This window comes from Cynocephalus volans, chromosome 1 (genome assembly GCF_027409185.1).
Source record: "Cynocephalus volans isolate mCynVol1 chromosome 1, mCynVol1.pri, whole genome shotgun sequence".
Taxonomy (NCBI): domain Eukaryota; kingdom Metazoa; phylum Chordata; class Mammalia; order Dermoptera; family Cynocephalidae; genus Cynocephalus; species Cynocephalus volans.
Window position 1 is genome coordinate 187,855,810 of NC_084460.1, and position 71,299 is coordinate 187,927,108.

At 47.2% G+C, this 71,299-nt stretch overlaps 2 protein-coding genes across 2 annotated transcripts in view; both read left to right on the forward strand.

The window, feature by feature from the left end:
- Positions 1-1,413: 1,413 nt before the first annotated feature.
- FAM3B (FAM3 metabolism regulating signaling molecule B) lies at positions 1,414-36,460 on the forward strand. The gene is made up of 11 exons (XM_063083241.1): positions 1,414-1,610; positions 1,854-2,101; positions 2,215-2,342; positions 5,192-5,279; positions 5,371-5,514; positions 20,020-20,143; positions 25,420-25,478; positions 26,438-26,488; positions 27,725-27,812; positions 28,993-29,125; positions 36,371-36,460. The coding sequence occupies exons 1-11, from the start codon at positions 1,414-1,416 to the stop codon at positions 36,458-36,460; spliced, it is 1,350 nt and encodes a 449-aa protein (XP_062939311.1).
- A 19,396-nt stretch (positions 36,461-55,856) lies between these two features.
- Positions 55,857-71,299, forward strand: part of MX2 (MX dynamin like GTPase 2) — a 25,124-nt gene continuing 9,681 nt past the window's right edge. Inside the window, exons 1-6 of the mRNA XM_063083360.1 lie at positions 55,857-56,105; positions 56,705-56,897; positions 58,615-58,752; positions 64,439-64,593; positions 66,207-66,345; positions 70,053-70,251. Coding sequence (XP_062939430.1) covers positions 55,857-56,105; positions 56,705-56,897; positions 58,615-58,752; positions 64,439-64,593; positions 66,207-66,345; positions 70,053-70,251 — 1,073 coding nt within the window. The remainder of the gene's footprint in view (positions 56,106-56,704; positions 56,898-58,614; positions 58,753-64,438; positions 64,594-66,206; positions 66,346-70,052; positions 70,252-71,299) is intronic.

A 71,299-nucleotide genomic window follows, 5' to 3' on the forward strand; every position in this document is an offset into this window, starting at 1 on the left:
TGCCAAAAGTGCAGGCAACAAAAGTAAAAATAGATAATTGGGACTATGTCAAACTTTAAAACTTTTGTACATCAAAGGACACAATCAATAGAATGAAAAGGCAACATACAAAATGGGAGAAAATATTTGCAAATCATATATCTGATGAGTTAATATCCAGAATAGACATATATATAAGTATGTATATATTTATATATTTATTTATTTATTTATTTTTGCAGCTGGCCAGAACAGGGATCTGAACCTGTGACCTTGGTGTTATAAGGCTGCACTCTAACCAACTGATCTAAACCATCACCTCTTATATTGGGAATATATACAGAATTCCCACAACTGAACAACAACAAAAATAAATAACCCAATTAAAGAATGGGCAAAGGACTCGAATAGTCATTTCTTCAAAGATGATATACAAATAGCCAACAAGAATTTGAAAAGATGCTCAATATCATTAATTATTAGGGAAATGCAAATCAAAACCACAATGAGATATCACCTCACACCCATAAGGATGTGTACTATTAAGAAAAAAAAAAAAGGAAAATAACATGTTGGGGAGGATGTGGAGAATTAGAAGCCTTGTGTACTCTTGGTGGGATTGTAAAATGAGGCAGCTGCCATGGAAAATAGTATGGTGGTTCATTAAAAAGTTAAAAATAGAATTACCACATGATCCAGCAATCCCACTTCTGAGCATGTATCCAAAAGAACTGAAAGCAGGGTCTTGAAGAGACACTTGCACACCTGTGCTCACAGCAGCAGTGCTCACTACAGCCAGGCAGTGGAAGCAACCCACGTGTCCGTGGAGGGGTGAATGGACAAACGAGATGTGGTAGCCGTACAACAGAATTTTATTCAGCCTTGAAAAGGAAAGAAATTCTGACACGTGCTACAGCATAGATGAACAGTGAGGATATTATGCTAAGTGAAATAAGCCAGTCACAGAAAGACAGGTACTGAGTGACTCCACTCTTATCAAGTACCTAGAGTGGTCAAATTCATAGAGACAGAAAGTAGAATGGTGGTTGCCAGGGGCTGGAGGAGGGGAGGATGGGGATGAGTTGTTTAATGTATACAGAGTTTTAGTTTTGCGAGATGAAAAAGTTCTGGAGATCAATGATGTTAATATACTTAATTCTACTGAACTGTACACTTAGTGGCGTTGCTGAAGCCTCTGGGCTTCTTGAGGGAGGAGAAACCAAAGCAGAGTAGAACTGCCCGAGCAAGCCGGATTCGGGGTGGGGACTGGTTCTTCGCAAACCCTGCTTCCCTGGAACTCTCTTTTTCTGTAAACGTCACCGACTGCCCTTGGAGTCTTGACTTGCCCGTGGTTGCCTGAGCCCCCTGTGACTATACTGGACCAAAAGCTTTGGAAGAGCCTGAAGGGTGTTTGGAGTGAAAGTGCAGCGGTGCATGGGGAGGGAGGAGCTGTTCCTGCCTGGGGGTCGGGTGGTCTTCTGCGAAGCCTTTCTCACACACCTGCCTGACCCCAGCCCCGGGGCCCACTGGTCTCCGGGTACTCAAGAGGACCTGCAGACCTGTGACAGCGACCGAGGGCCCGGGGCATTGTCCCTGCCTCGTTTCCCCGGAGTCAGTCAATCCTCCCAGCAGTGAGGGAAAAAGCAGGAGGCGCGTGCTGGGCTGTGCAAACCGGCCTTGACTCAGGGCCTGTGGAAGCTGCTGGCTCTGCTTTAACGTGCAAAGAAAGGGCTGGCATGCTTAACTTTGCCCTTTCCTTGCGTGAGACGTTAAGTCGGCGCCTGGGAGCCGGAAGCGGTAAGGGACACAGTAGCCTCCCTTCAGAGCAAACCCTGCTTGGCTTCTGGGTCCCATCGGCTCTGGCCCCTCGGCAGCCCTGGAAGGGTCAGCCCGCGCGTCCACCGGCCACCTGGGAGCTCCGGGACCCGCCCCGGCCACCTGCTGCCCGCCCCCCCCCCCCCGCCGCCGCTCGCAGCTGGCCCCCGCCCCTGCCCGGCCCCGCCCGCCCCTGCCCCACCGCCCCGCCGCGGCTGGTGGCTGGGTGCGAGGCCCCCGCCAGTCGCCCGGGAGCTGTCGCCAACCGGCGGGGAGCTCGCCTGGAAGATGCGCCGTGTGGCTGCCGGTGAGTGCGCCCCCCCCCCCCCCGCAGCAGCCGGGAAAGGGGACAGTAGTCCCTCGCCCTTCCTGGGGGTGGGGGCTGACTCGGGCCGGTCTTCTCCGAGACCCCGGGATCAGGACTGGGGGAGGCGAACGCAGAAGGGGCGAATGTTCTGGCTGGCTCGGCCGGGCGGGGCACCCCTGCCCGTTTCCTCCCTCTCCGCCTGCCCGGTCCGCCACCCCAGCTGGGGTGCCTGGGGATGTCAGTGAGTGTCGCATGTTACCTAGGAGGGGGCACCTGAGAGCCAGGCAGAGCGCTCCCCGCGGGCCCCTTCTCTGGGGAGGGCGTGGGCCAGCCCTGGTGCTGGACCTCACGGCGGGGGAAGGGGCTGACCCACTGCTGTCTGGGGCCACTTTGGGACTCCACGTGGGGCTCCTCCAGCTGGAGTCAGGAGTCCCCGGTCACGTTTCAAGCTGACCGACCCAGGAAATGGTAAAAGGTAAAAGGGACAGTGAGACTTTTCTAGTCACTAGGGGACGTGGATAGGGGACGGGGGGACCAGTGAACATGCCGTGCCTGAGTGTAGCTGACTGTGACAGTTCCCTAGCATCTTTTTATAAGGCTACTTTTATTTTTCCCATTTTTCAAATTATTTCACACTGCGTGATTTGGAAAAATAGGAAAGAGGAAAAGGAAAAAAACACTATTTTCACCGGTCATTTCATCTCTCAAAACCTGTCTTCTTAGCTGTGTCTCTGTCCTCAGCCACTTGCCTATGACCGGGCGCTCTGGGGACCTGGCCTCTGTCACACACACCCTTTCGGTTGGTTTTGCTGTTCTCTACCTTTAATCTGAGGAATCTGGATTCCTCCTGGAGCAAGGCAGCATGTCTTACAAGAGGTGGAAAGTTCAGAAACAAAAGCTCTCAGCGCCTTTCGTAAGGCACCTCCCAACCGCTCTTCAGGGAGGGTGTTAGACTGAACAGTCACTGTCTCCTCCCAGCACCAATATTCTGGTGGTGTGCTCACACTCCAGAAAGTTCTAAATGCTGCTTTTTCTGCTCCATTTCCAAATGTAGGAAAGCTTAATTTTAAGATTTTTGACTTATTGTGTAATACATTTATATTTTCTTTAAAAACTATTTGTTTATGAACAACAGTTGTTCTTGATAACTTGTATGGATTAGAAGATAAACAGATATATATAACACCTCACTTAGGTCACTGACTTTCACTTAGCTATTTTGGAAGAATTTATTATTTCTATATTGTACAACTATAATATCATTTTGTCACTTATGGAAAATGCTGAATATTATTAAATCACTTTTCTTCACTTACAGCTTTTTCACTCACAGATCTCATGACTCATTCATGAGCTATGTGGTTCTTTCATATAAAGCTTCAGGTTTTACCACGTTTATATTTATCTGGGCATAAGTGATTGTGAGAGAAGTTGCCCACAGCAACTCAGAGCCAATCACTTTTAATTTTGAGATAAAGACTTGGTGACATTCCAGGAATGGACGTTGCCTTCAGCACAACAGTTCAGTGCTGGGTCTGTTCCAAGTGGACAATTCCAGAAGGACATTCACATGGATAGATGGAAGAAGTTAAGCTGTCCACCATGACTTCCCTGCAGGACCTGGTCGTGGGCATCCTGATTCCTCAAAATGGGTATTGGCACGTGGACCTTCAGGCAGGTTTCTGTGCACTCCCGCTGTGCTGTCCAAGAGTGGCACTTCCCAGGCCTTCTGCCAAGAAGCCTCAGTGGACAGGACAGTGATGACAGTGGACATTGAGGCCAGTGGAGCTTGGAATCCACAAGCAGCCCAGTCCCAAAGTATGAACATCTACCCTCAGCCCTCCTGGCCTCTCACCTAGGGGAGGCGTGAGTGTGGCTGCCTCCATTGTCAGGTGACTTGAATCCATGTTGGTGAGGCTCTGCTGACAAACAGCTTCTCTAAAGGAAATCCCATCAGTAGAAGCGTGTCTTCATGGGTCCAGAATTGCCCTCTAGTAGGTGGCCCCTGGACTGCATCTGACTCTGAGATGTCTTTTCTGTCCTAGTAACTGCAGTGGTCACACTGTCTTGGGCATTTCCCAGCAGGAAGCTGTCCCTGCATAATATACTTACTGTCTTGGGGAATGTAGGTACAGTTTGGAAAATAGAAAAAATATGCACTTGAAAACAAAACAAAACCCCTAGGTGAACCAGAAGCATCTAGTTCCATCAGCACGCCTCCCTGCGCTGACGTGACCCCTCTGAGCACAAGCACGTGCTGACTCAGTAGAGCCCCCGGGGATGGGGCTGTGGGTGGCTGCGCCCATGAGAAACAATGGGACGTCTCCAGGTGCTGGAAATGGCGAAGGGGCTGAACACAGGGTGGGTTGAGGGACAGGTGCCACAGCCAGGCTGATAGAGGTTTGGGTTTTATCGCCCACCAGAGATGGGGACAGGAATGAGAATGAAGCTGTGGTCCATGACTCCTTCAGATTTGATAATTCCCTCCCTTTCTTTTCTCTTTTTTCCTTTCCCTTGTTCTCCTCCTTTCTCCCTCCCTTTTCCCCTTCTCCCATTTCCTAAGACTGTACCTATTAGCACATACAGACCTTCTCCAACTTATGATGGTTCGACTTTTTGACTTACAGTGGGTTTATTGGGACATGGCCCCATTGTAAGTTGAGGAGCACCTGTATTTAAATGCTGAGGGACAAATTCCCACCATCCTTTTTTGCAAGGCCTGTGGCCATCTCTGCTTTATGGTAGTTTGGGTAAGCAAACTGCAGAACGCGTCCTGATCTGTGTGATATTTTGTGGGTAAAATCAAAAAGGCCTGGCGGTGGATTGCCTGTGAAGTGTCAGGGACCTGTCTCCCAGAACTCTGGTAAACTAGAAGGAGGCAAATGCACATTTAAATCAGACTGCATCTCACAAAGGACTGAGCAACATTTGTGTTTTCACCTCTGTGTCGGGTGTGTTGGTTCACAAGACACTTGATCAATCATTGACTTTAGCATTATGATGAAGCTCTAAGACCCAGACCAACAGCAGCAATAACAACTTGCCCTGGAGCAGGCAGTTCCCTCACGGCAGGCAAATCTGTGCCCTCAGTGCCCACCGCCTCCCCCACCCCGGAACTGCCTCTCCAGGAGTAAAGTCCCTTTACAGCAGTACCTCTTACACTGGCGCCTGAGGGCGGGTGAGGATGAAAGGCTGCAGGGCGGCAGGGGAGTCGTGGGCTGGGATTGACATAAGCATGTCCACAGCTGCGACTTGCCATCTGTCTCTAGGTGCTCTCAAGGCCGTGTTCCTAGTCTTCACCTCCATGTGTGCCTGGTATTTGGGGTACCTGTTAGCAGAGCTCATTCCAGACACGTCCCTGTCAAACACTGTCTATAACATCCGGAGCATTGGTGAGAGACCCATCCTCAAAGGTGAGTGCAGGGGGTGGAGCAGTCCAACGACTTTGAGGCTTTGCCACTCCTCTGCAGTGGTAGGAGTGGTGGTTCCGGTCTCAGCTGTGCCCCATCTGACTGCCTTTTACTGGTGCTGAGGAGAGGAGGAGGAGAAGGAGGAAGGTGCCTTGCAGACATTCACCCATTCAGTTCCCGCACCTTCCGAGGTCGATGCCACTTCTCATCCCCACGTTAGACGTGAACTGTCTGGCCTCAGGTTGCCCTGCCATGACCCCAAACCTGCGGTCTGACCTTGAACTATCCTCTTTAGGCTCCATGTCTCAGCTTCCTGCTATGTGAAACACAGGAGGGGCCCAGGTTCTAAGTTCGAATCATTTGAAAGTTTCTAAATGACGGAACAGCTCTTTGGAAGCCGTCTTTAAAATCTTGGGAAGCAAAATCAAGTAATTGAGGAGATGGGAAAGAAACATCAGGTGCTGAGAAGATACTTTGTGTCTGTAGACAGAACTGCCCCTGACCATCAGCTTAGAAAGGCTGGGCTTTGTGGCGGGCTACCTTGGCTCCTTTCTGCTGTTCAACCTGCATTTTTCAGGGCCTGCTACACAACAGGCCCAGTCCAGGAGCTGAGGAGACTGAGGTACCTGCCCTTTCTGCAGTGATACTCTAGAGAGGGGAGACAACAATTTAGAAAATGAACAAATGCCATCTAGAGGGGATGGTCAGGGAAAGTCTCTGAGAAGGTGACAATTGAGAAGAGGTCTTGGTAAAGCAAGAGAGTGAGTGCGCATATTTCCCAGGGCTGTTTGCAAGGTTGGCTTAGAACCAGCCTCTTAGTCCATTCGGGCTGCTGTACCAGAATACCATAGACTGGGCAACAGACATTTATCTCTCACAGTTCTGGAGGCTGTAACTCCAAGATCTGGAAGTCAAAGATCAAGGCACCTGCACATACTGTGTCTGGTAAGGGCCCGATTGCTGCTTCACAGACAGCACCTGTTCGCTGGTCCTCACAAGGCACAAGGGGTGAACGAGCTCTCTGGGGCCTCTTTTGTAAGAGTGCTAACCCCCTGCATGTGGGCTTCACCCTCATGACCTAATCACCTCCCAGCCACCCCACCTCCAAATCCATCACACTGGGGGTTAGGTTTCAATACATGAATTTGGGAGAGGACATAAACATTTAGTATACAGCACATGGGCTGCAAATTGGGGCCCAGAAGACAGATCTGGAGTACAGACAAGATTTGTTTAAAAGCAAAACAAGTAAAATGTGGACTGATACTTAAAAACCAGGGGATTTTAAACAAAACCCTGGATTTTATAGCATCTCTTGAAACATCAGAAGCACTGGAACCCCAGGCCCCCCTTCCTGCGAGGCGGCGGTCAGCCACAGCTGGGCAGGCTACCAGTACGACAGAGCCAGCGACCAGCCAGCACCAAAGGAATTTGTGCAGGCAGCCCAGGTTTAAATTCACAGGCATACGGAAGGAACAAGGAAAATCTAGGCCCTTGTACTTTAGACATAGAAAGATTATGTACAGGTGACACTAAACACTGTTATTTGCTTCCTGGTTCCAATTTTATTTTAGAGTACATATTCCTGGAAAGGTTGAGCTGTTCAGAAGGAAATGCCTATAGTTAAAGTCTATTTGTTCATTAATTCAGCAGGTATTTTTTAACAACTGCCCTGTCTGTGTCATAGTCTGAGTGTGTGTGCTTTTAAGGTTTACCCTTTACCTCTGAGAACTCACAGTCTACTAGAGAATAACTTAAAAGCCAGATCATAAGTTAGGAAACTGAACAGAGAAACTTTATGTGCAGAATGTGTTCAATAAAAATAAGCATTTGGAATAAAACTCAAATTGGAAACAAAGTGAAATTATAAAAGATCTATTGAAATTATATCAAAAAACTGTGACCTTTTTCATAATTTCATTGGAAATAGATATGCTGGGATGTTTTTCATACAGAAATAAAGTATAGAAAATAATTTGCACAAATATGAAAAACTGGGTAATGATAAAAGAAAATTTCTGTAGAAGCCATTCCTTTTCAAATTGATTGCCTTTTATGGCCCCCACCAAAAAAGAACTTTACAGGAATTGACTATGAGTGAGGTGTTTTTATTTTTAATAAGATTTTAGCGCTGAATTTGCCTGTAATCGCACCTGTTCACTGCATATATACTGTGGATGAGGCCCAGTGCCTGTGGGGGACATAGGAGATGACCTCAAAGGGCGTGCTGTCTCTTTCATTTGATTGGTTTTTACACAGCATAAAGTCTGTCCTGGAGATGGTGTCTCTGAAGCCAGTCACTTAACGGGGTCATTAGTGGGGCGGGCCAGGGATGCCCGTCACCCTCTTCCTACCCAAAAATGATGGGAGAGGGGTGGCAAGGGGTGGCTCTGGTTGTGACAACCGCGTCCTGGCTCCTTCTGGCTTGGAACCTGCACTTTGGAGGGACACGTGACTGCTTAGGGACTTTCTGGGCTCAGAGTTTGGGGACTGAGCATAATGATTTGTAGTTCAGTACTAAAGTGGATGACAGATTAGAACAGGGAATGTGTGATCCACAGGTCCATACTGGTTTGTGGCAAAGTTTATTTGGTGCTGTGTCACTGGTGAGGCTGGCGGGGAGGCTTTTAAGGAATGGCCTCACCCAGAACGCAGCTGCCCTCTCGTCCACATGCTGCATGCACAGCCTCTTGGAGCCACTGCTCCTGAGACCTTCTAGGAGCCCTGCATCCCCCTCAGACCACTCATCACAAGGCTTATATTGCTGAACAGGCAGGAAAGATCGCAACTTCCCTGACTCTGGAGAAGATTCAAGGATTGAGACGCAGTTGCTGGAATCAGCACAGGCTCTGGAAATTCTGTTACTCTTTGCTCATGTAGGGTGACTCTGACACACTTCTGGAGAGTGTTTGTTTTAAATGTCCACAAGTCCCCCAGTGCCTTTACAGGTAGTGAGTGACATACTTGACCAGAACGTGAATCACAGGAATGAACATGTTGGCAGGTAAGATGAGTACTGAGAGAAATAAGCCACTGAATAGGAAAACTAGAAAACTAACAGTTCAACACGGTTGCTGGAAATAGACTGAAACTGGGAAACCAGGATCGCACAGATAACCTACCAGTCCTCGGAAGGACTCATGGAATTCCTTCTCTTCAGACGAGGGCCCTGTGTTCCTTACATTTCCGGTTTGGCGGGGGATGTCAGTGTCTGTGGAAAACGAGGCCAGCCACGCTGTGCTGGACTGGCTACTGAGGCTGCGGGTGCTGAGGCCAGGCCTGGAAGGACGGATCCGATAGGACGGATGACAAATTGAGAGGAGAAGTCACACAGGAGACGCAGTCCTGAGAGGAGGACGTGATGGGATCCAAGTGACAGAAATGTGGGGTAATCAGCGCTTTAGGGACTTTTTGAAAGAACCCCATGGGGCAGAGAAGAGTGACCCATTAATTTCTCTAAATGCCAGGTGTTTGTACTTAATGCAGCCTTATGGATAGATTGGAACGGGTCTTGGTCTACGAACTAGAAAAGAGTCAGGGGAACCTGGCTCTGCTGCACCTCCACTGTTCTGGTCAGGAGCTGCCTCCAGCCTGCAGGGACTGCATGTGTCTTATTCTAAATTTGTTTCATCCTATCTTCCTTTAGAAGTTTGTTATTTGTTCATCATGGTTGTTTTGCATTCATTTTGATTTTTTTTAATATTACATTGAAGTGTTTGTTTTGATTCCTGAGCTTCTGGGTACCCCTTAAACTGTGCCCAAGGCCAGCATCTCAGTGGCCTCACCCCAATCCCAGCCTGGCCAGCTCCCACCCCTCTGTCAGACACACTGTAACTACACGCACATGTGGAAGAAGAGCTAGAAACATCCCAGTGCAAACACACCTGGTGAAAAAAGGGGCTGTGCCAATCAAGGGAAAGAAGTGCACATGGATGGCGAGGGGCACTGGGAGGCGCCAGGCATGCCCTGTGGGCTTTGGCACCACTGAGCCCATTTCTAAATGTGATGACCGCCATTTATATGGTGTGGGCAGATACAAACGGACAAAGACAGTCAGGCCTGTCCCAGGATTACTGTGTAAATGGTGCGGGGTGGGAGGGCAGGGACGCCTAGGAGGGACACTCCTCGGGTGACAGAAAGGTAGATGCTGAGCTTTGAAGTCCTTAAATCCATCTTGAGTGCAACTTAATACATTAATCCAAGTGACGCTGTTAGAGGATTACCCAGTGGGACCGTGGCAGAAACAAGATGTGGTCAGCAGAGTAAGAGAAAACTAAAGGGTGACACACCACTTTCTTAATACTGGAATGGCTGTCACTGCAGAAGTGAATGAGGCACGTCTTTCCTCTCGCTCTAAGAAAAGCAGACTGAGCCAGGTTCAGCAGCAAGCTAGAGGACACAGCCAGGGGATGAGTCAGTGCCAGTAATTTCTAGTAATTAGGTTTTTGAAGAGCAGAACAGGCTGCCAAGGATCCCGAGGAAAGCATTCCTACTGTGTGAAGAGGGACCACTGAGGTCCTTTCCAATACCAGACTCAGTTCTTTCTCCCCCAAATCAATCCTTTAATTACGTCTAGCACAATGTGCTAGTCCCCGACATTGCTGTCCTGGAGTCCCCAAACGTGTGCTGCATGAAGCAGGCCATACAAATTTGTAGGCAAATCAGTTTTCGAGTCCTATCAGAAAATAACCAAGGAAGTTTTCTGTGTTAAGAAATTCTATGCTATAACATTTTGTATGTTTTATAGAATAATATAATACATATACTTTTATAGTGCTTTATGAATTTAAAAGCAAGAAAGCATAGACTCTTTATCCCAAAGTAGCTTTTTTTAAATCTCTTTATTAGGTGTAGAGTCTTGGTAGGAGTGTCCAGACTCCAGACCCTATAAGAGCTGCAGCGGGGGTATTAGCCAACTGTGAAGCATTCAAGGGGCTGATAGTTCACAGAAAGAGAGAATTTACCTACATGCCATTTTCTGTCCTGCCCCGCATTCTTCAGCCCCTGTCACTCTCCTCCATCTGCACCATTGTCTCGGTCTGCATGACCGCCACACTGGGGGGCCTATGGGATGCCAGGCAGCCCTGCCTGCCTCGCCATTTCCCCCAGAGCATCCCCAGGTGGCATCTCTGTGCCTCCTCCTCCTGGATGGCTTGGGCTGGCTGCACCCCAAGCCCGCATCCTGTGTTTTTGACATCTAGGCCCCAGAAGACCCAGCAGCCGACTCCTCCCTGCCTTCAGTCCCCAGACCTGAGGCCGGAGAGATTTTAAACAGGTCTATCCCCAAGTGCCTCCCAAAATTTAAAATCACCAGTCAGCAATGTTGTTGGAATGTATGAAGGGGGTTTGCAATGTAGCGGCCTATTTTCGGGAAGGGGAGGAGTAAGATGAAGCCGGTGTGCATGCTCCTGGTGAGTCAGCACTGGTCCCTGCTGCCCCCTCTTCCTTCATTTCGGAGTCCCCCGCCTGTCTGTTCTAGAAGGTGGCAGGGTCCGTGTTGAGCTTGTGGCCCTCTAGTTTCTAGAATCCAGCTCTGTGGGAAACGAGACATTTTGTGCCTTGCCTCTGACATCCGCGGCCTCCATCACTCCCTGGAGGTGATTGAGATCTGATAGAGACTCCTTGGGCCCACTTGGGGGCTCTATGGATGCTGGGGGGCCCCGGCCTGAAACGTGGACTTTCGTAGAGACTGACTTTTCAATAGCAAACCCTTAGGAGAGAGCTCATGTTGCTCTGGGTGGTATGCTGAGTGCTTTACCTGTATCAATGCCCTGAACAGTCACAGTAACCCTGGAAGTCGGTGCTTGTCTGCTGGGGAAACTGAGGCACAGAGCACTTCAGCAGCTAGGCTGAGCCTGAGTGCAGGGCTCACTGCCACACCCAGCTGTTGCGTCTCACCCTCCTGGGCCTTTGCAGTGGTTGGAGGTGCCTTTGAGCACCTGCCTGGCCTCTCTGCATTTCCCTGTCCCCGTATCTACTGCAAGGATTAAGTCTCGAGCTCTGTTCATCTACCGTGGGAAAGACTCTGCTCACCCGGGAAGGGCATATGCTCTGTCCCTCACCTGCCCCGGAGAAACGAAGACTGGCTGCTGCCCACCGTCCAGGGCTGGACTGCTTGGGCCACCTCTCCTCAAAGCTCTCCCTGGCTCCCTCCCTCCCCACTCTCTGTCTCTGCCTGTCTGTCTCCCTCACCACCCTTCCCTCCCCCATTCTCTGAACCTCTGGTACCAACGACTGAGCTAGCACAGTATATCATCGCTGTGCGGGGTGGGGCCTCCCTTCCTGTATTCATTTATTCCCTTTCATTCCCATTTCTCCCCACTGCCCTGAGATGTTTAGTGACACCCTTCTGTTTGAATATCTCACTGCAAAATGGGCTGTCCTGTTTGCAGGAATGTCCTTTGGTGTTACATTGTAGACCCTGTCCATTTCTTATTCATGTCTCAGCTCCAGGCCTTTATGGGGTTTCCATCCTACTGCTGCTCACTGGCACCCCGCCTGTGCCACACCTCCTTGTTTCCCTGTCTGCACCCACAGGGACAGGCACTCAGTTGCCTCAGGTTGTCACATCACGGATGTTCCATCACAGGGAACGCCCCCACTCAAGTCTACTGATGGGCCTGGGTGAAATTTCCATTGGGATTTATATAAACAGGAGTGGAACTGTTGGGACATAGGGTACATGTCATCTGAATTAGACTGAGTCGAGCCCAACGTCTTTCCAGAACGGCCCTGCCCACCCACGTCCCACCAGCAGTGCATGGGGCTCCTGCACCCCCACATCCACACCTACACTCTCACGACCCAGCTTCCTGGTGTTGCCAGTGTGGTAGGTACAGAGGGGCAGCCCGTGGCTATACCATGCATGTCTCAGGTTCCTAATGAGTTTGGGAAGTCAAGCTGTGCCCACAGCTACTATTCCTTTCTGCCAGGCAGGAGGAGGAGCAAGAAACAGCTTAGGGTGGGAACCCACACTCGCTGTAATCTCCACATATGCCTGATCCAGAGCACCAGCACCGATTCAGGTGGCCAGGGTGCCGTTCAAAAAGCAGCTGAGCTCACCCCACGGCAACCAGCAGGCCAGGGCTGCCGAGAGGCACTGAGTGTGTCACCTTTAGGAGGCTTTTGCCCCCTGCCCCTCTTGTGTAGATCGCCTATTGTGCTGTGCCTATTTTCCTATTGGGCTGTTCTCTTTTTCTAGATGATTTGCAGGGAATTTCTAACGCATGTTGAGCAATTAGTGCCTACTTCCTACATAGTACATATCTTCATCTGTAATGACCTTTTTTCAGCTTATTTACTTTCTTTCTCTTCTATTGTTATGTAAACTATTCTAGTCATTGCTGTACCTGTAAAATCTAGGACAGTATCTGGTGTTTCATAAATATTTGAATAAAGATTTGTTTGGGATTGATCTGCTTTGGAAGCTACATATACCCACACCCCCAGCTCACACTACCAGGCTGTCAGCATCAGGGGAGAGCTAATAGCATGAGAACCCAGTTGAATTTGTCTTCCATGTACTGCAGATCTAAGGTAGTTCAATCATTTTTTCTCAGAAAACCTTGTAAGGCAGAACTAAAACAAGCAAATCAGCTGCGTTTAGTCAACTGCACAGACTCAGCCAAGAAAGAATGAACTGACCTCCATTAGGTGGCTGCTGTCGTGGCAGCCTGCAGTTGTCATTTTCCCACTCACTATCTGTTAAGGTTGTGTGGGGTCGCTCCTCATTTGTAAATGAAGCAACAGTGTAGATGACACCTATATCTAAGGCTCTTCCCAATTCCCAAGTGAATTCTGCCTCCTATGATGCCTTGTCCTCTGAGATACAACTCCTAGCAAAACCAGCCTTAAACATACTACATGGCATTCACTGCAGTGCCCCTCCCCCACTAAAGGCATATAAGGAACAACACTACTCTCATTGGGGGCACAGAGACCAAAGCTTACTAAAGGTGGCACAGCTGTCTGTGAATGACCACACTCCTACTCTGCCGCAGAAAGAGTTCTCCATCTGTTTACAGTGGCATCGTGGCTGAAGAGAAACTCTGCTGCACTGCCTTCATGGTGCTCAGAGGCACCTAATGAAAATTATTATTGACTAACAGAGAAATGAACACTCTTTGAATACTCTGTCCTTTTATTTTTGTGGACTGGACTTCAACCTCATATAAGAACAAAGAGGAGATTTGAAGTGGCTGAAATGCTGTCAGCATGCATACAGACAGCCACCCTCATTGTTTGCCTGGTACACATTGACGAGATCATATTTCGTTACTCAATATTTCTAGTGACTTTGAGGGGGTCTCCTAAGCCCTCTGGAATCATTTTCCTCATTTAAAGGGGTGAATGAGATCATAGTTCCCAAACCAGGAAGTATTTTTAAAAGATCCCTGGACCCCACTCCAGGAAACTCAAAACTCTGTAGGTCCAGAGTCGGGTCCTGGAACCCATATGTGTTTTAAATTTGGCTTCATAGAGAGCCAAATTTGGTAATCCTCGAACTGAATGGTCTCTAAGGTTTCTTTTCAGTCTAAGACTCTTTATGATCTGTATCTAAATTTTGTAACCCTCCAAGTCTCAGCCTTGGTCACACGGAACTATAGCTATGACACAGCTTATAAATGCCACCACCAGAGATTCCCAACTCATGGATGAGAGAGCTCAGTAACTGGGTTCTGACTAGCACCCGCTATTTTCAAAGCTAAAAATAAAGTAGCTATTATAATATAAACCATGAGTTGCTCTTGAGGAGGAATGAGGTTGACTTTCCTCAGTAAGAGAATGATTTCTAAAACTGAAATTCACAGCAGGAGGCAGACTGTGCACTGGGAGACGGGGCGTGGCTACTGGGGTGTTTGTTCTTGCTTGAAGGAATGAGTAAGTTTTTCACATAATGTGTAAACAGGATACTGAACAGAAGGTCCGCTCTTCTTCCTGGCTGAGACATTAGCTTCCACGGCTTCTATGTGTCCATGCAAAGCTTGCCTGTCAGTTGTTTGGGAAGGAATTTCAGGAAAAGTGCTGAGTGCTTAGTTTGGAAAGAGCTCTGTCTTCTCAGAGGATATGTCCACCCTCCATACCCCATCCTGAATAAGGAGACTGCCTTCTTTCTTTATTCACATAATGACACTTCATGCTTCTAGGAAGTGGAGTGAAGGCTGGGAGGGCCTGCTAACTTTTTTGTTTAATGCTGTACGGGTTCCCCACCTGTTCCCAGGCCCTGCGAGGAAACACAGACACCCAACTCTGCATCACCCTTAGTGGACTAGAGCCACATGACCACTGGAGAATCTGAACAAAATCAAGCACCTCCTTTCTAAATAATGCATCTGCATGTGTCCCCATGAACAGCTCCCACACTTTGCAGAGTATCAGGGGCTGCATGTTCAGCAACCGGGCAGGAAGCCTCGCACTGTCCAGGCACAGGGTTCTTGCTCCGAACCCACCCTAGCCCCAGGGGACTTGCCACCGCATGATACCCGGCCCTTGCATGGCGGCCTGCTCCTCCTGCTGCCGACCCCATAAGAGGAAGCCAGAGGTAGAGCATCCCTGTGGGTCCCCCACGATGGCCACACAGGGGGACTCCAGTGCTAGGCCTTTCGGTGAGTGTGCTGGGTCTGGGGGTGGGCATGCTGGGCAGGCAGGGTCTTGTCCAGGACTGCGCTCACTAGGCTGGACTGGTCATCCTATTCCGGTCCCCGAACCCCAATCCCTGCACCTTTTTCCTGCCAGGAGGGGAGGAACAAGGATCAGCTCAGGTTAGAGCCCAGCCCGTGGCTCTGCCTCCTCCAGCACGCTTCTGTAGTGAGTGCTTGGGTCCCTTCCCAGCTGGAGGGAAAGGAGGAACTGGGATTCCTCCCTTCCCTTCATACACTCCCACTTCAGAATCTGCTGCCCCTGCTTTGGGAACCTTGGATCGAGGAAAGGCCTGGGTGCTGTTTGATTTTTTTTTTTAATAAGATAATGTTTTTTATTAATGTTTGTATAGCATTTTATGCTTTTTAAGATTTTTCCTTTAAAACAATTAACAATACTTAATTAAAAGAAAATTTTTTTAATTATAACATTGATTTTACATATTTATGAGGCACAGAGTAGTATTTCATTGTGTGTATACAATGTGTGTTGATCTAATCAAGGTAATTAGCCTATTTGTCATTGCAAAACTTAATCATTTCCTTGTGAGGTGCACATCTGATCTCTCTTCCAGTTGTTTAGTTACATGCAGTAAAACATCATTGATTATACATTTCTAGGTCTACTGTACACCAGTAGGGCTTGTTTTTCTTGGCTCGCTGCACTTTTGTGTCCAATAATCAGCCTTTCACTATTCCTCCTCCCTTCTCCCCTTTCCCATAGTTCTTCTCTCTCCTTTTAACAGTTCAATTTTTTATTATTATTTGGTTTTGTTTGTTTTATTTGTTTTGTTCATTTGTTATGTTGTTTGTTTGTTTTGTTTTGTTCTCTTTTTTTTTTTTTAGCTCCCACATATGAGTGAGAACACGTGGTATTTCTCTTTCTGTGCCTGGCTTATTTCTAATTTTCTCTAAGCTCATCCATGTTGCTGCGAATGGCAGAATTTCATTCTTTTTTATGGCTGAGTAGTATTCCATGGTGCATATATACACATTTTCTTTACCCAATCATCTGTTGATGGACATTTAAGTTTGTTCCACATCTTGGCTATTGTGAACAGAGCTGCGATGAACATGGGAGTGCAGGTATCCCTTCGACATGAGGATTTCCATTCCTTTGGGTATATATCCAGAAGTGGGATTGCTGGATCATATGGCAGTTCCATCTGTAAATGTTTGAGGAAACTCCATACTGTTTTCCATAATGGCGGCACCAATTTACAGTCCCACCAACAGTGTAGGAGGGTTCATCTTTCTCCGCATCCTCATCAGCATTTGTTATTCTGTCTGTTTGATAATAGCCCGTCTAACTGGGGTGAGACGGTATCTCAGTGTGGTTTTGATTTGCATTTCCCTGACGATTAGTGATATTGAGCAGTTTTTCATATACTTGTTGGCCATTTGCTTGTCTTCTTTTGAGAAATGTCTATTCAGCTTCCTTGCCCATTTTTTAATTGAGTTATTTGGCGTTTTACTATTGAGTTGTTTGAGTTCCTTGTATATTCAGGAAATTAGACTGTGGTTAGACGCATAGTTCGCAGATGTTTTCTCCCATTCTGTAGGTTGTCTTTTCTCTCTGTTGGTTGTTTCCTTGCTGTGCAGAAGCTTTTTAGTTTGATGTAATCCCATTTGTTTGTTTTTTCTTTTGTTGCCTGTTCTTTCAAGGTCTTATTCATGAAATCTTTGCCTAGTCCTATGTCCTGGAGTGTTTCCCCCTTCTAGATGTTTTACAGTTTTAGGTAAAAAGAGACCCCTGGGAGGCCGACAGGCAGGCAAGGCAGCAGCCCCTCCCTCCCGCCCTGACCCCTTCATTCCTTGCTCCCTGGGGCTCTGCCACCAGCAAGCACTGACACTGGAATTTTGATACAATCTGTAGATGTTTTTGGGTAGTATGGACATTTTCCCAATGTTTGTTCTTCCAATTCATGAGCACAGGATATCTTCCCATTATGTGTCTTGTCTTCAATTTCTTTCATCAACGTTTTATAGTTTTCAGTATACAGATCTTTCACCTCCTTGGTTGAATTTACTCCTAAGTACTTTAATTTTGTAGTTATGGCAAATGGGATTGTTTGTTGGCATATAATTGTTTATAATAGTTTCTTATGGTCCTTTGTACTTCTGTGGTATCAGTTGTAATGTCCCCTCCTTCATTTGTGATTTTATTTATTTGAGTCTTCTCTCCTTCTTTCTCAGTCTAGCTAAGGGTTTGTCAATTTTGTATATATTTCAAAAAACCGACTCTCTGTTTTATTGACCTTTTCTGTTGTGCTTCTAGTCCTCATTTCATTTATTTCTGCTCTGACCTTTGTTATTTTCTTCCTTCTGCTAACTTTGGGCTTAGTTTGTTCTTTTTCTAGTTTCTCAAGGTGTAATGTTAGGTGGTTTATTTGACACCTTTCTTCTTTTTTGATGGTGTTTATTGCTATAACTTTCCTTTTAGAACTGCTTTTGCATCCTGTAAGTTTTGATATGTTGTATTTCCATTTTCATTTCTCTCAGTATGTTTTAAATTTTATTATTTGATTTTCTTTTTGACCCATTGGTTGTTCAGGAGCATGTTGTTTAATTTATATATATTTATGAGTTTTCTGAAATTCCTCTATTACTGATTTCTAGTTTCATATCATTGTGGTCAGAAAAGATACTTGATATGATTTCAATATTCTTAAATTTGTTAAGGCTTGTTTTGTGGCCTAACATATAATCTATCCTGGAGAACGTTCCCGTGTGCCTCAGAAGAATGTGTAATTCTATTGCTGTTGGACAGAATAGTCTGTCTATGTCTGTTAGGTTCATTTTGTCTTAAGTGTAGTTGAAGTCTGCTTGGTCTGAGTGTTGGTGTACCACCAATATTCATGTGTTGAAACTTAATCACCAATGTGATAGTATTAAGAGATAGGACCTTTTGGAAAGTGATTAAGTCGTAAGGACCCTGCCCTCATGAGTGAGATTAATGCCCTTATAGAAGATTTTGAAGGGAGGTTGTTTTCCCCTTTTCACCATGTGAGGACATAGCAACAAGGCACCATCTGTTAGGAATAGGCACTTACCAGACACCAAGTCTGCTAGCATCTGGACCTTGAAGTTCCCTGCCTCTAGAACTGTAAGAAATAGATTTCTGTTTTTTACAAATTACCCAGTCTAAGATATTTAGTTATAGCAGCCTAATGGACTAAGACAGAGTCTGGTATTTCCTTATTTTCAGTCTGGCTGATCTGTCCATTGTTGAAAGTGGGGTATTAAAGTCCTCTACTATTGTTGTATTACTATTTCTCCCTTTAGATCTCTTAATATTTGCTTTATATATTTAAATGCTCTGATTTAGGGTGCATATATATTTACAATTGTTGTTTCTTCTTGATGAAATGACTCCTTTATCATTATATAATGACCTTCTTTGTCTCTTTTTGCAGTTTTTCACTTAAAGTCTATTTTATCTGATGTAAGTATAGCCACCCCTCCTCTCTTTTGATTTCCATTTGCATGGAATATCTTTTTTTAAGCCTCCACTTTTGATCTGTTTGTGTTTTTGAAGGTGAAGTGAGTCTCTTATAGGCAGCATATAGCTGGGTCTTGTTTCTCTGTTTGTTTTTGTTTTTTTAATCCATTCAGCCATTCTATGTCTTTTGGTTGGAAAATTGTATCCATTTACATTTAAGGTAATAATTGATAGGTAAGGACTTACTACTACCATTTTGTTAATTGTTTTCTGTTTTTTAAAAATAGATTCTTTGTTTCTTCCTGTCTTGCTGTCTTTTTTGTGTGATTAGATGATTTTCTGTAGTGGTATGCTTTGATTCCCTACTCATGATACCTTATCTTATATATACTTGACCACTGTACTAAGTTGTAGAAGCACAATAATCCATAAAATGGAGAGCCAAGTCCCCAGTCAAGCTTGAAGGGCGAGAGAATGCTTTCTGAATTTTTTTCTGGGGGCTTGGGGTTTAAATTTGAACGAAACACACCTCTGTGAGTGCTGTGGGTGATGATGTACAGCTACTCCATGATCTGAGCAGGAGACACATGTGGAGGAGATGCAGTGGAAGGTGCATGGAGCAAGGTGGGGGGATGGAAGCACCAAAGGTATCCAGGGCCAACTGGGCTCCTCACAACCCCACCTCAGGCTGATTCATCAACCCTCCTGAATTGTTGAGCCCTGTGAAATGGGGATTTGGGAGAGACATCTCTAGGACCTGCCAGAACTGACATCATAGCATCTGGGGCAGAAAAGCTCAGGTCCTCATGCACAACTGAAGGGAGAGTGGATCATCTGTGATCAGCATGGTGATATGTTGTGTAGCATGTCATGTGTATATTGTATGTTGGGGGAGAGGGAGTGTGTCCATGGTGTGTGTGGTATGTTATGTGGTGTGTGCATAGAGTGTGCATGTGGTGTGTGGGGTACATCATGTGGGGTGTATGGGATGTGGGGGTGTGTGTTTGGTTTAAGGTGTTTAAGGCTGTGTAAATGCAGAAGCTGTACAGATGGCTGTCTTTATTCACCAGCACTCTTAGACCCATGTGCTCTTTCTTCTATTGTAATGCATGCATGCATTGTACACCAAGAATGTGAGTTATGGTGGGCAGTGATTCCCAACCCTTTTGAGATTGTTACCGTACTCAATATCCCATCTTCCTTGGCATACTTGTTACTTTTAGATGAAAGCAGGTTAAATTAGGATAATTCCCAATGATCCTATTGAAATTTTGAAACCTTCCCCCCCTCTCTGGTTTTTTCCTGACTACCACTGCAAGTTGCTGGTCTGAAGTGCTGGAGTAGAACTGCTGGAGCTCATGGCCAGGCAGCAGGCTCATCTGGTAAACTATCGTATGATGCTAACTCTTATATTCTTGCTCATTGTAGCCCCAGCCCCCAGAAGGCAAAAGTGTGACCACTGGACCCCATGCCCCCCTAACACCTATGCCTACCGGTTACTCAGCGGGGGTGGCAAAGACAAGTATGCCAAAATCTGCTTTGAGGATGAGATGTAAGTACCTATGCTTAAGAAGAAAACATAGCTGTCCTATTTTAGTCTTTCCCATTCTCTGAGGTTGACCACACAGCAAGTCCACCCACAGAAGAGAACCACATGTCCTTGGATGTAGGCAACCGGCTGAGAGCACCCAAGTGGACATGAGAATGCCTCACCGTTCATCGGGGAAGAATGTTGTTGTCGGAAATGGTTGTATGTGGCAGGGTGAACTGTTTTGCAGTTTCATTTGGCAGCACTTAGAACAAACCTTAGTTGATGTTCTGTACCTTACTTTGAATATGTGGCCAAGACCTTCAAAGTCATGAGAACACCAAAATTCAGCTGACACAGGCTTTTTCAGTTTTGTTTTGAGATCCTCCGCTCAGGGATTAAAGCAGGTGTAGTTTCTCTTTGCAGTCCAAACCTCACATAGGATGAGCTGGTGAAAGTCCCCTCTTCTTCAGTAGTCTGGGAGAATTTATGTAAAACTCATATTATTTCTTCTTTAAATGTTTGATGTAATTCCCCAACAAAGCCATCTGAGTCCGGAGTTTCTTTGTGAGAAGGTTTATACCTACAAATTTCATTTATTTAATGAATGCAGGGCTACTCAAGTTATCTATTTCTTCTTGAGTAAACCCCATTATTTTCTGAGTGCTGCTTTGATTTATAACAGAACTAAACTCACCTTAGTCTTTCTTTGTTCAGACCTGAAGTCAGCCATCTCTGTAATGAAACAGTTCCTTTAATGACATAGAATATTTAGGAACTAAGATCTGGACACTGGGTGCGCTCATAGCCACTGAGGATAGTATGACTTCTAAGCACTTTTAGTGGACAGAGCCAAGAAATACATTTTCTTCCAAGTCATAAATTTACATTAGTATTTCCAATTCAAATTTAACAATGCAGAGATTTTCTCCCCTTAAGTTCTTTGATTTTACGTTTTAACTCTTTTCCCTTACACTGAAAATCTTGGTTCCCAATACCATGAATGTTTGCTTTCAAATTACAATACCAGTACAATTTACAATACAATGACTAAGTGAAGTTTAAAATTTTTTGCAGTTCTTTTTTCTTTAAAGATATTCCATTAAGGGTGTAAAGAACATAATGACCAAAGTCATATGAAATAAGTTATTTTCCTGTGGTTTTGTTACATATTTCATATATAGTTGGATTCATTTCAATTTATGTTCAATTCTATGTTTTATTCTGGTTTTCTTTGGATTTAATTTAATTTTTGAATATGTAACACATTTTTATGGCTCAGAACTCAACGTGATGTGTCAAAAAAAAGTATTCTCAGAGAAATCTTCCCAATAATGTCCACTTTTTCTCCCCACATCCTGTTTCCCTTAATTAAATTTTTCATTACTTCCTGATCTATCCTTCCAGTGTTTGTTTTTATGGCAAAAATAAGCTATAAAGATATAATTAATACATACCTATGTATGTTTTATATATTTTCATATATGCATGTATATGTATGAGTATATATGTATATGTGTGTATGAATATGTATGTATCTATGCATGTAGGTGTACACATGTGTACACATAACACGTACATACATACGTATATGCACCTACATGCATAGATACACACATATGTACACATACACACACATATATTCTTTCTTACATAAAGGTAGCAAACTCTATACACATTTTTGCACTTTGTGTTTTTTTTACTTAACAGTATAATAGAGATCACTTCATATCACTACATAGAGATTTTCCTTGTTCCTTGTTATTGGTGCATAGTATTCCATAGCATGGGTATATTATAGTTTACTCAACTAGTTCTGCAGTGATGGGCATTTCTAATGTTTGAAATCTTTTGATATTACAAATAATGCTGCAATTAACAACATTGTGGAATATTTTGTTTTATAATTATCATGAAGTGAACACTTGTGTAACCAGAATTCAAGTTAAGAAATAGACTGTAACTAGCAAGCCACACACCCTCCGTGTACTCCTTCCCAAATGCAGCCCGCTCTTTCCTTACTGCCCACTGGTAACTTCTTTTCTGTCTTTTATGATGATTGTTTCCTTGCTTTTCTTGATAGTTTTACTGCCTAACTGTTATTGATTTTGTCTATTTTGAACTTTATATAAATGGAATCATAAACCATATACTCTTTTGTGTCTAGCTTTTATAGTTTGAAATTATATTTGTGATATCTGTCTTTGATGTTGGGTATAGCTATTGTTTGAAAATTTGCATTGCTATATAATATTGCCTTGCAAGAATATACTACAATTTATTTGTCCATTCTAGTGTAGAATGACATTTGGGTCATTCCCAGTTTGGGGCTGTTATGAATAACGGTGCTATAAATAGTGTTGTTTATGTTTCTTGGTGCACAAGTGCATACATTTCTGTTGGGTATTTTGTATTTGTGGGGAGCATGTCCCACAGCTAGCCTCAAATTTGGTGATACTCTAGAAGGACTTAAGACTTAATAACAGGTTATACATATGGATAAGATTTGTTACAGCAAAATATACAGAGTAAAAGCTGCCACATGTTGTACTGATGGTGAATTTTGGCATTTTATGTTTTTTGAAATATCTTTATTTCATCTTTATTCCTGAAACATATTTTTACAAGCTGTGTTGCCATTATGTTCTTTGAACACATTCAAGGTACCCTTCCATTGTCTTCTAGATTTCATTGTTTCTTTTGAGAAGTCAGCTGACAATCTAAGTGTTGCTACTGTAAAAGTAACTGGCTTTCCTCCTCTTTGATTGTCTTTATAGTTTTTTCCTTGTGTTTGGTTTCAGCATTTGTATCCTGATGTGTCTGTTGTTGTCTTATCTTATATGGGGTTTGGGGGTCTTCTTACATATGTTCATATTGAAGTCCTTCATCATACTTGATAAATTCTCTGCTATTGTATCTTCCGCTCCATTCATTTTCTCTTCTTCTGAGATTTTTAATGAAATGTATATTAGACCTTATTACCTGTATCCTACAGTACTTTTTATTTTTTTATCTTCCTGTCCTTCATTGTGGACAGAACTGTTTTTCAATTCACTAATTGTCCCGACCTGCGGGATATTCAACGCAGACCCTGGAGGGGAGAGTGGGAATTGGATGGGACAAGAGACATGAGAAATGGAGACAAGACAGTATTCTGATCAAGTCTCATTTATTAGCCAGAAGGTCACAGCTTATGTAGCCAGCAGGAGGGAATCAGCAGATAAGGAAGTATGCAGATGTTTTCCGGGGAAAAACCAAAGGGCAAGTCGTTCTGGGAAAGGGAATATTTCTCAGCTATCTAAAGCAATGCAGCGGCATTATCTACGCCTAGGGCTGTGCAAGCAGTAAGAAGGAGAAAAGGGTGGAAAGGTCACAGCATTCATATCTTTAGTGCCAGAGGGCTATTGGCAATGGCTTCATGACCCTGGGCAGGCTATGACCCGGCTCTTTGGCCCCGGACAACTAATTCTCTCTTCTACTTTGCCTAATCTGCTGTTAAACTCATACATTAACTATTGACTTTAGGTGCTTCTGTTATTTTAGTTTCAGAACTTCATTTTGGTTCTTTTTCAAATCACATGTCAATTTTTGTGATTTTCAGTCCTGAAATTTTCAATTACTTATTTTCTTAAATACATTATATATAAGTCTGTGTTGGATAACTCTACTATATGGAGCCCCTGTGAGTCTATCACTATTATCTGTTGTTTTCTGTTGGCTCCATTCATTCTTGTTTATGTTGGTTTCTTTCCTCATTTGCCAGGTTATGTTTGATAGTGTGCCAGACAGTACATTTGAAAAATTGTTTTCTTAAGAAATTGAGGCATGGGATGATATTATCTTCTTTTTCTGGAATTTTTCTTTGCTTCCAAGGACCTAGAACCATTAGCAGAAAAGGATGACCTGAATAAATTTTAAAAATTGAGATTTTCTGGGCCACCCAGTTGACTTAAAACTGGGTTAAAGCCCTACAGGTTCTGATTTATTTCTGGTTTGCTCTTGTTTTGGGTATTGAACCCTTTTTGATCCCAACCCAAATAGGATGTGGGGTACTTAACATGACTCTCACCTTGGCTGCCAACTTTTGTCCCCTGCCCTCACATGGTTGTCAAAAGTGCTGTTCACCTCCATAGGCACCTTTTCTGGAATCTACAAATGCTCCTGAGATGAAAGTAGTTTTAAATGCTGGACTCACCAGCTTGAAATTTAGTCTTCTTCCAGATCTTGACCTGGGAAATTCTTTACTACCTTATTAGGTCTCTAATATATTCAAGCAGATCTTTAAAAAAAAAAATTATCCCATGTTTTCTGTTTTTCTGTATGAGAGAATAGGTTCAGATTACCCAATTTTTCTTTATCAGAAATGGAAGTTTCTTTTTGCTTCTTTTCACTTTCTTATGGAGTATTCTCTAAAATTGTCAAAAAGCACTAAGCCTTCTAGCTCATAGGGAAGTTCAGGTAAACATGTCAAGAGCAGAATGTTAAAGTGCCATATTCATCATTCCAAACCATGAAAAAAGAAGGAAAGCTTCCAAACTCTTTTCATAAAGCTGACATATCATTGACTCTAAAGCTTGACAAAGGGTACATGCACACATACCTGCACACACCCACACAATTCCTATGAACTTAAGTGATAATTATCACCTCCAGAAGAGCCATGTAGTCTTCCTGGTTTTAGGGCACAATCCCCTTGAGTTTGGTATTTCATATTCTCCAGCTTAGAAGTAAAATTTAAGTGATATAATATAAGGCATTTATTTAAAGAGATAAACTGGATTACATGTTGTGGTTGGGAGAAAGGATTGCCAAGAGTTGAGGAAAGCCTCTGTCAGAACTCTGAGGGGGAGGAGGATGTGTAGAAGTTGAGGATACCAGACTTGGGTTGGATCCACCTCTTATTGATCCACCTCTTACTACCTTGTATTTATAAAATGGAAAAATAAATGCTCCTGAGCTGGTTGAGGATTCAGTGAAAGAATGTTTACAAAGAGCCTGAGCTAAACAAATATTAGTTTTTCCTCTCCCTGGCCATTTGTTAAAATTATAAGATTAATTGCAGTTTCCAGGTGCCCTGAGGGACTAAGTCTATAGCAATGTGGGGATGGATGTGTGTGTTGCAAGTGTGGAGGTGACTTTCTACAAAGTTGCACGAAGGCTGTGCCTATCTGTGAGGAAACAGTTAAGTGACAGTGGACGAGACAGAGATTCTGCCGAGAGATCTTACAGAGCAGGGAGGGCTGCTTGTTTCTTAGTAAGGAAGGAAGAAGATCTTTGACTAATGCTCAGTTACATTTCAGGCTCATAGGAGAAAAGACTGGAAATGTTGCAAGAGGAATAAACATCGCCATTGTCAACTGTAAGTTATTAAATGTTTTCTTTAACACTTCTCTAAAAGCCCTTTGATTGGATTTTCAAAGATACTTCTGGTTTTCTAGATTTTTGCACATGATCTAGTCTAGGTTTATGTTTTCATGCATTTTAAAATTATACATTTAATTATTTTTACAAGTTTCATTTTATAGATTATTTGTGGTTCCAACAAAAACTGAAAACCAAACATAAATCAACTTTACCAAAAAACAGAAGGACAGGCAGAAGGCAGAGTTAAAGCCAGATAAGCTGGCCAAGGGGGCACAGACCTGTGGTCCTGGATTGAGCCTCATGTCTGCTCTGTGATTCCTGGGGTCTGACCAGAGGGTGACACCACCAGCCAGTTCCACCTCTGTGTGATAAAGGGCCCCTAGAGCCTTAGGAGAAAGAAAACGTAGCCTTCTCTCAGGTCTGGAGAAAACATTCTGTCACAGTTGCCATCAGGGTCCCTGACAAGAAGATCCATAGCAGATCTGGGGACAGGACACATATGGTGTCCCTATGAATGAGCAGAGAGCATAGTCCAGTGACAGGAGATCTGTAGGGGCCAGAGACAAAACACTCCCAGTCTGGTAATCCCAGGGAAAACCTGAAGTGTGAGGTAGAAAGGGCTGAGGCGGGGGCCCTGGGGTGTCTGTGAGTAAAGGGGGTGGGCCTGGGCTGAGGCAGGGGCTCTGATGTGTCTGTGGGAAGAGGGGTTGGAGGAGGAGGAGCCTTAGATGAAATCTCACAAAGCGGACAGGAGGGAAGATCTAGGCTGTCCTTTTGCCCCTGTACTGGGGACACTCCAGGAAAGCAGCCCCGTCTTCAGGCTGTGTCACAACATGAGTCATGTTTTCTGTGGAGACAGAGAAGAAAGACGTCATTTCAATCTGGACTCTGATGCCACAAACGCGCCCTGGGTTTTATGAACTTTTTTTAAAAAACAACTTCTTTTCTTTTCAGATGTAACTGGGAAGGTAATAGCTACACAATATTTTGATATGTATAAAGGCGGTAAGAAAACTCTTCTTTTATTAAAATTAAAATGAATTTTAAACATAAAGTTAATATTAAAAAGAACACAGAAATGTCAACCATTCTTATTCTATCTACTAAAAAAAAACTTCAGCAGGTCATGTTAGTTTTCTAGAATGGTCTTACATATTTTCTCTTAGGCTCTGAGTTCATATAATGAAGTTTGAGGGCATCATCTAGAAGTATCTTTTTTCTGCTTGTTCTTTTCCTCGGTGTTTCTTATTTGTGCCTTCATGAGATAAGGAGAAAGAGGAAAAGTCTCTTTTCCAATGAAATATAAAATAATGTAGTGAGCATTCAGCCGTGGATATCATCAGCTAAAGCCGTCCTCAGGACTGCTGGCGAGTGCCTGGGGCTGCTGGGCCTGGGCAGAGGTGCTCCTGGGAGCGCGGGCGCCCTTCTCCTGCAGTGCACTCTCCATTCCAGGCACTGAGTATTGGCCGCAGTGAATGGTCAGGATATACCAGCCCCTCTTATTTTTATTTAACACTGAGAGTTATTGGAAACTAGTCTCTATAAAGATAATGGGAAGAGTAATAGAAAATGCCTACATCCACCTGATGTGAACTATGCCTGTTTACTCTGCAGTTAACTGTAAACAGTAAGCCACAGTGGTAAAGCCACTGGGGTTTGAGATTAGCCTGCATTTTCTTCCTGTAGATAGGTCTCTTAGCAAAGACTCACCATGTCTGGCTGGTCTGTGCTCCTCATGTTTAAGTTCTGTGGTGTCTCTGTTCTGCACATGTCAGTGTGGTCACAGGGCTGCTCTGCCCTGCGCTGGTCACGCTTCGTCAGTGACTACAGGGAACGTGCCATCTGTGCTGCAGAAGCTGCTGCTGGTTGCAAGTCTGGTGAATCGGAGACTCTTCATGATCTAATTTCTGAGGAGGTTCTTTCCACCAGGAGCTCCACTTACCTTGCTTATTAGCCAAAGAAAGCTCCTTATCGTGACCCCTTTTCACTGTAACCTGAACACCTATTGCACATTCTCTGCTCAACTCTTTTCCTTCTGTGCTGCTCACTTCGGGCAGTCGCCCATGGAACCCCAATAATCATTTTTGAGCAAAGGGCTAGGGCACCATCTGTGTGGTTGAGGGATGAGCTGGAGGGTCCAGGGACTCAGAGTGGACACAGAAGCGGTGGCAAGTTCAGCGTCCAGGGCAGGAGCCACAGTTAGCAGAGAAGATCCTAAAGCTGACTGCGTTGACTCCACAGATAACTCTGGACCAATGACAAAGTTTATTCAGAGTGCTCCTCCGAAATCCCTGCTCTTCATGGTGACCCACGATGATGGAAGCAGCAGGTGAGTGGGTATAGATTTGTCACCGAGGTGAGCGAGAGAAGCCAGCTGGGGTGGAGAGTGCCAGCATCCCTCAGTAACATCCTCCAGGGAAGAACAAAAAGTCCAAGGAGCAGTATGCTTCTTTAAGGAGAAAGGATGAAGATCATGACAAAACAGACTGCTTTTCTGAGGGGGAAAAAAAAATCACTAACCAGTGGGGCACCTATCTGCTAGAATCAAAGAAGTACTTCCAGGGAGGAAGACAAAGCCACAGCTGATCATAATTAGCATAGAAAAACTAGCTAAACCCAGGGTGGGACTTACAGAAATACGACGGGAAATTGAGGTAATTTCTCTGTATGAGGAGCAAAAGAAGAATCAGGAAACACACACAGGTGCGGTACTTTACCAGGGGAAGTTGTATTAGCTCAGTGCTTCTCAAAGGGTGATCCACCCAGTGAACACCTGTCTTTACTGCTGAATTTCTAAGAACCTTCAAGGTGCTTGTGTGCATTGTGAATTTCCAGGGTGGGGCTGTTGACCATAGCACTGCCCAAATTTGTCTGACATCAGGTTCTTTTTTGCATGGAGCATTTTACCAGTTCTAAGTTCCTTGGAACACACTGAAAAACAGATTTGACCCATTTAGGAAAATGTAAACTTTTTTTGTTTTCCTTTCTGCTCTCCTTCCTTTGCTTACTCTAAATTGTACCATTTTACAATGGTAGTATTGTTTAAAAACCTTTTTTCTTTTTTGATGCTTACTTTCCAGAACATGAAAAGGGACATTTTTGACATTTGCTGTCATCTTTCAGCAACTTCTGTCCACCTCATTTTGCGATCAGTAAACAAAAGGGGCAGCCAGGACCGAAAATGAGGTTGGCTGAGTGAAACGATGTGATTGAACCCCCAAACGCAAGGGCTTTCCAGAATTGAGATTTAAAATTCTGTGCCCAAAATTGAGGTCTAAAGGGGTCTAGATGTTGTTATATGGTTCACTAGAAATTTAATGTTCTCAACCGGCACGTGCACCCTTTTAGCTGCTACCATGTGCTGTAGGGATAGCTGCTACCATGTGCTGTAGGAGGACAGTCGGTGGTTTAGAAACCTCCGTCCAAGGACAGCACTGTGACACCTTGAGCAGGGCTTCCCTCCCCCCATTCTCCGCATGAGCTCTCACCAGCTTCACCTCTGCCCCCAGACTGCACGCTGATGCCAAGGACGCCATAGCAGCGCTTGGGAGTAGAGAAATCAGGAACATGAAGTTCCGGTCGAGCTGGGTGTTTCTTGCAGCAAAAGGCTTTGAACTTCCTTCAGGAATTCAGAGAGAAAAGGTGAGTGGTTTTTAGATGTCCCTTCCCACACAGGGCTAGTATCTTAAGTGCTGTGATTTGAAAGGTCGCCGGTTGGTCATAGTTCCCTGTCCCCGAACATAAGATGTTTAGATTGTGACTACAGTTTACAACTTCTCAAAATCTCTTTGAAAGCAGAAAATTCGGAACGGTCTGTTGGTGGCAATGTTGTGTCACACGACAGCTGGCGTGGCCTGTCCCACGCCTCTCCTTCCCGGGCAGGAGGCGCCTTCCACACCCTGCTCTGGAGAAGCGGCGGTGCCCACCTCTCCAGCAGACTGAGGGTGAGCTGAGCTGGTGCCTGGAGCTCTGGGAACAGGGCAGGCACCGATGAACTCTCTAAACACAGCTGCTGTTGCTGCGGAAACTTGTCACATGTCTGATTGCAAAGCCCTCCCATTACAGCCTTTATTTATCAAAGGGAAGAGAAAGAAAGAATGGGGCTCTAAGCTATGAATTACAACCGCCTGTGAAATCCCAGCTCAGGGGAGGAGGGACAGACAGGATGTCATGGGAACCTAAGCTGACACCTCTGGCAAGGGTCACACCGCCCCTTTTCAGAGAGTTCTGCTCCCCTGACTCGGTGCTGAAATGAGCTGGTGCAGAGGAGGAGGAACTTGGGCTGCGTTGCCAAGCAGGGAGGTCCCTGCCATGCCTTCCGAGCACAAGGGCCTCCTTTCCACTTCAGTGGGAGCTCTGAGAAGGCACAGACGTGTGTCTCCAGGGTGAGCCCAGGCTGCCTTGGGTCCCACGCTGGGACATTTGGTCCCCACCCCCCAGCACTAGCTGGTGTGGAGATGACAAGCAACAGCAGCTGGGCACTTTCCCGTTGGTGTGGCCCCCCTAGGTGGAGGAGAAGGAAGCTGAATAAAATGCACCTTTGGTGCGGATGACACAACCAGATGACTTGTGACTGCTCCCAAGAGATCCTAGCCCTTCCGTGGTACCCTTTGTTCTTGTACTCCAGAGGCTTGGAAACCATGGCTGCCTTCACCACATGATGGCATATGCTCTCTCCTGTGACTGCCATGTTCCCTGACAGCTGGGAAGTCAGCCCTGCAGAACACATAGGCAATGTGTTGCCTCATCACTGGCGATCGTGTCTGCACACCTCCATGTACAGCTGAGAACTTGCAGGTTTTCCCCAACAAGTGAGATGCTCCCCAAGCTCTGCTTGGTGGCTGTCTGGGCCCCCCACCTCCTGGACCCACAAGGGGGTGAAGTGAGCCAGGCATGTGACTGGGAGACAGGGGCACAGAGTCCAGTGTCAGGTTTGCCAGGGGATATGTGTGGCCTTGAACGAGCCACCTCTCCTCTCTGGGCTGCAGTTTTCATGCCAGGTAGTTCTCCCAGGCCCAGTGGCTGTGTGGTGACATGTGCCCCTTCACCTGGCTTTCCTCATGCTGACCTGGGGGAGTGAACATGGGAGCCCCTTCTCCTGCATCCCTTGGATGGCCCTACCACAGTGTGGCATCTGTGGACCTCCTGGCTTTATCAGCATTTAGCAGTGTGGTCTTGGGCAAGTTACTTAACCCTCTCTGCCTCAGAATCAATCAGGATTACGGGAGGGGAACACCTGGGGACCAGCAGCAAGCTGAGTGTGGATCCTGGAACCCAGAGCAGCTGGGCCTTCTGAATCTTCCACTGCTCCTTCCCCATCTGCCCACCCCAAATGCAGATCCCTCTGCACAGCTTCAGCAAATACTGTCATTACCAACCTGGGTCTCCTTAAAAAACGCTGATATCCAGGCCATGTGCAGGCTCAATGAAACTGAATCTCAGAGGGTGAGCCTGGCCTGGTGATTCTGATACACAGGGAAGGTTCAGCCCATTGCACTGATTTTCATGAGCAAATGGAGGCCCTGGTTCCACGTGCACGTCCACACTTCCCCCTAACATCTTCTAACTCGTCTGCTCTTTCCCCAGCTGCCTTATCCCATTCCCTCCCTCACCCTCCTTCCCTCCTCCATAGTCTCCCTCAGCATCTCTAGGTGCCTGGTCCTGCCCCCACACCAGCTGCCCCAGGCTACTGAACCGAAGGGAGAGGCAGTAAGCCGGAGCCTTGCCGCACACACTAGCACCAGTTGCTGGTGCTGTTACCAGCACTGTTACTCCCATCCAATTTATGATTGTGTCCAGACTGTATCAGAAAAGCTGAGAAGTGAGTCTCTCCTCCTTTAACTAGAATGTTAACATCTCAACCAACAGGTTCTCTATTTATATTGAGCTAAGACATATAGAGCAAAACCTTGTTTGAGCTGAAAAAGGAGTGGCATGATCCTTGCTTTCTGATTTTCTTCACAAGAATCAAAGTTGCTGGAAGAATCAAGGAAAAGACGGGTCACAAAGCACTTCACTGAGTCTAGACAATGGATGTGTTTTGAAACGGTGGCTCTAGGTGGGTCTCGGGAAATGTCCATCCTGCCTACATGTGTCAGTTGAGCATCACTGTCCAAGTTAGCACAGAAGCACAAAGGCTGGACCTGGACGCAGCAAGCACTTCATGCAAGAGTGATTAGAGCTGCCGTGGTACGGGGCCACTAAAGGGTGTTTACTCAAATGTTGGAGAGGCCTGAACTGGTAGCCAGAGTCTCAGGACTGAGAGCTGCAGTCAAGAGTCGTTGAAGGGATCATTCATCCTCCTCATTTTCAATGTTCATTCCTGTTTGCCGTTGACGTCCCTGAGCATGGTGTGCCTGTGTTGGGAGGACCTCCTGAGTCCTTGGTGGTCCCCAGCCACCTCGTCACACCCGTTCCACCTACTATGCCAGGAGTTAGCTTCCTAGGCATGGCTTATGGGTCATTCCCATGCTCAGAGTTTTTAATGACCCACCATTGTTGGGGTCTGAATTGGATTTTAAAATATAAGAAACTTTAAAGATGATTTTGTCCAATCCCCTGGTTTTATAAGAGGAGAAGAATCTGAGACCCACACAACTGAGAAATACATGAGGATAGAAGTGTTTGAAGTGTGGGTAACCTGGGTTTAGATCTAGCTCAGTCATCCTGGCCATGTGACCTGAAGACCAGTACTGCATATGCCCATGCGTCTTTTCTTTACCCTAAGCTGTGTGTGGTCACATCTGCCCTAGTCGGCATGTGTGTGACAGGCACCCACACAGCAGGAGTTGTCGTCATTGTTGTCATCCTGGTGATCCAGCCCAGCTAAGACCCTCACAGTCTTACTTTTGTGCTGTGGATGCAGTGCTCCAGCAAAACCACCTCAGTCTTTGCTGGTCTCCACACACTACAGAGCTTGTCCATGCTCCATCCACAGTGTGCTTTTCCAAAGTCTCCTTAACCACCCAGCTCCAGGCAGTTCCTTTTGTGAAGCCTCTCCGCCCCCCTCCCCTGCATGTACCCGCCAGCAGCTCTGCACACCTCCCTTGGTGGGCCTGGGTGCTTTGCTTTACATTAGTGTTACTTGTCTTTTCATGCCAGAATTGTAATCTCTTGAAGGCAGGGACCACCTTTTCTCCAATATTGTGATCCCCAAAGTCTCAACAATGAATAAATTAATCAGAAACATGGATCTAAGAAGGAATGTATAACCAAGTAAGATTTATCCCAGGAATACAAAGTTGGTTTAACATTCAAAAATCAATCAATGTAATGTACAGCACTAGTGGAATAAGAAACAAAAGCTACATGACAGTCTTAACAGACACAGAAAAAAATTTTGACAAAACTCAACACCCTTTTGTGATAAAAGCATTCAACAAGCTAAGAATCAAAGGCAACTTTCTTAACCTGTTAAACAGTATCTACAAAAACCCACAGCTAACATCATACTTAATGGTGAAAACAGAAGGGTTTCCTGTAAGATCAGGAATGAGGCAAGGGTGTTTATCCTTACTACTTTTTTCAACATTGCGGTAGAGCCAGGGCAATTAGGCAAAAAAAAAAAAAAAAAAAAAAATGTGAAAGTTATTTACATTAGAAAGGAGGAAGTAAATCTATCTTTATGTGCAAATGACATAATTGTTTGTATAGAAAATCCAGGAATCCACTAAAAAACTGTTTGAACTAAAAAACAAATTTGGTGATGTTGCAAAATACAAGATCAATGTACAAAATGAATTGTACTTCTCTTTACTCGCATGAACAATCTGAAAATGAAAGACAGGAAACAATTTCATGTTTAATAGCATCAAAAAGAAAAAAATACCTAGGAATAAATTTAACCTAGTGTTACACTTCCCTCTGTGTAACCTAGATGAAAAAAAGAAGGATTCATTCAAAACACCATGAATGAGGCCTGGAGGGACTGCAGCCCATCAGGGGAGCAGCAGCCCTGATTCAAAATCAGCCTTTCTTTTTATTGACAAGACAAGGAAGTTTCACAAGAAGAATCAGTTGATTCAACCATCAAAGAAGGACATAAAAGCAGGCAGTGTTACGGAAGTAAATTATGGTTAAGTATAGCTTTAAACAACTGAAATAGTAACAGCAGTAAAATTAACAATTGACATTCCAGAATGCAATTTGTAAAAAGCTAAGTCAATCCACCAAACAGATTGTCCTTAGCAAACATTTTCTTTTCCACATACTTTCCTATAGTGATTTCCTTAGCATATTCAAACAGCATTCAAGCAGTTTCCTTAGCATATCTTAAGAACAATCAGTAGGTTAGTCAATAGTCCTTCCAGTGGGAATCAAACCAGCAACCTAAAATAGTCAAAGTACACAATCCCATCCCTAAACAGTGATTAGAATTGATTAGATGGCTTTTGCCAAACTTATCTGTGGACTATTGTCCCCTACTCGAGGGCTATAGCCCCATGCATGCATTTCCCTAAAAATCTAATTCTAAGATCAAAGGAGAATCAAGATTTCTAACCCCTCAACAACCTAGGAGATGCAAGACTTATACACTGAAAATAGTAAAACATTGTTGAAAGAAATTAAAAGGACCTAAAAAAAGGGGAAGATATTCAATGTTCATGGATCAGAAGATTTAATAATGTCAATACTCTTTAAATCAATCTACAGATTTAATGAATTCCTATTAGAATACCAGCTGACTTTTAAAAATAGAAATTAACAAGTTCAACCTAAAATTCATGTGGAAATTCAAGGGACTCAGATAGGAAAAACAGTCTTGGAAAAGAAGAACAGAGTTGCAGGACTCACATATCTCAATTTCAAAACTTACTACAAAGTTACAGTAATTAAGACAGTGTGGTACTGCCATAAGAATAGACATATAGATTAATGAAATAGAATTGAGAGTCCAGAAAAATGTGAGGGTCCTCACATTTTTTGGTCAATTTATTTTTGACAAGACTGCCAAGACCATTTAACGGTGAGTGAATAGTCTCTTCAACAAAGGTGTTGGGTAAAATGGATTTCCACATGGAAAAGAATGGATTTGGGCCGCTACTTCACACCATATAGAAAAATTAGCTCAAAATGGATCAAATACCTAAATGTAAGAGCCAGAAATATTAAACTCTTGGAGGAAAACATGGACGTAAATCTTCGTGACCTTGAATTAAGCAGCGGTTTCTTAGATATGACACCACTAACAACAACAGAAAAATAAATTACACTGCATCAAAATTAAAAACCTTCATGCTTCAAAGGACATCATAAAGAAAGAGAAAAGATAACCCACAGAATGGGAGAAAATATTTTCCAATAAAGGATTTTTATACAGAATATATAAAGAACTCTTACAATTCAATGAAAAATAAACTTTTAAGTGGGCGAAGGATCTGAGTAGATGTTTCTTTAAAGAAGATATACAGATGGCCAATAAAGCACATGAAAAGATGCCCAGCATCACCAGTTGTCAGGAAAATGCAAATCAAAACTACAGTGAGATACCACCTTCTGCTCATTGGGATGGCTTTTAAAAGACAGATACAAAGTGTTGAGAATTTGAAGAAATTGGAACCCTCACTCACTGCTGGAGGAAATGTGAAATGTTACAGCTGCTTTGGGAAGCATTCTGGCTGTTTCTCAAAAAGTTAAACATACAGTTACCATGTGACCCAGCAATTCCACTTGTAGGTATATACCCAAGAGAATGAAAATAAACGAGGGTACTTTAAAAAATGCATGGAAAGATTCATACTATTTTTTAATTCTATTTTTACATGAACTTTTTGTAGTATCCTCCTATGTTCATACTAAAACTTGTGCACAAATGTGCATAGCAGCATTATTCCTAATACCCAAAAAGCAGAATCAACCCAAGTGTCTGATTCATGGATAAAAAAATACATAAATAAAATATGGTATAGCCAGGCAATGGAATACTATTCAGCCACATAAAGAAATGAAATTCTGACACATGCTACAACATGGATGAAACTTGAAAACATTGTGCTAAGTGAAGAAAAAAACACACACACACAAAAGCTTACATATTGTGTGATTCCATTTACACGAACTTTTCAGAATAAGCAAATCCATAGAGACAGAAGGTAGTTAGTGGCTGCTTAGGGTGTGGGGGATGGAGAGTGATTGGTAATGAGTTTCTTGTTCAGGGGATGAAAATGTTTTGAAATTGACTGTGATGATAGTTGTACATCTCTGTACTAAAAACCATTGAATTATATACTTTAAATGTATGAATTTTATAGTGTGTGAATTATAGCTCAATATAGCTGTTATGTAAAACAGGGATATATACCTAGAATTCCAAAGTTAGAATGCACATTATTTTATTTAAGCATTGGGCTGAGGTGCTGCATTATCTGTGAAAGAGTTGAGGATGTAGGGGGACTAAAGCTCACTCCGGTATGAACACACATTTGCTGAGCAAGGAACTCTACAAGTACTCTGAAAATACAAGTGTAGTCCTACTCCCAGAGCTGTAAACTAAACATTAGAGCTATGTTGTCCAATATGCTGGCTACTAGCCAAATTTGCATTTACATTTAAATTTATTAAAATTTAATTTAATTTAAAATTCAGTACATCTGTTGCACTGGCCACATTTCATGTACTCAGTGGCCAAATGGGGCTAGAGGCTGTTCTACTGGGCACCACAGGTTATAGAATATTTCCATCGTTGCAGACAGTTCTAGAGCTGCATTAACACTTGGTTCAAACATTAAGAAACAAGTCGAGAGAAGATCAAACACCCAGCTTAAGTTGGAGCAAATCCCATTCTAGGAGGTGACTCTGTTTACATGACTTTTTTCACAGCTGACATAGATTAAATATTTGTTGATTAGCTTACTGAATAAATAAAGCTCTTCTCTTTCCTTCACACAGATCAACCACTCTGATAATACGAAGAACAGGTATTCTGGCTGGCCTGCAGAAATACAGATAGAAGGCTGCATACCAAAAGAATCAAGCTGACATTGTATGGTGCTTAATAAATGTGTTTTGTATAGACGAACGCAGCTGGAATGGCCCGAGAACCTTATCCTTTTAAATCCAACAGTCGATATTTGATGAGTAGTTGGGGTTTGTTGTAAACCAACAAACTTTTGCTGGTTGTGTAAGACATGGGCACACAGTACTTTTGTACCTGGATTTATATAGTGAAGATGTGCATGAGCAGAAAAACCTAAGTGAATGGGAATCGTTAAAGGAGATGAAGTGCTCTAACCTGGTGAGGAGAGGGTGGGGGGTGCAGAAGCTGCTTGTCCTGGTGTGGGGCTGTGTTATGATCAGATCTAAGTTTGACCCCTGTGCAGTCTAGACAGCTCTGCAGAGGGAAAACCTTGATGCCACTGTCACCATGCACACCCTGATTTTGGACAGTTGTCTCCTAGGGGAACAAGCAGCAGTCTAGCCAACTTCCTGGATCGGTTCAAGTGCAGACCTATAGTTCTTCCTGTGGGTGTGAGAATTTGTTCATTCACCCCACACGTCTGGGTGCCTCCTGCTTCTGGCTCCAGGAGCACAGCAGTGGACAAGACCCAAACCTGCCTCCCTGCTGGAGTGTTAGAAGGGGTGCTGTTGTGAGCAGGGTCGCTTTCCCGTGGGCAGCAGTACGTCTGCGACTCTGGAAGACACATCATCCCAGGATACGCCATGCACAGTGACACGGCCCGTGGGATGATGCGTGTGATTCGGCGTTAAGAAAATAAATTCGCTGGGGCAACAAGTAGCTCCAACTGTCCATTCTAACCTACCTCCTGGGCCTGGCTCCCAGAAAAGCTGTGAGACGTTCACACCAGGTTGAGATTGCTTCTCTGAGTGGCACATGGCACCCTGAATTTCAGCATCTTTGCAGTAACAAAGAGCCCCAAATCTCCATGGCACACAACAGCATTGATTTCTCGTTTGTGCCACATGTAGGCCACTGGTCACCCATGGCTCAGCCCCGGGTAAGGGGAGCCAGACTGAGGGAGCGTCCCCTGTCAGGCATAGAAGCCAGAGAAAGCAGAAATCCAACTCCCTCCCGCAAGCTCCTTCCAGAAAGGGTCAGCTCCACCTGCTCATGCTCCATAAACCAGGTTCCAGGTCATCCCAGCTTGGGGGACATCAACTCCCCCCTCAGGGGCACAGCAAACCTTGTGGCAGAGGGTGGAGTGATAGTCATCTTCCAGCGAAGAGCGTGAATATTTGTAAGTGAAAATACAATGTCCCAAGGACTGCTGAGAGCCAAGCATGTTCTGGCCCAGTGAGAGACATTGGCCCCATTGACCCCTCTCCTGGCAGAGGCCCCTCAGGGAGCCCGAGTCTCCACGGAGGAGTCTGCAAAGCACTGAATGGGATCCTGGCTTAGATCCTGGTATGGGCTGAATTGTGTCCCCCAAAATTCATTTGTTGAAATCCTGACTTCTTGTATCTCAGAATGTGATCTTATTTGGAGATAGGGTAAGTGCAGATGTAGTTAGTTAAGACTAAGTCATACTGCAGTAAGGTGGACCCTAATCCAACATGACTGGTGTCCTTATAAAAAGGGGAAATTTGGACACAGACACGCACACAGAGAACGCCATGTGAAGATGAAGGCAGAAATTGGGGTGATTCTTCTATAGGCCAAGGAATGCCAAAGACTGTCAGCAACCACAAGAAGCTGGAGAGGGACCTGGAACATTATTCCCTAGAGACTTCAGAGGGAGCACGGCCCTGCTGACACTCCGGTTTTGGACTTCTGGCCTCCAGAGCTGTGAGAGAATAAATTTCTGTAGTGTAAGCCACTCAGTTTGTGGCCCTTTGTTATGGCAGCCACAGGAAGCTATAAGCCCCTTTAGGTTCTAAGCTCTTAGGGACACATAGATATTTTTGTGTAAAAAAAAAAAAAAAAAAAGAGTTGGGAGCACACTTTAAATCTGGCTGAAATCACTTTATTTTCATGGCATCATTGATCTTAATTCACTGTAGTGGACAGGCCTCAAGGATGCTCTTGGCCAGGCACAGTCCAGGAATCTGGCTTTGGGATGCAAAGTCCTTGTGTTGGCCCCTCCCATCCAGTGACCGCCCAGCCCCTCTGCCCTCTGCTGTCCCTGTGGCTCTCACGCTGCGTCTGCACCTGGGGCACAGAACTGCGAGTTGTCATTCACGCTGCGTTGTCTTTCGTGTGGAAGTTGTCACCTCATCCCTGAAATCACGGGGCTTGTCAGACCCCAGGCCAGCCCCCCTCGATGGACATTGTGCATGAGGGCTGGCAGTGCCACGGAGCATGCTTGACAGAGACCCTACTGGTCACCCTCACGCCCCACCCCCAGCCCCCCCGACAGAGAGGCCAGGAGCAACAAACCTGGTCACACAGGGCAGAGAAAGTGGGCTTCTTCCTGGGCTCTGCTGGGACCAATATGTGGGTAATTCACAAAGTTTGTGGAAAAATGAAATTTAAAGATCATACGTATCTTTCCACAAACTCTGTGAAGTACCCTCATACACCCCAGTTAAGAATTTTGCCTATCCCCAGTACTTTGCAGTTTCCTCTGTCTCATTAATCTGAGAAGATGTTCACGTGATCTCTGTTTCTGCAATTAAGAAAGCAAACTCAGAGCAAGAGCTCTGCGGGAGGGTGGCACTCACGGCTCCCCAGGGCTCCCCAGGGCTCCAGAGAGCTGGGGGATTTATCAGCTCATAAAGGAGGGTCAGTAGGACAGGGTGGCGGGTGGGGTCCGTGCTTCTGGATCTTGTTTGGCCCTCCTTGGAGCTGAGTGAGGATCTCCTGCCCAGAAGCTGTTGTGACACAGAGGCTGGGAGCCACTGTGGCTCCTCCCTCTCCAAGAACCAGCTCCTGTACTCGTTCTGTTTAAGGTATGCCATCCGCTATGGGGCTTAGTGCCCAGCCCAGCCTGAGGGCAAGGACTCTGTCTTTGAACGCAGGTGCCCCTGGTCCCTGCTGGGAATGCCGGTGAGGGCGGGGGATGGAGGGCGTCTGAGCCAGCCTGAGCTGCTAGCGAGGGTCCCTCTGTCCAGATCCTCTGGAGCCTTTCTTGAAGCAGTAGACGCACCCCAGGCCTGTTATGAAAGACATTCCTGTGGAACAAGACGTGGTGTGGCACTGCCGAGTCTGGCACCCCAGCCCCTCCCCTCACCCAGCCTCTGCACCCCTGCTACCCACCCCATGGTTCAGGGATGTGAGCTTAGCTCATCCCCTGGTAATTTCTGATGCCAGCTTTTGAGAAACATTTTTAAGTCTCTAAATTCTTTCTTTGCAGTTAACCTGCCTTCAAGGTCAGTAAGTAAAATGAATTAGCAAAGAGGTGCTCGGGAGTTTTAAGTTTGCGATGATGTTAGTTTTTATTTTGCAGAGGACAGTGGAGTGGGGAGAGGAGCTAGGAGCCGGCTTCCTCCCCCAGCCACCCCCATCCTGGGGCGCTCGCTCCCTCCACCCAGAGTCCTGAGGGCGCCTGGGGTTTCCCGAACTCTAGGCCCTGGTGTGGGTGATGCCTGGCCCTCCTCGACTTTGGTCACAGAGGTGGGGCCTTAGGGACCCCTGGGCTGCGCATTTTCGTTTTTGCAAGTGAGGCAGCCGAAGACCAGAAGTTCAAAGCCTGGCGTTTGCCTGGCCCGTGGAGTGAGTCATCTCCAACGGGAAGAAAACGATCTTGGTCATTAGCCATTCCAGGATCTCTGCTTCCAGGAAGCTGTCTACATCCTTTCTTTGGGGGCTCATCACCAAACAAGGGGAGAGCCAACATTTGTCTAGTGTGGCTCAGGTATGAATCCAAGCGATGACTCTGAACTTTCAGATCGCATCCCTGAGAGCACACCCCCAGCTGCCCATGTCAGTGCTGCATCTATCTGCACAGTCCACGTGGGAGCCACATGCTGCTACTTAAATGAACTCTGCATGGAACCCAGAACCCAGTTCTTCAGTGGCAGTAGCCACATTCCAGGTGCTCAGGAGCCCATGCACCATGTTGGACATCACAACAGAGCACTCCCGTCTTGGCAGAAAGTGCCCTGGGACAGCACTGCCTGGAGTCACTGGCTCTCCACGGTTGCCCACGTCAGCCTCGTCTGGAAACTTGTCAGCAGTGTCCCAGACTCCAGGGTGGGCCCAGACCCCTGTTTCCACAGCCCCCAACACCCACCCTGGGGAGTCTAATGCAGCTGGAGTTTAAGGATTCTTGTCTGAGTCATCTGGGAGCATTTTGATCATTCAGTTTCATTTCCGTGGCTGGACAGTTTAGTTTCATTTCTCACTTTTATTGACTGGGGCAGGGGGTGGGGGAGTGGTTCATATGCCACATAAAAGTGAAACGGTAGAAGGGAAGAGGGGATTTGCCTGGTCTCCATCCTGAACCTGCCCAGGTAAGTGCGGGGCCCATGGGGGAGGGCTGCTTAATATCGGAAGTACAGATGTGCCTTTCAAAAATATGGCCTGAGTGACAGGACATTTGCCTAGTAAGCGAAAAGGCAGGGGCCATAAAGATAAGCTTCTGACACTGCCCAGGGTGAGATGTAGAGCCAGCCCTGTGCACAGAGGGTGAATTCTGGAGGGGCAGTGGCTGGCCCCAAGGAAGGACAGGGGGCCCAACTCGAGTCTGACTAAAGGTGGGGTGGGGAGCTGCCTGCCCCAGAGCCTGGTCTCTGAGGGGCTTCAAATGTCCCCTCACTTGTGGTGTTTGTAGCCTTAGTGATGTGCTGGAAAACTGGCTCTTGTGCAAAGGGAAAGGTTGGGGCGGGGGGGGGACTGATTTCTGGCCTTTGCCAGTTCTGGTGACATAAATACTCCCACCGTGACCGATTCTCTGCCAACTCCAGCACCCTGGACAACTGCGCTCTCAGCACAGAAGTCCATTTTATAACTGCTACTGGGCAGAAAGGAGCCATCCTTGTACCCATGACACATTTTTAAAGCTCATCACATCTAGAATGTCGTCCACAGCATTTTAAAACGGGGAAGGTTTCAAGCCGTCCTTTCTCACTCCCAATCTCCTTTGCCCTGCTCTCCTGTCTTCCTCGCGAGCACCTAGGACCTCCTAACTTAGGAAGTGGTTTCTTTGTTAAGCTTTGTGTGTACTATCTGGCTCCTGCCCTAGAGTTTAAGTTCCCCAGGGTGTTTGTCTGCTTGACTCACATAAGTATTGCAAGGACAGAGTGTTCAATAAGTGCTTCTGAATGACTGAGTGAATAACAACCAGATCTTATAAAAAAACAGGAGGGAGCACTAGGTGATAAGGTCGCGATTTTTACCTACTGATTTGGCAGACGTTGCCCTGTGCCGTGTGAATGACGCTGGGCTGGAGCCATTGGAGGCACAGAGTGGAGAAGCTCCCGGTGCTCAGGGCCCGGGAGAGTCTTGGATGGTGTGCGAGCTGGCAGCAGTGGACATTCCCTGTGGCACACAGGAGGCCTTAGACACAGCCACGGCTCATTGGGTTTGGCCCCGCCCCCACAGCATTTCTGCTTTTCTGGGGAATTGTGTTTACTTTAATCCTGGCAGTCTTTTTCTAAAATATTTTTTAATTGAAACATAATAGATGATATATATTTGTGGGGTACAGAGTTGAATATCAATACCTATGTACAATATGCGATGCTCAAATCCAGATAATCTATTCATCATTAGAAAACATCATCATTCTTTGTGACTCTCATCCTGGCAGTTGTCTTGATCACATTTCCACACTGTGTGCTTTTGTGCTAATTGCAAGGCCCTGGGGAGTGACATCAGTGCAGAGCACTGAAGCAGACCCCAGTCCTGCTGTGACCCCAGCATGCCTCGACATCCCTCCCTCGTCCAGTTGCCTCATCCGCAGGATGGGGCAAGTCTCCCTGCCCCTCGACTTCTCAGGCTCTCTTGAGAATTCAGGGAGATGACAAACAAAAGCAACCTGGGAGCCAGAGGTTCCGACCAGATGCAGGATGTCACTAATTCATCCTTATCCTGCACCCCACCTGGTCCCCACACTCCGGCACTGTCCACTCGGGCACCCTGGTTCGGTAACCACCAGCTTTCTGCACCTTCACCCAGCAGGGCCTTCCCCCCCAGGGATGTGCCTGGGAAGAGGACTTCTCTCTGCAAAGGGCTTTGGGATTACGAAGTTGTGGCTTTACGCAGATATAGGAAAGTTGCCTCCCCACTATAGTTTTTGGACTTTTCCCAGCCCTCCATGGAGACAAACTCAGGTGACAAGGCTGAACTTTTCCAAGTCCCTTCACTGCCCCTGGGGCCCATGGTAGAAGACAGAAGGGCAGGTGGGCATGGCAGAGGTGGTCGGGCACTGTCCTTGGGCAGGGCCTCCTGGGAGCAGACGGCAGAGCAGGGCTGCCTTCCCAGACCCCCAGGAGCCACTGAGTGGAAGGAGGCCGGCCGTGGGCTTACCTTTTTACTGGGCTACTTTCAGCCATTGCCCACTTGTTTGGGTGGAACTGTGTTTCCCCAACATTCATGTACTCCAGTCCTAACCTCCAGGGCCTCAGAATGTGACTTTACCTGGAGATCGGGCCCTTGTAGATGTTATTCAAGATGAGATAGTATTAGAGTACGATGTGTCTCTAGTGCAATGTGACTAGTGTCCTTATAAAAAGGGGCCATGTGGACACACACAGGGAGGATGCCAGATGAAGACCAGAGTTCGACTCACATGAGCAAGGAACTACCGCAGACTAAGAGAGGGGCCTGGAGCACCTTCAGAGGGAGCACAGCCCTGCTGACAGCCTGATCCTGGATTTCCAGCCTCCAAAACTGGGAGAGACTAAATCTCTGTTGCTCTAAGCCATCCAGTTTGTGGAACTTGTGCACCCTGATTTATACCTCATCTGTTCCCCAAAATGCCTCTTTTAAGCATCAACATTTCCCTCTAAATAAAGTTTGAAGGCATAATAATTTGACACTTTGTTATGAGAGGTACTGGCCAATTTCCTTGCTTGGAACATGGTCTGAGAGCAATGTCAGGGGACATAGGCCATGCCAGGGACAGTCCACTCCCTCACACAAAAGCAGAGCCTATGGCTTCAGGGCCTTCCTGCCACCATGCAGTGCTGGTGCGATGCTGTGCTAGTGCCATTCTCTGCTGGTGCCATGCTCTGCTGATGCTCCAGGGAACTGTCCTGGTTCCTCACTCTTCGTAAGCAAATTTTTAAAAAAGCAAAATACACGAGTATCTGTGTCAGGGTTGTACCTACAAAGGACATCTTTACGTGTGGATTAAGTTCAAGAGGCAGCAAGGATTGCTTTATTCCTAATCCTGCTCTGCAGAAACAGCTAGTGGCACTGCACCTGACCCCTGACCCCCACTGCCCACCTCTAGCAACATGTAAATAAGGCAGAAATCATGCTGCCAAGCTCAGAAACCTCATGCAAAGTTTTTGTGAGAAGACGACCACAGGAGCTGCCATTCAGGAGAATCCCATCTCTGCAGCAGAAGGGTTTGAAGACGAACGTTTGAAGCTATGCTTTTTTTCCAGCTGTAATCACCACCCCCCCACTCCACCCCGAGGAGGAGGCTATTTAATGACTGCTTCGCCCTCCACCCCCTCCCAGCATGTGTCCCCTGTTTCCAGCCTCCCTCAGAGGTCCTAGACATGAACGGTGTCCTCTGTCGGGTGTACTGGTCCCCCGCCCCACCCATCCTCACGATGGCACACCCATCTGCTCCCTGTGGAGAAGGCACCTGGTGGAAAAATACCTCAAGAAGCCGTGGTGGCCAACCCAGTCACACGACAAGCAGGAAGAGGAAATCCAGGGCCACCCAGTCACCTGTGACGATGACCAGCTCTGGCCATCAGACACTTAACTCTTCCTCCACCATTCCTATGGGACCACGGCATCAAGCAGAGGATGGGGTGAAGGCTCAGACTCGGATCAGTGGTAACAGCATCTTCCTTCCTCTTTCCTGGAAACGATGAACAAATCTCAGTGAACCAGGTTATTTTTGTGGTATTCCACTTTTAGGAAAAATTACTTTCCTAGTTAGTGTGAAAGGACACAAAAGATCAGCACAGGTCTGTCTGAGTATTATACAGACCTAGCACAATCTTCCTGACTTAAAACAATGACCCCCAAAATACAGCAAGATGTCAAGACAAAGAGGGAAAGAAATGCTTTAGAAGTGACTTCAGAGCCCTCCACGACAAGGGTGCATGTCTATGCCACTGCGGGACTCCTCAGGGAACCTGGGGCCAGCGTGGAGCCAGAAAGCCAGGGGTGGGTACAGCATCCTGGGGTCAGGCCACATGGACCTACCAAGAATCCTCTGGGCTTCCTGAAGTGTGCGGAGAGCATGAAACATAAACAAATAAAACATGGTCAAAAAGGAAGAGACCCAGTGGGGAGGGGCTGGTCTTCCTGATCGCATTCCTGACACCAGCCATCATTTATGGGGGCCTCCATGACACACTTGCAAAACCTAAATAGCTTCACTGTTTGGTCTTTGTCAAAGCAACACACTGTCCTTTAGAATCCCACGTCTGTTGCTTTCTAGCTGTGGGACCGCATCCCAGCCACTCCACTTGTCCAGGCATGTGAGAAGCGTAACATGGTGATCACATGGCCACAAGCCCCTGGGAATTCTGCCTGACCCTGCGGGCCCCTCCCCTGCCTAGCCTTCCAAGTCCCTCTGTCCATCTGCCCATCAGTCTGTCCCACCACTCCACTCCCTACCTGTTACTCAGCCTGGACTGGTTTCAGCCATTCTCGCCTCTCCACATGCGCACACCCTCACGTGGCCTCAGCAGCAGCCGCACCTTCTGTGTTTGCTTTTAGTGCAGATTCCCCAACTTTCTCCATGAGGGGCACCCTGAGCATCTCAGTAATTCCTTCATGGTGCCCCCTACTCAAAAGAAGTACTTGGCAGTAGTATTTATTAATTAGCTAGGTGCAAACAACTCAAGAGTAGATATCTTCATGTGATTTCTTTGGGAAATTTTAAATATCTCATAGAGCCTCTGTGAGTTTGCAGAAGTACTCCAGGGTGCCTCAGTGTACAGTTTGGGAACCATGTCTTGGTTAATTCCCTTTTTTCTCCTACCCATCACTCAAGGGGCTCATCTATGACTAGGTAATCTCATCTAGGAATCTGGGGGAGCCCTCCACAGAGAGGGCACTGTCACTGTGGCCCCAGTGGCAAGGCTGTCCTTGTTGGGATGGTCCTTAACTCCTAAGATTCCAGCCAACGCTCTTCCTTGCAGTCAGTTTCTCTCGCCTTCTACTCCTCCGGCCAGTCTCAGACTGGGTGGACATGGACAGAAACACCAGGAGAGTGGGGTTTCAGGGGAGGCATGGGAGGCTGGCTCAGGTTGTTTCTCCTAAGCTTGTGGTGTCTGTGGCCTGCGCTTGCCGAGAACTCTGGGTTCCATGACTTTTCCGCAGGTCCACTGCCAGCTCTGTCCTCTTGCTGGGAAGGTGAACAGAACCAAATTGGTTACAAGACATGCTTTCTTGAAGATGACGAGGGACACCGTAGAGTCCTAGGGGCTGCAAAGCAATCCTCTCCCTTACCTTCAGCTGTCGGTCAGCCCTGGCCCTGCCTTGTGGCATCAGGGAGCCCTCCTCCCTGGTCTCTCCTCCGTCCTCCTGTCGTGGTCCTCTCTGCCACTCCACCCTTGGCCCTCCCTTGGGGGCTTTTCTTCCTCTGGGTTGCTGGCTCAGGCTCCTGTAAGTGAATTTCAGTCATTTGCACTTCCATGGAATCTGGGCTGGGAGTGGGGGCAGGCAGGTGTCTCTCTTGGAGACTTTGGGTCCTGCTTATTGAGAGGAAAGAAAGGAAGCCACTCTGTGGAGGCAGCCTCAGCGATGCCTACACAAGGCCACCCAACCTCCTCTTGCCCACATTGATCATCCCTGCCACCTGGGTCATTGTGCACACAGACACATCTTTCTCCTTCTTAACAAGGACCAATCCTATGCTCCTAACTTGCTGTGATTCTGGTGACCCATCCTGCCACAGGAAGCCCAGATGTTGGTATTTCTCCATATTGCACTTTCTGGCCTCTCCAGCTGCCATTCACCATTGGCACGGCAACCAGCCTCTCCCCTGCCCTGGACCTCGGCTCCCACCCCCCAAGAAAGAAAGGAAGGAATGCACAGAATTCCAGACTGTCTCTTATGTGCCCTGCTCTAAGTTGTTTTAAAAAGTACCGCAATACAACTATAAAACAAGATAAAACCCCATAAGTGTCGCACGACAGGAGCACAACAATGCCAGAGAGAGCTAAGAGCAGCTGCGACTGATCAGAGAATTTGGTTCTGAGCCTCCTCGTGTCCAAGGCGAAGGGTGAGTGGGACGATGGTCTCTCTTACCCTTTCACTAAAGGGGGCTCCTTGACTCACAGGAGAGTAAACTGCACTAGCTGGACTTCTGCAGAGTAATTTGTGGTGGTTTTATATTAAGGAGATGAATATAACCTCAATATAATTTTCTTAAATTAAGGCAATTACGTCAATGGATATGTTCTTGAGGGCAATTTTATTTTTTAAAAATGCAGAGACCTTTTACACAAGGTCATATTTTTTCTTGACACTGAAAGGCAGGCATGACATCAAGTGGCTGTTTTGTAGAATGAATGACTCCACTGGGGGAGCAGAATAAGATGGTAACATTGTAGGAAATTGTCAGATGCTGAACAAAGGTAAAACTCAGGGACTCAACTCAACGGGAAGATGCAGACAGCCTACTCTCAGGGAGACTTAACTAACCAGAATCTCTTGTTTGTTCCCCAGTCAGAGAGAGGGACTTCCAGGAGCTTTTTTCTCTAGGAAGGAAGGGTCCCCCACCTGTTCCCTTAATGATTTCTGATTTGCCCAAAATGCATGTTCCTCATCTTATGGGCTCCTAGCCCGGTCGTGCCTTGAAGGTTTTTGGCAGCTCGCTGGTTTAATAGCTGCCTTGAAGTTGAAAGCTCTGCAGATCTTTCACTAGAACAGCACACGGGGTCATGCTTCAGCTCAACCAGCTCACCTTTTCCTCTGGGCTCCGGCTCCTTTGTCAAGTCCTAGCTGCCCTTCCTCAGAGCCACTGCCCTTAGACCTGCATCCTGAACCCTGACAGTTGCCCCATTTTCTCCTTTTCTCTCCTCTCCTCTCACCAGCTATCCTCTTGGTTTTTCAGTTCCTCTTTCTCACAAGACCTGCTCTTCCTCTTCAAGTCGAGGTCCACAGGCTCCAGCGCTTTGTATTTATACTGGGTTTCTGGAAGCTTCCACTTGGGGACAGAACCCACAGCACAGTGATTGCTGAATACAGAAGCGTCTTGGTCACTGATTTTTGTTCAAGCAGGGCAAGGTGGGGGACAGAGGGTCCCCATCCCTGAGCCTCCCCACTTTCGTGTCCTGGTGCCTACATGCGTGACCCACATTCTACCTGTCCACACGTCACGTGGCTCCTGTGTTTCCCCATGGGTCTGCCCGGGTACCCAGAGGGTCCACAGCTCCCATAGAGAATCCACTCACTCAGAAGTACAGGTTGACGTTCCTGAGGATTTTGTAGGGGAGAGAGATGGTTCACCAGGCACACACCACATGACAACCCAGGCCTGCATTGCAAAATTCTCCCTAAGCTACGGTGGGGATGGAGGACCAAGGGGCTTCTCATCTTATCCCACGTGGCAGCCCCTGCTCACTCCTTCTTCCAACCTACACACATCTTCCCTCCATATTTCCACTCCTTTACTTTGCTGAACAACCTGTCTGTGTCCCCTCCTGTCTCTCCAAACGTGCATACCCAAGTTCATCATGTTGATTCCCAAGACCCACCCTCCATGATAGCAAGGGGCAGAGTGGGGACCATTTTAAATAGCCAAACAAAAGAGCAAGAAATGAGGAATTTTGTGCTCCATGCGAAGAACTCTCCTTTCGGTTTTTCTCTCTTCCCATGGAGCAGAAAAAGTCAAGGCAGAGTCATTACCTTAGACTCCACTCCCCCCGCACTCGGACTTGCTGCTGGGGTCCCGACTTCACCCCCAAAGCCTCAGCTTTTAGGCTCAGCTCTCAGCCTCTGGAGGATGAAGGTGGCTGGGAGGTGAGGCCCCAGGATCCCCACAAGACAGCTGAGCTAGGGGGCCTCCTGAGACCACCACAGGCAGGGTGGCCACCTCTGGGCTGCTGAGTCCTCCCCAGACTCCACCATCATCACCCCCAGAAAGCTTCCCTCCGGAGGTGGAGCAGATCTCATAAGACTGCTGCCCGGCCCTTCTGGTTTTATGTTCTCATATCAAGAAACATTTTTCAACCCAGGGATCAGTTCTTAGAAAAGGAAGACCTTTGCGTCCCAGGGGAGGAGGGGCTGTGGGAGGTCAGCATAGCAGGGCCTCAGGGAGCAAGGTCGGAGTGCCAGGATGTGCAGGGTGAGCACAATGGGACCATTGTAAGGACTCTGCTCTTTGCTCTGAGTGGTGTGGGGCCCCAGGGTGGGGTGTTGAGCAGGGACCACCTGCTCTGCCTGGAATCCACAGGTCTCCCAGCTATTGGGCAAGGATAAAATGTGGGTAGGCAAAGACTCAGTCAGGGAGCTCACTTAGGAAACAGTAAAAAAAAAAAAAAAAAATAGGCCCTGCGTGAGCATTGAACAGCAGAGAAGAGTCCAGGCCAGCACAGAGGTTGTGCCCTGGGAATGAGGCTGGGCAGGGAACAGGCAGGTTGTCAGTCAAAAATTGCAAGCAGTCTCCATGCCAAGACGGGAGAACCACTGAATGATGCGGGGTCTGGGCCATTTGGCTGGGCTCATGGGAGCACTGCGCGGGCCGACGGGGTTTCTAGTTGAGGGCTTTTCCCCTCCTAGGTGAGAGGCTGCCCTGGGACTGTGGGCCCCAGAGGCCTTCCCTGCAGGGTGCTCCCAGCAGCCATACCACCAGGGGTCGACACTGGCATCCAGAACTCTGCTTTTAATCAGCCACCTGGCTGTGCCATAGCCCTGATTGACCATGCAACAACCAGAACAAACAGCTGACAACCCCTCGGTAAAGTATGAAAATCACAAGGAAGCCAGCGTCCTCCTCAGCCCATCATTAGCCAGAAAAGATTCAATGCTCAGTTCTCTAACTCTGAAAGCCAGTGTCCATATTTTGAAGAGGTCATTCTACCAGACCTGGTGAGAGGGACGGAACACCAGGATGTGTTCACCAGGGCACAGGCGCTAGGTGATTGTTCACCTACAACCTCCAGTGAGGGCAGGCTGTTTTGCCCAGCCTGTGTCATTTCAGCCCAAGCAAGGGACCAGCTTGTGATGTCTCTAAGTCAGGATCTCCTGCCCCAGGTTAAAGACCCTCTAGTAGATTGCTGGAATCCTGTGACTCTAACTCTTCCAGGAAAGTTACCTCTGTAAAATCTTTGAAGGGTATTAGAAGATGAGACAGGAGAAAAATCAAACCAAACCCTGCAATTGTGTTGCTAGGAGCCCCCAGAGTGCAACTGTGGTCTTTAGGGTCTTTAGACCGGCTGGGGGTGCATCAGTACCATAGAAGGAAAGTGGCAGTCATGGGGGAAGGTCACGTAGGGCAGTGTGGAAGTGTTATTAGAGAAAAACTTCTCATGAGAATGACCACTTTTGTGGGACACTCACAGTCCTGCCTTCCTCCACATGGGCATTTTCCTTCTTTCTCGTTTCTCTTGCAGATGGTTCTATTGTTTGTATAATTGTACCAAGTCTGTGGAGAAGAGCAGGAAGCAAAAATCATGACTACTGATGAGAAATCTGAGTATGTGGTGGTATTGTTCTTAGTGAAATTACAGTCAGATCTTAAGGATGTTAAAGACATCAGGCAGGAGTGTGGGAGGCTGGTCTTTCTCCCCATGCCTCTGCCATGAGCTGGTTGTGTTTTACGATAGGTGTAATTATGGCCTCCTGTTTGTGTCTGTGGGTGTAAGGATACTTATTGTATGGTCTATGGGAATTAAGAGACACTCAAATCGTATGTTGGAAAGAATAAGGAGTGGAATTCAGTAAGGGAATTCCCATGATTTTTGAGGTCTCAGTTTGGAAATGGGTGCTGGTGTAGATTGAATGCCCCCCCCCCCCCAAACGCACTGAAGCTTAATCCCTACTGTAATTGGTGAGGGTGGGAAATCCTATTATGGTCATTGAAGGGTGGGGCCTTGAAGAGGTGATTCTATTCTGAGGACCATGTGCTAGTGAATTAATAATGGTGGTCAAGGGTGTGGTCCTGAGGGCTTTAGAAGGAAAGTACATGAGAGTCTCTGCTCTGCCATTTCCGGCCATATGATACCCCTGTGTAACTGTCACCACCACCAAAGCTTTCACCAGATGTGTTCCCTGGACTTTGTACTTCCCAGCCTCTGAAATCATAAGTATAAATTTTGTTTCTTTCAAATTACCCAGTTACATGTATTTCTGTTATAAGCAACAGGAACAGACTGATACAGGCTGCAAATGTAGCAAGAGCTCAGATTACCAAATGGACTATTGTCAGGGTCATTCTCAGGGGTGAGTTAAGAGCAAATGTGCTTTGGTTTAAAGGAGGGAGGGAAAAAAATGAAAAAAAGTAAATTCACAGAATATGGTTGCAGGATTAAGATATGATCTTGAAAAGGAGAGAACAATTGTCATAAGTAACAAGTTAAGAAAAAGATACACCAAGAAACCAATTTGAGTGGAAATTGCTATAAGTCTGATTGCTGCCTTGTCCTATTGTCTTGAGTGGAGGCTGTACACTTCTGAAACTGTCTGCTTGATCCATAGATCTGGGTTTTTGCTTCTGGGAGCTTGTGGTTAGCCTCAGTTTGAGGTCATTTTTGTGAGCAGACTCATTGGTCTGGGTTTGTAGCCTGTTTCTACTGTGACTGGTGAATACATGGGTCAACACCTCAGAGTTTGACTGTCCTGGCAGTTGTCAGGAGAGGTCTAAAACCTTGATGTCTCTTCCAGCAGATGCAGTCACCAGGCTGCAGGTTGGAACAAGTTGGATGGTATTCCCTTTGGGCACAAGACTTTAATGTTGACCTAAAAAAGAAAGGAGTCCAAATACATATAGCAAGGGTTTACTGAGCCAATATGATGATCGCAACCAGAGAGACATATAGATCAGGTCACTCTGAGAAATGTGTTCCGAAGAGGGCCAGCAGAGCTTAGCATTTTATAATCACAAGAAGGGGGAAGGGTCAAAGGAGAGAGAGAGAGGACAGCCCCACCTAATTACTTCAGGTTTTCTATTGGTTGTACATGATGTATAGATTTGGGATTGCTACTAGGTCACATCCTACATGCAGGGATCTAGGGTAAGGGTCTCCATACCATCCCCAAATCATGAACACTCTGTATAAATATTTACTCTTTTGCCTTGAGTCAGGGCTGTAAGCTTAGTCACTGCCTTAAACCTCGCATCAGGCAGTGGAGCACTTTTGGCGGGTGCATGACAGTGTTTCCTGCACAGGAAATGGCTTCATCCTTTTTAAAAGAAGAGCCATCCTTGTGCAATATCAAACACCAGGGTCACCTAAAAGGGCTGGCTGTGAGGTTGGACTTCGGCATAATTAACTCTTGAGTTTCTGCTAAATAATCTGGTGGTGGACTTTCATCCACAAGAGGGAATGTGGGTGCTGGCTTAGGATGTGAGTTATGTGGAACACGAAATGACAGAAACAGTCAGATGAGCAGTCTGGAAGTAACAAGGACCACAGAGCATGCAATCGAGTTCTGGGGACAGCAGACACCATAGGGGGAGAGATTACAATTATAGCAGCTGCCCTGCCTTTGTCTGTAAACAAAGGGGGTGACTTAGCCCTGGATCAAGGGACAGTTGAGATCGGCCAGGGACTGCTGGTGTTAGCAGCTCTGTGAGTTAGCACTCGTAAGTTATCTTGTCTTTCACCAACGAGCCCAGAAAAGGGTCTGGCAGAGTGGGGAGTACGCAAAGCTGAGAGGCTGTCCAAAGAGGAAGACTCTTCCACCTCGGCACCCCATGAGCAGTGCCCACTTCAGGACTGTGGCCCCAGGAGTTGTGTCTGGTAAAAGTCACCAGGCCAGGTGGCCAGGTCAGCACTGAGTTGAGAGACAATGGTGGCCTGGATCAAAGTGGTAGCAGCAGGGGTGGTGAGAGACATTGGATTCTGGCTGCTGTGAAGTTATAGTCAACAGGTTTGCTAGTGGCAGGCAGTGGGGCTGAGGGGCACAGAGGACTCAGAGAGTGCAGGAACAGCTTTGGCCAGAGCAGCTGGATGGGTAGAGGGCCTCTCTGAGATGGGCGAGACTGGGAAGTTGAACAAGCTGCAGGAAACACGTCCCACAGGTCATTCGCTCACACAGACACTGCTTAGTGAGTGCCTGCCCCGTGCCCGGTGCCCTTTGGGAAGCCAGGGACTCAGCAGTGCAGAAACCCAAATTGCCCACTCTCATGAAACAACAGGTGACAATCAGGTGAACAGAGAGTGGCCCACAGGTGCACGCACCCCTGCACCTGAGAGCCCACAGCAGACTTCTGAGGGAGCTGGGCCACACCAGGGGCATGCCCCTTTCCTGGAGGTCTCCAGGTAAGTGGGCCGATCGGCAGGGAGGAGGACAGGCAGGAAGGCATCTCTGCCGCCTCCCAGCCCAGACCCAAATGTGGGGTCTGGCCCCAGTGATGACAGGAAAGGCCAGAGCACAGCTGAGCCAAGGAAGGATGGGGTCAGAGGGAGGCTGGGAGCCATGGGCATGGCCCGCCTCCAGAAACCACTGTCCCTGGCTTGTCTTTCCAAACCCCCTAGCAGCAAGGGGGATCTGAAAGATGAGAAAGGCCGGCACTGAGCCTCAGGTTGCACCTTGCTTCTCCAGATTCTCAAATTTAAAGAAGTGAAGCAGGACAGAGACGGGCAGGCCTTCTCCCAGGTGGACCTCAGTGGCATGTCTTGCAGACCTTCATGGCACATGAGAGAGAGCAGGAGAGTTTCCCATATACTCCCCAGGGTCCCTGCCCTCCCTGGGAAAAGGGGTGGCAAGACTCTGGTGGTCCCCACCCCCGAGACCAACACTGTGCGTGGCAGCATGGGCACCAGGTGCCAGTCTGAGACTCATGTGCCTTGCAGAAATAATCACATCTGACCCTCCCCACATCCTCAGGAGGTACTGTCATCCCCATTTTCTAGATGTGGAAATGGGCACCCAGAGAGGTCCTGTCACTTGCCTCAGGGCCACACACGTTCCCTGTGCTGGGTGGCCCCTCCATCGCTGAAAGGCGTCAGAGCTGACCCAGCTTTCTAATCATTTGTCCTGAAACTGGATCATGGACCTTCTCTTAAGAGATGGTGCTGCTGCCTGCCTGTCACTGATACTCTTTGCTTGAGCCTGATCCCCCCCACCCCTGGCAAAGTAGAGCACGCGTAGGGGCTTGTGCATGGATTTGTGGGTCAGGGGTCCCTGGGAGCAGGAGCGGGGAGTGGGCTAGTGAACAGGGACAGGGGAAGGCTGATACAGCAGATCCCATGAGGATGACCAGGCTCCATCCCACAAGGACCCTCTAAGGACGTGTGGGGACGTGTCCATCTGAGAGGAGGGAGAAGAGAGAAGTCGTCACAGGCCTCCAGGGGTTAGAGGTTGCCCCGGGGGGTTACCTTCCTCCTTCTCCAGGTGCACAGGCAGCAGAGGCGGGGTCATGTGACATGCTCCCCTGCCTTCCCCATTGCCCCCTCCCATGGCTCCCCCGTCCTCTCCTGGGGCTGGCAGGGAAGCTGCCAACTCCCTCTCCTTCGCCTGTGAGTACATGTGCCTAATAGGCACGGGTGTTGGTGGAAACTCAGCACAGTAACATGCAAAGTGCTCAGAAAGGTAATTGCCAGGAACAGAGGAAGAGCTCTGGAAGTGCCCGTTACCATGGTAGGGTCTGAGTCCCACGACCCAGCCCAGCTTTTGGTCCCGAACCTTCAGTACTCTGGCTGTGTGCCCTCCAAAGGCTTCCCACAACCCACCCTATAATCTAGAGTCCCTGGTCTGCATCTTCCCGCTCTCTTCCCACAGTCACGGTGACCTTCTCCCGTTCCCTGAGCTCACCAACCTCACGACCTCCGCACTTGCACTCCTCTGCCGGGAGGGCTCCTCCCCAGCTCCTCCCCACCCTTCCCTCCTCCCACCATGTCCTATTCACAGGCACGACCTCAGACAGACACCCCAATTAACCCCACCCCAGTGCTCCAACCCCCACCCGTCCTCCTTCCTTCACCACCTGGAATTGTGCTATTATAGAGTTCCTGGTTGGCTCACTTGTTTTGGAATCTCCCTGCTAGAGTGATGTGCTGGAAGCATGGCCTTCATCTGACTTGGCCACCACAGCATCCACGTGGTGGAGAGTGCCCGGCACATAGCAGGTCCTCGTATAAGTCTGCTCAGTCTGCCATAACAAAGTGCCACAGACTGGGCGGCTTAAACCACAGATATTTATTATCTCACAGTTCTAGAGGCTGGAAGTCCAAGATCAAGGTGTCAGCAGGGCTCTTCCCTCTGGAGGCCAAGGGGGATCTGTCCTCACCTCCCTCCCGGCTTCCAAGGGCTGTGGCCAACCTCAGTGTCCCTCAGCTTGGGCTGCATCACTGCCATCTCTGCTTCCATCCTCACATCACCCTCTTCCTGGGCGTCTCTGTTTCCCAAATATCCCTCTGCCTGTCTCTTAGAAGGACACCTGGCATGAGATTTGGGGCCAACTCTAAATCCAGGATGATCTCATCTTAAGATCTTTACCTTAATTACATCTTGTAAAGAGCCTTTTTCCAACAAAGGTCATGTGCACAGTTTTCAGGCGGACATAAATATTTTTGGAGGGGTGGGGACACAATTCAGCCAACTAGATCCACTTTATTACTAGGAAGCAGGGAGGGTTCCTGCTCAGACTTCTGGCCTGGCTCTTAGTCCCAGCCTAGGCCAGTCCCTGACCTCTCATATGTCAGTCTCCTGACCTGGAAACACAGGCAACGAGCTCACGCACATGTCTGCTGTGAAATGAAACGTGTGCTTTAGATGATGTTGGGTGAGACCAGCTCTCAGTGCCTACAGCTTTGTTAATCGTGCTGACATCATCCAAACACAGGCCACAGACACCCCCTGGTCCCAGACTCCCCGGGCCTGGGTGTGAGATGGTGGCTGCAGGCCCAGGTCTGGTTTCCAGCCAGCGCAAGAGACGAGGTACTACTGTCACCTCTCCATGCCTCACGGTTCTCCTGCTTTATCCTGAACCATGAGAGGCTGATGCCATAGAGCACACAGACCACCAGAAGTGACAGAGGACACTGAAGCTCTCCCCTGGCCTCAAACCCTGAGCCCACAGAGCCTCACCTGTGCTCTGTGGCTGCCAAGATTTCCAGGTGATGTGCAAGCCCCTCTCTCATCTTGTGTCTTTGCAGAGCGTGTCAAGAAGACTGCAGGTACCACCGAGCAACAGAGAAAGCACCACCAGCTCTGACCAGGAAATAGCAGATGTCTAAGACGCACAGGTCTTGGGCCCACCAGAGGCAAAATCCATTTCCTTCCCAATGCCACCCAAAACAAGAGATGAATTTCTTCCAGCAACAGCCACCCCCATTTGGTGCAGCACCAAGACAAATGATGTTTCCCCCTAACTGGCAGGTGGGAGAGAAGGGCCCTATTAACCTCACGCAGGACTTCAACTTTCTGACATTGAACCAGCAGCCGCCAGTCAGGAACTTGAGCCAACAGTGGGAAAAGGTAAGTCTAGTGGAGGAATGTTCCAAAAGGGCATATTCTGGCCAGCAGCACAAGTGGCTGGTGGGTAAGCCCACCATGGTAATAGACCTGTCCAGTCTGCCTCAACCCGCACAGCACAGCTGGGTACCCAGCTCCCATGGTCACGTCCAACAAGTCCCAGGGACATGTAGACTGCAGCTGCAATGAGCCTCCGAGACGTGGGTCTGGGGGCTTCTCTTCTATGTACTGGGGTCTTCTTCCTGGGAGCTTTTCCTCCAGCTACCACTGCAGCTGTCACCACAGCCAGCCCACCCCCACTCCCCACCTACCTCAGCTCTGAAACCCAGGGCCCAGCACCCCTCCTCCCTCTGGCTGGGAGCCTCCACCTATAGACTTCCCTCAGCCCCTCTCTGGCAGGCACACCCGCAGCCAGGTCCTCCAGCATCAGCTGAGGACAGGCCTCCCTCCATAGGAGCAGAACAAAGGGACACACCCGAGGCCCACCCTTCCACTTCTTATGCATCCTGTCTGCAACCCGACTTCTGGAGCTGCACGATTCCCAAGGGCAGTGGGAGCCCTGTCAGAGGCTGAGGTGGTGACATCTGCTCTGCCTTCCCCAGGAGCCTGAGAACAACCTGTTCAGCCATTACGAGCAGAGGGTGCGCCCCTGCATCGACCTCATTGACTCCCTGCGGGCCCTGGGCGTGGAGCAGGACCTGGACCTGCCCGCCATCGCTGTCATTGGGGACCAGAGCTCAGGCAAGAGCTCTGTGCTGGAAGCTCTGTCGGGAGTCGCTCTTCCCAGAGGCAGTGGTAAGCGTGGATGGGAGGGCCAGCTTTGCTCTGCAGCGAGCAGCAGCCACCTGCAGGCCACACTCAACTTTGGGGCACCAAGTGGTTGCAGAAACAGGCTGCTAGGGAGGCCCAGGTGGACAGCTCCCATGGGCCTGCACGGCCTGATTCCCATTCCCATTTAAACTGCCATTGCTGCCCGAATGAGCCAAGGCCCGCAGGACCTTGCTAGTTCTTTCTAGTGGTCTTTGTAAGAGCCTAGAAGCCTTTCTTCTTTGATCAGGTTAAATTGGCAAGTTTCAGGTGACACATGATGCCTTTTTAAATAATGTTCTCAGTGCTTTGAAAAGGCATTAGCAAGGATTATGCTGTAAGACAACACAGCAGTGTCCTTTAAAAAAAAACTTTTCAATGTGTGTGTACAGTGCAGAATCTGCTGTACTTTTATAATTTGATAAAACAATTATAAAGGAAAAAAGGAAACAGATGGAATATTCAAAGTGGGCACTTGAAAGGGTTAGTGAAGGGGTTTTTACAGAGGGGCTGGCACGGAGAGGGGCTGGCGGGAGGGCAGCAGGGAGCAGTATTCAGGCCCTGACAGGAGCAGAGGCACAGAGGGAGCCCGTCCTGCCTCCCCCTGGCTCCCTCTCCTGCCAAAGCTGCTCACCATCATATGCAACCAGAACCCAGGGCCGGGATACCGATGCAATCCTTCCAGGGCTTTCCTGGGCACAGAGCAGGGTGGGGCCACTGGAGGGCTGCCCTGACCCTGAACAGGCCCCAGCAGCAACCACAAGGCTAAGGAGGCCCAGCCAGGGGCCCCACCTTGCCACAGGAAGCCTGGTCCTTTACTCCAGAGTGTCCTGTGAGATTCTCATCAGCCCAAGCACCTGACCCAGGAGACATTAAAAATCTGGGATGGTCATTCCTCATCTATGCTCTGAGTTCAGTATTTTGGGGAAAGAGACAATAGGGAAGAGAGTCTGAACACCAGAGGGCAGGTGTGGGACCCTGAGTAAGTCACTGGAGAAGAGGATAACACCTCCCTTTCAGGGCAGGAGTGTGGCCTGGGGCTCCCAGCCCCAAGAAGCTCAGCTCAGCTCCAGCCTTCCCAAGCTCCAGCCACATCTGGAGGCTCCTACCTCAAACTGCACCCTTAGAATTTCCTTTGAGCCCCTCCTTTGGGTGCCCAGCTTCTCCTCCAGGTTCTTGCCGCCTTCTCCCCACATCCTCCAATCCTGAGGTGGGGGAGCATCGGGAGCGGGAAGGTGGCCCCCTGGTGAGTCTCATGCCTCACACTCCCTTTGCCCACCCTTTCCTGAGCTGCCCGCCCAGACAAATGCAAGCCTGGGGCAGACACCGAGGTGTGACTCCAGCCCAGGAACACCAGGAGCCTGGAGATGCACCAGAGCCCCAATATCTCTGGAGTCACTTACAGAGCAATGAGGTGGGACTGTGGCCACAGCCAGAAGGCAGCCACTCAGTGACCACCTGAGCCCAAGACACTCTCTACAACTGCAAACGCTTCCCAAGGACAGCGGCATCCTAAGCCTCGAGCTCCTTTGCACCTGCCCAATCCAGAACCTCCTTCGCTTACTTCCAGCCCCAGAAAGGGCCAGAGAGTTCAGACAAGGCCTTTGGGGACACTGGGGCAGGTCCTGGGAGGTAAGCAAGTGTGAAGGGAACAGCGACACTTCTTTTAAAGGAAACTTAGGATGTTTGGGGAACTGTGTCTCAGGAATTGTGACCAGGTGTCCGCTGGTGCTGAAACTGAAGAAGCATCTGCAGGAGGATGGGTGGAAGGGGAAGATCAGCTACCGCCACACGGAGCTCCTGCTGCAGGACCCCTCCCAGGTTGAGAAGGAGATACACAAAGGTAGGCCTGCGCGGCTCCTGCTCTTCACCATGTCCCTTCCCGTGGTGGCAGCTCTACCCCCAGACATGTGCACTCCCTGCAGGGGCCGTGCCCACTGGTGCCACCTCCGCCATCCCTCCAGATCCTCGTCCAAGTCACCTCTCATCCAGTTGATATCAGAGGAGAGGGTCTGGGAAAGCCCAATAGCCAGCCTCAACCCACCCCATCCTCTAGCAGTTTCTTGACTCCACCAGAGGAAAGAATTCAAGAGCAGAGTCACAGTAGAAAATGAAAGCAGGTTTAATGTAATGATAAGAGACACAGACTTCACAGGGAAAGTGCAGCCCAGCTCCAGAGACAGCAGCAGTTGCACCAAATTTAATATAAAAGTAAGAACTAGGCACTTCACAGACAAAGGGTGGAAGGTTCCAGAGTAAACAGCAGCCTGCTAAAGACAAGTTTAACACAAAGTAAGAAATACACACCTTAGGGGAAGCACGGACAGCCTGCAGAGAGAATGAGTAGCGGCCCAGCCTTCTTCCCAGATTCAACTTTTACAATTTCTCTTTCTAATATATATTCATGCTATCTAATGAATATTCAGTTAAGGGGCTGGTTCCCAGTTATGTTACCTAGTCCTGCACGTGCTCAGTTGGTTCCTTTCAGAGCATGCCCATTGGTCAAATTCCATCACATGCACTGAATACATTTAAAAATATTCAGTGCTCTCCAGCGCCCCCAGTAGAAGGTCATTCAAAGGATAAATTCCACTTTACTGAGCATGCTCAGCCACAAGAGTTGTATAAGTCTGCTCCTGTAGGTCTCAATTTCCCCATGTTGGTGCCAGAAATAGGTGTAATGAGCAGCAATGACTCTCTTCCAGGGGAGGGACTAGAAGAGGGCCTGAAACCAAGGGGGAGGGACTTGAAACTCAGAGGTGTGTTGTGAAACCTGAACCCAGGGAAACCGAGCACATCCTGTCTCACAGTCATTTCCCTGCTAAAGACCCTCGCTGCTTCCCCTAGTGACCCTGCAGACACAGGCCTGACTTCACCCCATCCTCTCTGTCTCCTCCCCAGCTTGGGGCTTCCTGCCTCCATAGGGGAGCATGCTCTCTCTTCCTTCTAGGCTTTTCCATGCTCACCCATGGACTTGCATGCTTTCTCTTCCTCTCTGCCTGCCTAATTCCAACTCATTCTTTGGGTCTCAGTTTCCCTGTTCTTCCTCCTAGAAGCTCCACTCCCCCCAAGCCTGTAGGCAGGACCCCTATCCTCCCCCCAGCCATGCCTCAGCCCTGGGTCCAAGCTGCTTCCCTCTCCTGGTCCTGAGGCAAGGCTCTGAACCTGGCTGGCCACCTTGTGGAAAGCCTACACCCAGACTCCCCCCAAACACAGGCCCCACTTGTCCATCTCTCCTAAAAGCACAGCCAGCAGCTGGCTGTTGAAAAAAAGCTTATCAGTGCTTCTTCTTGGCAATGGCAAAATCATAAAAAGATTCCACTTCTCCTAAAATCCCCAGCCATGCCCCCTCAGAGCACACAGCCCTACCTGCCCCCAACCCTGGAGCCTGCTCATGCACCCCTGTGAGACTTCTCACCCTCCTGCTCTCACTGCCCATCCCTGGGCTCAGCCAGGACCGACAAAAATTAACCCTGAATGTACTGAGAATCTCTGCAGCAACAAACTCAGTTCAAGGGAGAGGCTTTTTGCATTACTGAATAGCAAACTCAGCATCTGAGCAGGAGGCCTTTAGGTGACCTCCTGGGCTTAGCCCAGGACCTCCTGTCTGCCTTAGTCAAATGGCTCTACAGAGGAATCCCTTCCAAAATTGAGAAGTCTCGCCCCAATTTTAGTGTTCACCCCTTGAATACAGAAGCTGCCAGGGACCACAGCTAAGACATCTTTGGAACAGCATCTTGGAGCCCCTCTGCTTCTGGCAGGAGTGAAAGTTGGTGCAACCACTCTGGAGAACAGGCCATCTCCTCCAAAGCTGAAGGTGTGAGCACCCTACAACTCTCCTCACCTCCACTCCAGCATGTGTGCACCAAAGGACAGGCTCTAGCATGTTCATAGCAGCACTACTGCCATAGACCCAAATGTCCACCACCAGTAGATTGGATCAGGACATGAATACATGGGCACAGCATGGAGTAACACACAGCAACACAGTCCTCAGCTCTGAGCAACAATATGGGTGAATCCTACAATGCTGAGCACAGAAGCCAGGGGCAAAGGGGTGCATAATTTATGATGCCATTTATAATCAGATGGAACCCCATGAAATCACTGTTCTTGCACGTCAAAAATGGTCACATATCAGCAATTTTACTTGGCTGAACCAAGTGGAGAGTACACACACAAGCAGAAGTGATGGATCCTGTTAGACATCAGGACAGCAGTCACTCCTGGGGGGTGCGGTCAGTGACTGGCAGGGAGCGCAAGGGGCCATGGGGGGGCTGGTCATGTTCTGTTTCTTGTGGGTGTTGTTGCTGGTATTCAGCCTGTGAAAATCATGGCCCTGCACACTTGTGACAATGGGTACATCCTATCAGTTTGTCACTCTGCCATAAAAAGTTACAGATATCATGGTTTAAATAGTTGTTATGAAATAATACTTAACACAGGAAGGATTTGCAAGGAAGTAACTCTGGTTTCAACTCTCTCTGAAAGATTAGGCAATTGACTGGGGCTGTTGCTTGGGCCGCTTCCCTGTTCCTCCAACCAGGGCCACTCCCGAATGTAGGTGAAATATGCAATTCTCTGCAGATTTCTTTTCTGGTGCTCCAGAAAGACACCACGGCTTTTCTTCTCAACTGAGGCTCAGCATCCCACCTGTAGAGAATCTACTCAGGTCCTCTGGTGCAGGCACTTTGGTAACTGGCAGTGTCAATATCGCCTCTAAAGTCACAATGGCACAACCTTTCCAGGGGCTCTTTAACTAAAGCTTTGGATTCTATCAAAATGAATGGATCCTCTCCCCAGTCCCACAGCCATCACCAGGAAGAACCAGTCACAGATCAATTGCACCGTTCAGTGAGCTTATTGCATTGCAGGTGAAGGCTGGAAGACAACCAGGCAAGGATGCTGGAGAGACAGCAGGCTGGTTGGGATGCTCTTCACCCCTGAGATTCCAGGATTTACACCTTCTGATCTATGGTGGATCCAAAGGCAGATTCTGAGAGGGGAAGGAAGGTGGGAGCTATCGAGCATACTGGAGACCCTTCACTGACAGAGCGGGGTATCTGGGGCGGCCCAAGGAAGCATTATCCTTACGTCTCCATGCTTGCCCTTCAGCTGTTACCAGTGATATCCATATCCTTGTCCTTAGCACGTATATCTACACGTCTGATTTCGCTGTCAATGCCTCTCCCTCTCCTAGACCGTCAGAGATTCTTTTCAAGATTTTAATGGGCCTGCTAGGTCCTGGCTACTCAAAGTGGCTTCTGTGTCAGCAGCAGGGGCATCACCTGGGGGCTGGTCAGAATTGCAGAATCTCAGGGTCTACCCCCACCTGCTCAGCCAGAATCTGGACTTTAACCAGACGCCCCAATGGGGTCATAAAATAGGCACATAAAATCTGAGAAGTCCTGCTTAGAGCAGGACCAACTACATGCTTTCGGGGGCCCTGTGTAAAATAAAAGTGCAGGTCCTCTTCAAAATTATGAAGAATTTCTCAACAGTGAAAGCAAGACTTTAAACCAACTTCAGCCCTTCTGCCCAGGTGGCTTGCCTACAGGGCTGGCCCTGGCTCTGAGTGTGAATGCACAGGATGACTCAATTGGTCTATCTTCTGGTTTTGAACATGAACACCCTCTTGAGAAAACTTGGATTTTTCCAGCCCACGTGCAGGGGTGAGACAGGGGCTATCAGGAAGGGGTGAGGCATCCTTGTTGTGTGTGGTGCCCACTACCCACCGTGGGCATCTGGGCATCACTGTGAGTGAGGGATGCACACCCAAACCCAATATAGAGCGGAAGTGCTCAGACATGATGATGGGAGAGGGGACAGGAGACTTCCTGAGCTCTGCACACATGTCCTCCTTCTGGCCTTGAGATGTGCTCTGCAGAAGGTCTTCTGGACGTCTCCAGAGCTCAGTTCTCCACAGTCGAGTCTGTCCTTTCTCCACCAACTGAGACTTCGATTGTCACTCTGATGGAAACTATCTGTCAATGGCCCTAAAGGCCATTTTTATTGTTGTAGGGATGTTCTTTGCCAGCTTTGCATGCATTCTGAACCACCATCGTTGGTTATATTCTAGGAGAACGTGTATGAGCAGAGCTCATGTCCAGCTGAAAAAAAAATTTTTTTTTTTTTTTTTGCTTTTGAACACTATTACAGATTGTTTTTATCATACCTATCATTAGAGTTCATTGTTTTAAAAACTTTTGGGACAATATAGGGCACACAGAAGAACTCAGAACTTCTCTATCTGCAGAGATTGAAGGTTATCTCTGGTCCTATACTGATGGGACACTTGAGACACGTAATAGAAATCCCTGTGTATTATTTGTGTGTAGTGTGGGGTGTACATTAGGTACGTAATACATTATATCTAATTCTCCAACCATTAGACCCCCTATAAAGGTAGGTAAATCATCCATTTTTTGTATAGAAGCTAGGGGAAGAAATCATTTCCTTCTCTTTCTGCAGTGCAGGTGTAGTTCGTCCCTCATTCCTCCCACCAGACAGCACAACAGGACTACTGTAAAGTATGTCAGGACCAAAAATAACAGCAAACAGTGTTAAATAGTGGCAATACCTATTATTGGTAAAGCACGTTTGTTTATGTGACTTTGTTCAGCTGAGGAGTCCTGCCCCTCGCATTTCCCTGCAGTCCCTCCGGCAGGCCTGGGGCTGCTGGGGGTCGAGGGCAGAAGCTTCTCTCTCAGGGTCTGCTCAGCTCCAGATTGACTCCGGGCCTTTAGGAGCATCTACAATGCCCATAAACACAATGAACAGCTGAATTTAGTGTGTGGTGTTTGTTGAGTGTACATGTTTATGTGTATTAGTGTGTGGTTTATGTGTATATATTTGCATGTGTGTTCATGTGTATGTGTTAGTCTGTGTGTGTACGTTTGTGTGTTTTAGAGAGTTGGATGCAAAGAGCCAGAGGACACACTGCAAAGCTGTCCTGGTACAAGGATTTGTATGTGTGTGTGTGTGTGTGTGTGTGTGTGGATGAATATATAGTTTGTAGTCATAAAAGTAATATATCTGTATTAGGTATCTATTGCTACATAAAAAATTACCATCATCCTTTTATGGCCTGGTCACACTCTGTCACCTGCACCATATCTATTTATTAGAAACAAGTCTCTATGTCCAGGCCATAGTCAAGCCTCCATCTTTCAAAGGGAGGAGTATCGAAGAATTTGTACACAAATTTTAAATCTAACATAGCACCCATTGGAAGATGTTGGGAAGCACGAAGAAAGAGGACAGAAACCATCTGTAATCCCACTGCTAGCATATTGGGATGTTTTCCTCTAGTCTTTTGGAGAGTTTATGTGCCTGTTACCCACACATTAAACAGCCAACACGCTTCCGAGATCATGCTACAGTCTTCTAGGAAATGTTTCTACACACCAGGGACTTTTGAAAGCTCCCATACCTTGGAAATAAGCAGTCACTGACCTTCTAGAACAGCTGCTTCCTCTCAAATAGGTCATTAATTTGAACTCTGGGTTTCTCCCCTCTTGGCTCCATAGCCCAGAACACCATCGCTGGGAATGGTGTTGGAATTAGCCACGAGCTCATTAGTCTGGAGATCTCCTCCCCTGAGGTTCCGGATCTGACCCTCATTGATCTTCCCGGCATCACCAGGGTGGCTGTGGGAAATCAGCCCCAGGACATCGGACAGCAGGTGAGCCTTTCTGGAACTTGGGAACAGGCCACGCTGAAGTTGGGGAGATTTCAGAGGTCTCTGCTGGCAGCCCCAAGGATCCTGGTGCGCCTCTCCGAGCCCTTACCTTCTGTGTGGCTGGGCCTGTCTGGACACTGCCTGTGGAGCTTTACCATGAAGAAAGCAAGAAAACAGGGTGGCTTCAGGAGCAGGGTGGACGCCAGGGTGGGGGCGGGACGGGAGAAGAGGGGACCCTCTTGTCTTAGGACTGGGGTTACTGGTCTGCCCTCTTCCCTTTTATGAGGTCATTGCCAGTGTTAGGAACCCAACCAGAGCAAAATTAAGGGTATGGCAGCCCTGAGATCCTTCTGGGTGGGGTCTCAGCTAGCTCTGCTGTTCTGTGCAAAATCTTGGGCAGTTAAATTCTGCTTTCTTCCTCAACATCCAGGTCGCCATTCCCTGTCTCCCTAGGAGCAGGGTAATTAGCTCACCTCCCTTACGAATTCAGTGACTAACTCAACACTTCTTACCCCGCTAGGAGGGCAGCTGGCTCAGAAATCGGTGGGGTTTCCCAGAGCAGGACATTTGGGTGGAGTCAGAGCAAGCCGCTCCCTCAGGCCACTCCACCCTCTCCTCTTTGATCAGACAATCTGACCAAAAACACTTTAATCTCAAACAGTTTCATCAAAAGCAAGTTGGTTGAGTTGGCAAAATATTGCCGGTGTTTTAAATATTGGAAAGCTGTGTGCACAGTCTAAGATTTCATCTGTGTCTCAGAATTCTTAAGGGTTTCGTTTCTCTGCATTCTTTCACTTCTAATTAATTCCTAGTTCCTCATTCCTGTCATGGACAGTATGGTGTTGGTTGGTTACTACCAGTGAGTTCTGTAACACTATGTACAGCTCAAAGGCACCAAACCTCAACTGGGCGATTAGAAAGGGTTATATCTAATAAAGCTACAGTGTGTGAAAACACTGCCAATGAACAAAAAACTTTTTACAAAAATTAATTAGGAAAACAGATTTCCTACCCCACGTTTCTTCTCTTTATTAAATTCTTGTTTAAATTATTACAAAAGGAACGTGTTTCATTAGGGAAGTGTAGTATTAGGAATAAATATGAGTAGAGATATTACTGACACCAGACACCTGAGGACCTGCCACTAGAGCAACCATGTGGTAGGAGGCACTGTTCATCCCAAGCACCCGCTCTTCAGGAGCTGTGCTGGATTCTGTGTTGGGACACGGAGATGAATAAGCTGTCACTGATGGTCACAAAGGAACTTCTTGGCTTTGGGGGCAGATATGACACATACACAAATCACTCTAATAGAAGGCAGAGTCTCTGAGGCGTCTCAGGTGAGACGGCAGGAGAGGCAGGAAGGGTCGCACCTGGTTGCAGGAAAGAGGGAATTCAGGAAAGAAGAAATGCCAGCAGTGAGCTTTGAAGGATAAGCAGGAAACCCACAAGAGCAGGGCAGGGTGGGGGCTGGTGTGGCAGAGGAAAGGGAGAGGCCAGGCCATAGCCCAGAGGACACGCCCCAGGACCACACTGCTTCTGCACCGCTACACCTGCCCTTCCGACTGAGGTGACTGAGACGTGTGCTCTTTCTCTGTGTGATTCTTTGGCATCAGATCAAGGCTCTCATCAAGAAGTACATCCAGAGGCAGCAGACTATCAACTTGGTTGTGGTCCCCTGCAACGTGGACATCGCCACCACGGAGGCACTGAGCATGGCTCAGGAGGTGGACCCCAATGGAGATAGGACCATAGGTAAGAAGAAGGAACCAACCTTCCAGAGGAAGGGAAGGGAGGGAGAGACTCCTCATATCTCCAGAAGGTTCTGGAATGTAGCTCTATTAGAAATGTCCTGCATCTTGCATTGAATTTAAGTTCCACTTGTTTATCAGGGATGTCTTCTTAATGGCTGGAGTAGGTAATATCATCTGCCCAGTAGACAGAGCTATCTGGATGCTAAAATCTCTATAGAGATTTAGTTCTACTTCTTATTAATAGACAGTTTTCTGGTCCTTTCATTTGCCACAAACTCAGATAACCAAAAGTTCTCAATAAATATCAGCTATTATTATTATGACTTCGGCAAATCCCTGTCATCATAAGGTATCGCTGTAGTCATAAGGTACACAACCAGATCTCAGTGTAGCCCAAAACAATAGTATAACATAAATGCAAATTTTCTATGCTCTAGCTCAAGAATAGAAATAGAGAAAAGTGCAGTAGGTTTAAAAGGAAAATGAATATATGCCCACATTCGTGGCAGCATTAGTCACAACAGCTAAAAGGTGGGAGCCACGCAGGTGTCTGACAGTGGGTGAAGAGATAAACAAGATGTGGCATACACATATCCTGGAATATTATTCAACTTTAAAAAGGAAGGAAATCCTGACACATGCCGCGACATAGATGAACCTCGAGGACATTGTGCTAAGTGAAACAAGTCAGTAACAAAAGGACAGATTCTACGTGATTCCACTTAGAGTAGTCAAATTCATAGAGACAGAAGGTAGAGCGGTGGGTGCCAGGGGCTGCGGGAGGGGAAATGGGGAATTATTGTTAATGGGGACAGAGTTTCCATTTAGAAAGACAAAAAAGCTCTGGAGGTGGATGGTGGTGATGGCTGTACAGCAATGCAAATGTACTCAGTGCCATTCACTATAAACTTAAAACTAGGTAAGATGGTAAATTTTATGTCATGTACATTTTATCACAAATTTAAAAAGTAAGTCATTTTTTAAAAATTCAAGGTAGGTAACTGAAGGCAGAGTGGGAGGATCATATTTTCATTGAGTTATTCCCTTGAAGACATGAGTTCTGTGTATTTTACCACAATTTTTCTGAAAAAAGGAAATTGAATAGGTATGTATATAGTACTTACAAAGAATGAAAAAAATGCAGACATAATGGTGGTTTCTAAAACATCAAGTTTCAGAAAGAACAGTGAGTCAAACGTTGGCAGGCTCTCCTCTAAGCTGGTTCCCTATCCATACATTGCTAGACGCACATTGTCTACTCAGTCAGCTCCAGCGGAGCTCCTGTCCTTGCCACGTGGCAGAGACTGCTCTTGTCAAGGTCACTGCTGATGAATGAGCAGGCACGTCTCTGTGCTCATCTTTCCTTTCTCTGCAGCAGGAACCCTTCCTGAAACCTCCTTCGCTAGCCAGCCGGAGGTCACGTTCTTGGTGTCCTCGTCTGGTTGTCTCTTCAGTTCTCTGACCTCTAATATTGAAATCTTAGTTATAGGTTCTCCCTTCTATCAACACATTCTTCTTAAGTGATCTTATCCGTCCATGGTTTGGAATTCCATCTGTAGCCCAGTGACTCCCGAATCTATATCTGTAACCCTGACCTTTGCTAGACTTGACGTCTGTACCTGGATGTCTAGTGAATGTCTCCAACTTAACACGACCAAAACAGAACCCTTGTTTCTCCAACCCATCATGAGTCTCCTCTGTCGCAAGGCTTCCCCACCTCATATTCAGCACCACATCCTCCTGCCCAGGTCTAAACCAAATCTGAGAGTCACACTTGAGTCCTCCTTCCCTTGTCTTCATGCCTAATTTATCTGAAGTCCTGGTGACTCTACCTGCAAAACTAGTACCAAGTCCATCCACTCCTCCCCATCCCCACCATCACCACGTAGGCTAAGCCACCATCATCTCCTTCACGGACAACTCCAGCTTCCTCCAGCTGGTCTCCTGGTATTCACCTTACCATGACACTGCGCCCTCCACTGGCCTTTAAACATGCTCACACTCACTAATGCTCCCATCTCACATGTATATAAACCCCAGACTTCCTGACCGGGACAGCAAAGCCCTGTGTGACCTGCCCCTGCTTGCCTCTCTGATCATGGTTCCCACCACTCTCCAGCATGGCTCAGTCATCCAAGCTCCCTCTTACCCAAGGGCTAGAGTGTTCCTCCTCCGTCCTCACTGTGCAGGTTCCTTCATCTCATTCATATCTCAGCCCAAATGTCGCTTCCCAGAGCAGCCCTCTCTGTCCACCCAAACTAAAACTGCACCATCCACCCCTGCCCACAGACATTTGCCAGCACCTCCATTTCCTTTAATTCTCTGCATAGCGCTTATCAATATCAGACATTCTTCTCGAGTTCTTGTATATTACTAGGTTAATTTATCTGGCTTCTTCCCATGGGAGGGTGGGGATACTCATGAGGCCAGGGATTTTGCAATTCCATTCGCTGCTACCTCCTCAACACCTGGAGCAGTATGCTTAATGAGGATCTGTTAATTCCATAAGTGCATACAATGAATGCATGAATTAATTAATTTAAAAAGAGAAAAAAAGTTAAAGCATCTGAAAATTGCTGACAGTGCTCTTCTCTGTGGCCCAGTACTAAGCTGGAACATTAAAAGATGCCTCGGAGCCGATGCTATGATGGATGCGTGTATATTTTCTGAACTGAGTCCTCTATTTTAAATGGAGGCAGAGAATGTGTGAGAAACTTCTCTCTTGCAGGCTAGGGTGAATCCTAATGGTGAGCCTCAGTTTTTATTATCTTACTTCCTCATGTCAGAATAAAGTGCAATGACCTAGACAACCGTGAATGATTGCTCGTTCTGGGGAAGGGCCTCCTCTTGACTGCTTTTCCCCCTCTCTTTTACCAATGGAAGGTGCAAAGGTATATTCAGAAAAACCTTGGCTCTGTTGGTAACATGTAAGTCTGTGCTCATACAAATATTTTAATGACTATGAGAACATATTCTTAAATGACAACTTCTGGTAACAGATTAAAACACAAGAGAGAAAGACAACTGCTTAGCTGGGGTGCCAGGAAAGTTTTAGGAAATGGTAGACCAGCCAGCCAGGCTTAACCACAAATTAAAACCAAAGACAGAATACCAGAAGACAACATTCAGGTTCCCAACCTAAACAAACAGAAGATGCAGTAGCGATCTGACACTCAAACAGCACAGACAAAAATAAGCACTTGGAACTCAAAGCCTTCGATCCAATGTGAGCAGGATGGTGTGAGGCGGGACAGTGGGAGAGGAAAGCAAGGAGGAGATGAAGGGAGGTGCCCACAAGAGGGGGCAGAGCCAGTCTGTGCAGAAGACACTAGAGAGGGGACAGACGCAGGCCTCCCTGCAGCAGGAAGCAAGGTGTTCTTGAAAACAGGGTGGGCGAGAGAGTCTGTTCTCATGTTGCTTGCCAGCCTGGTCCCTGGCGCCCAGCAGGCACCCAAGACACAGCTGTCAAATCAATTATACAAGGCAATGAATAAATTGAGAGGGTGAGTGGCTGAGCCAATAGAAGCACAAGTAAGAGGGTAACAAGGGAATGCAGATGAAATGAATGAATGGCAGTCAGCCACTGTGGGATCAAGGCTACAGAGACCCTGTGGTCCTGTCCAAAAAAGGAGCCCACAGCCTAGCATTCTTCAAACACATCTGAGGGGAGAATTGACCTTTCCACTGCCCTTCCTAACCATCTCGCAGGGATCCTGACCAAACCAGATCTAGTGGACAAGGGCACTGAGAAAGGAGTCATGAATGTGGCCCGTAACCTCACATACCGTCTCAAGAAGGGCTACATGATAGTGAAGTGCCGGGGCCAGCAGGAGATCACCAACAAGCTGAGCTTGGCAGAGGCGACCAAGAAAGAAATGGCATTCTTCCAAACACATCCGTACTTCAGGTGAGACTATCAGACTCCAGGGAACCCATCCCCTCCCACCAGAATTGGCCAAGATGACACCAAATCATATGTAGAAATTATACTACGTAGCATTACCTATCCTCGCCTTTATTTTAGTGTTAAATTTATTGGCTTATTTAAAGAAATTTAAACAAATTATTGTTCCTTGGATTCTAATAATGTTGCTGATTAAAAATTAAAATGTGATGTTGCATGAAGCACCTTAGTTGCCCAAAATGTTTTCCCTTGCTTTCTCATTTAGGTCCTACAAAATCTTAAGAGATACATAAGGCAGGTGAGGTTCTTCTCATTTTTATAGATAAAGATAATGAGGACAGATTGTTAGTGAATGAAAACAGGACTTGAAACAGATCTCCTAACTTCCAGAAACTGTGACTATGATGGCCCTCATTAAAATCTGCTTTATGGAACTCTCCACCTTTTTAGAGCCTGCAACTTAACTGGTTTTATTAAATATAAATTACCCTGCAAAGACTCTGCAGTTTGCAGGACATTGGGATTTTCCCCATTGAATTGGACACTTTTTTCCTTCATTTTATTCAGGAACTTGCTATTCCTGAACAATTTGGGAACATAATAATAAGACAGAAGTCACTCCAGCTTTAAGGAGAGATACACATACTGGGAAAATGGTGAATTTGAGCAGACCAGGTTGCTACTTGCTAACTATGTGTTCTTGGGAAAAGGGTCACCTTCTCTGAGTTTTCACTTTCTCTTCTGCTCAAGGAGACCCTCCTACTGCTTCACGGGATTGTGGTTAGGGTTAAATAATATGACATACACAGAGGTCCGGGGACACCAACTGCCAGCACTCAATAAATACCACCCCAGTTCCTTCTTTCTCTCTCTGCTCCTGCTCAAAACAGGGGAAACAATAGCATTGGGGGTCATGAAGAGATGAAAATGCTCCTCACTGAGCAGGGAGATTATTCCATAATAATCTGAGCAAGTGGCAAAATCTGTTAGAAAGTTTGTTAACATCCAGCTGGCTATGCGCTGCCCTGAGGTCTGGGATGCAGCCCAAGAA

Coding starts and splice junctions, on each gene's coding strand:
- FAM3B (XM_063083241.1), top strand. CDS start 1,414: ATGGGGAGGGAGGAGCTGTTCCTGCCTGGGGGTCGGGTGGTCTTCTGC. Junction 2,343..5,191: donor TGGGGTGCCTGGGGATGTCA/GTGAGTGTCGCA, acceptor CTGTGCCCTCAG/TGCCCACCGCCTCCCCCACC. Junction 5,280..5,370: donor ACACTGGCGCCTGAGGGCGG/GTGAGGATGAAA, acceptor ATCTGTCTCTAG/GTGCTCTCAAGGCCGTGTTC.